At 41.8% G+C, this 60948-nt stretch overlaps 4 protein-coding genes and 1 non-coding gene across 5 annotated transcripts; 4 read left to right on the top strand and 1 right to left on the bottom strand.

The window, feature by feature from the left end:
• The first annotated feature begins 1768 nt into the window (after positions 1-1768).
• On the top strand, positions 1769-12682 carry ldlra (low density lipoprotein receptor a). Its single transcript, XM_075454118.1, has 18 exons — positions 1769-1951; positions 4289-4414; positions 4525-4647; positions 4739-5119; positions 5210-5332; positions 6300-6422; positions 6548-6667; positions 6900-7025; positions 7510-7681; positions 7766-7993; positions 8085-8203; positions 8324-8463; positions 8575-8716; positions 9864-10007; positions 10149-10439; positions 10586-10666; positions 10771-10934; positions 11090-12682. Exons 1-18 carry the CDS (start codon positions 1894-1896, stop codon positions 11144-11146), a joined length of 2718 nt encoding a protein of 905 aa, XP_075310233.1. The 5' UTR covers positions 1769-1893; the 3' UTR covers positions 11147-12682.
• Positions 12683-16724: 4042 nt separating this feature from the next.
• Positions 16725-26303, top strand: kri1 (KRI1 homolog). The gene is made up of 18 exons (XM_075454150.1): positions 16725-16917; positions 17051-17127; positions 17217-17319; positions 17402-17504; positions 18224-18278; positions 18362-18411; positions 18489-18591; positions 18678-18755; positions 18835-18947; positions 20020-20248; positions 20366-20536; positions 21927-22005; positions 24035-24153; positions 24257-24419; positions 24495-24625; positions 25188-25252; positions 25332-25427; positions 25514-26303. The coding sequence occupies exons 1-18, from the start codon at positions 16833-16835 to the stop codon at positions 26004-26006; spliced, it is 2313 nt and encodes a 770-aa protein (XP_075310265.1). The 5' UTR covers positions 16725-16832; the 3' UTR covers positions 26007-26303.
• LOC142372204 (Z30 small nucleolar RNA) lies at positions 24966-25064 on the top strand. Its single transcript, XR_012768197.1, has one exon. It is a non-coding gene; the product is annotated as a Z30 small nucleolar RNA (small nucleolar RNA).
• Positions 26304-30495: 4192 nt separating the features above from the next.
• On the top strand, positions 30496-33608 carry spc24 (SPC24 component of NDC80 kinetochore complex). The gene is made up of 6 exons (XM_075454169.1): positions 30496-30565; positions 31048-31222; positions 31391-31535; positions 32109-32213; positions 33168-33244; positions 33379-33608. Exons 2-6 carry the CDS (start codon positions 31057-31059, stop codon positions 33483-33485), a joined length of 600 nt encoding a protein of 199 aa, XP_075310284.1. The 5' UTR covers positions 30496-30565; positions 31048-31056; the 3' UTR covers positions 33486-33608.
• Positions 33609-35230: 1622 nt separating this feature from the next.
• Positions 35231-38870, bottom strand: s1pr5a (sphingosine-1-phosphate receptor 5a). The gene is made up of 2 exons (XM_075454445.1): positions 38480-38870; positions 35231-37820 (listed from the first exon to the last, which is right to left on the bottom strand). The coding sequence occupies exon 2, from the start codon at positions 37563-37565 to the stop codon at positions 36381-36383; it is 1185 nt and encodes a 394-aa protein (XP_075310560.1). The 5' UTR covers positions 37566-37820; positions 38480-38870; the 3' UTR covers positions 35231-36380.
• Between the last annotated feature and the right edge of the window lie 22078 nt (positions 38871-60948).

Genomic DNA, 60948 nt, shown 5'->3' with positions numbered 1-60948 from the left:
TCTTGTTTTATTCTGACCAAAAAGAAGAAGCTAAAGCACTTGATTTTTCATTTGTTTTTTTTTTGTTTTTTTTTTATTCTCTTCTTCTAAGTTTATAACGATACTGTTTTGGGTCACCAAAAAAAAAAAAGAAGAATTGATTTGTTCTTTATTCCTGATGAGTCACACTACGCTCGGTGCTGCTGTTTGTGAGTGTTATCTGTCTCGGTGCTTTATCTTTGCGCCTCCTCTCATGTAAGTGTCACTTCAAAAAACCAGCTCACGGTTGCACATGGCTTTAAAACTTTGAACTCATAACAGTAACGTAAGCTGTAGTTTTTATGAGAGGTGATAAACCTCGATTAAGGAAGTTGTGAAATGAGGACTGAAGCCAGGAGGATTACTGTACAACCTCTCTGTAGCATTTCATTACAGAACTGTACTCACCAGAGAAATGGCTGGCTGCATACATTATTACTTATTAAGTGTTTCTGTTGAGGAATGAATATTACAAGAAAATTTCTTGGCCTTTTTATATATCTTTTTATAACAAACTTGCATTCACATGATTGGCTTCTAACAGCACCATATGAGTCGGTCCACTGATTTGTTGTTTGTTTTTTATATTATTCAACAACTGAAATTAGAGAGAAGGCCCATTTACCAATTTTATAGAGGCAAAAATCCAATGCTCTGAAATCCACTGACCAGTTACATCTAGTTTCCTCAGATTATTCTTTTTTACAACAGTTAACAGATAAGTTACACCAGTTAGATAATTTCTAAACTGTCTTAGACAGCAATAATACTCAAAACTGGTTAACAAGACTTAAGTAGGGTTTTCTGGCATTTTGTGGACAGAGATTTCTTTTGATCGCAGTAGTAATTTGTAAGATTTTTCAGGAGGAAAAGTGTTCTTAACAGAACTCATCATATTCAGCGGTGAGTCCTTTACGATGAGAGTAAATGAGTGCAACGTTTGCAGATAAGTTTAAGTTTTTTTTGTTGATTTCTTTCAAGTCATAATGCTTTCACTAAAAGTTGTAATATTATTTGGGGATCTTAGACTTGTCGGTTCTGAGGAGAAAAAATGATATTAATCACAAAAATAAATAAAAATACAACATCTCTTTGGTTTTCCTGAGTCCAACTTTGAGGAAGGAAAGAACTCGATTTTGATCAACCTTCCAAAGAAATAAAGAAACTCTTTGGGAATTACTTAATTTGACACAAACTTTTGATGATTTATAGAAGAAGTGTTCAAGTTTGTATTAAGAAATGAACATTTTTGCAAACAGAAAGACAGTTGGACACTCAGAACCCTATATTTCACTATATTTGACTGCTTTACATTACATTACATATGTATGTATATAGGCTACATTCATTTATCAAATCTGTCTTTTTGACTGCAGAGGCTGGAACTGGTGACCAGTTCCATATCTGACAGACAAAAGCAGACAGACTGCTCTCACCTGTCCTCCCACCCCCGGAACACAGTGACTCTGATACGGGGACACATTCATTCAGGCCAAATTCCTGCATTCGATCTAAAGACTGAAACTCTTGTATCCAAATGGGGGCGGATGCAGCTGCCTGAAAGGGTTAAACTCGTAAAAACTCATCTTCTCGGAGCTCCGCCTCACGATTGTTGAGGGTGTGTACCTCAGGAATCACACCATCCCCCAGACCCCGCCTTCCGCTTCCCGGGGCCCCCCGCGGCCCCACCCACCCTTGGACCACATTGAAATGGGTCTGATGTTGTCAAATACTACATTGCATCTCTCGTGCTTCTACAGTTACTGTTAATACCAGCTGGCGCAGGTGCAGTCCCATCAACAGACAGTGGTGTTAGAATTAAGCAGAGACCTGTAGGCTTCAGTGTGGACGCATCTTCCAGAGCGGCCCCGAAACATGAGACTCCCGTGTTACGCCTCGCTGCACATTCTCTTCTGCCTCCTTCATCAGACAAGTAAGTTAAAAAAATAAAAAAATAAAATATATAGGCCTATATATATATATATATATATATATACATATATATATGTATTGATCTGAATTTTATGAAGTAGTTGTGAAGTAGCTCGTCTATATTTTTGACTTGGCATCTTAGCATAGAAATGCTTATTTTGGAAAGAATAGTCCTTCATAGTGGGGTGTTCTTTGTACTGTTTCGGTTTAAAATGCCACTGTCCTTTTCCAGGATTAAAAAGACAATCCAACTTCATATTAGGCTATAATTTAAGTCTTTTTTTTTTTCTTTAAGCCGGCTTTTGGACGAAGCGCTTCACGTCTTGTTGCTTTCATTCATGCGCCGGCGCTCAACTCGTATCAGATTCTGCAGCCAATGAGCTTTGAGCTGTGGGAATGCCGCCTGTGTTAGGGGAAGAAAAAGAAAAAAAGAAAAGAAAAGAAAGGGTCAAGCGGGGTTTCTGAAAAGCCGGAAAGCCGGTTCTGGAAACTCCAATTATCATCATTTGGACGACTCATTTTCTTCCCCTTTATTACAGGTGCACATCTTCCAATGCAATTATCCAACATATTCACAGGACGCTGGAAGTGTAGAAATGAATGGAAGCTCTCTAATTCAGCTTCCACTTAGAAAAAAAAAAACACTGTCGGACCTGTTCCCTTCCTAGTATGCTGGTTATGGGGTGGTTAAACAAGTTGGAACTGGTTGTCACCTGTACTTCAACGCCAGTCCCAAAGATATGTGTCATCAACGGTTTGTGCACCTCACCATAGTATCAAAATGTTTTCTTTCGCTCAGATTTGGACAGTGGAACATTATCTGTGCCACCTTGACAAGAAATTTTCCGAGCAATTCCCTTATTTGTTTAAAAAGTCCATCTCTCAATCAGCTCTCTGACCAGCAAGCGTGACCTGAGAGGAGATAGTGTAAGAGAATGCTGAGGCTTTTTCAGCCAAACAGATGGACAGGTCTGCTATGTCAGAGATGTGGCAGCAAACCTGAGCATGGGCACATTTGTTATTTTCCCAACACCGACTTGCACTCGATCAATAATGCTGCCACCCGGTTCAGTTTGCCTTTCAAGGTCTGAACTTTAAGCCCATTAAGTAAATAAACAGCATGAACTTGGGTTTAGTAACATGTCATCTGTTTCAGAGAAAAGGACAGTTTGAAATCACACTTTACTAATGTCAGGATTTTGTCCCATAGGCTTTTTTTTTTTTTTTTTTACATATTTACAAATCCTTTTGTCAATATGATGTTAGTCATCATGAAACTGATTATTATCTTTATAACAAGGTCAGAGATACACAGTTTCTCACGTGGCGTCATAAAGGAATAAATAGGTTGCCCGTTTGCAATTATGGAATCTAAAACAAGTTTCCAGACACCTCGGGAGCTCGAATGGATAACACCCACCTTTATTTAACTACTGCTAAAGCAATAACCGTAACTGATGGCACCAGATGTTTCAGTTCACTAAGAGGCTATTAGGATTTGCCATGAGTGAGATGTGTAAGGAATAGGATCCATAATTCATGACTTTCCCTCCATCCATTCTTTCTCATGCCGCGCACACCGATGCAAATGTAAACACTTAAGCTTAAATATTTCATATTAAAGCTCACAGCAAAAAGCAAAAAATAAATAAAAAATTGCCTCCTTTATGAAGCCAAGCTGCTGTCCCTGTTAAACAAGTCCCTCTGGCCCCTGGCACAAAACAGGTGGCGATCCAGGGTTCCAAGCTCCCGGGGTCAGTGAGAGGAATGGCCTCCCGTACTTTTCCATCAAGTGCTGCTTCTTTCACGTTCCGTCTAATTGGTTCTTCCGGTTCAGTGGCTTCAATAGATTCATTGAAAATGAAGGGTTGGGAGGTCGACTTTGTGTTTGTGGTGCTTTTGCTGGCAGGGACTGTCCTTATCATCAGCATCCCGACTACTTACACAGGCACTGTACTCTGTGTCTCTGTCCAAGCTGTAGCTTAACCATTCATCTTTTTTGTTTTTTGAACAACACAGAGTTGTGTTTGTTCATATTTCCTTATGTGTGCCAGAATATAGCTCCCCGCCACGCACCCCTCTAGAAACACACTGTAACTATCATCATGTTTACCTTTGTTGAAGCCAAAGTGCCTATGTTACAATATATCTATAACCGGACATGGGATGGCAGCCTTTGTCCCAAATAAAACTGAAACACAAGTCAACTGAAGCCACTTTACTCTGTGATTTGTGATGTTTTTAGCCAGGCTAATGGTGTGGCTTTATTGATGACAGGGGATGTACAATAATGTTACAATGGTCAGATGAACTACATGTTCGTATCTGTCTGTCACAGATGCACTAGTAACGTGTGGAGTCAACCAGTTCCAGTGTGGGAATGGGAAATGTATCACACTGAGATGGGTATGTGATGGCACAGATGACTGTGGAGACGGAACAGATGAACTTCCTGGTACTTGCTGTGAGTATCATGTGATGTCTGGTTGGAATTGTTAACATTTTGATTCATGTACTCCCCAAATCCTTCAGAGGAAAGAAGATAACATTTTTTTTTTTTGCTCCCATGTCTAGTGGCCAGAACATGTAAGCCAACAGAGTTCAGTTGCAAAGACCGCCTTAACCAGTGTATACCGAGCTCCTGGCGCTGCGACGGAAACGCTGAATGCGAGAATGGAGCTGATGAGGAGAGCTGTGGTAAGCACGCAGTTTCTCTCTTGTCAGGCTTTCTCAGAATAGGCAGAATTATTTTTCCCCTTATCGGCCTGTCATGTAACTCCTCTCCCAGCTGCCAAGCAGTGCACAGACTCCGAGTTCCGCTGCACGAGTGGCCAGTGTGTGTCTTCCTCCTTCGTGTGTGACGACGATGTAGACTGTGACGACGGCAGCGACGAGGTCTCGTGCCCAGCCATCACCTGCAGCTCTGCGTCCTTCCAGTGCAACAACACGGTTTGTGTTCCACGTCTGTGGGCCTGCGACGGCGACGCCGACTGCATCGACGGCTCGGATGAGTGGCCCCAGTACTGCGGCATGAAGAGCCCTGCCTCTCCTGCCACTCACGAGTGCTCCTCCCTGGAGTTCCACTGTGGCAGCGGAGAGTGCATCCATGGTAGCTGGAAGTGTGATGGAGACGCCGACTGCCTTGATCGATCAGATGAAGCTGGCTGTGGTAAGTATGAAATTCTTAATAAATTCTGTTTTTTCTGTTCTGCCATTAGGTTCAGTCCTCATATTGTGAACTCTCTCTTTATCCCTCTAGCTCATACCACCTGCCGTCCTGATGAGTTTGAATGCGGTGATGGAACCTGTATTCATGGCAGCCGCCAGTGCAACCATCAATATGACTGTAGAGACAGAAGCGATGAATCTGGCTGCGTCAATGGTACGAATCTCTTCTACACTTTCTCCCCTTTGGCAGCTAAATACAGCCTCCATTCCAAAAAGTTGGAATGCTGTTTAGAATATACCAACCAATATTTAATCACAATGGAGCTTAGAAAGCATGTAAAATGTTGGAAGTGATTTACCAAATGTGTCAGTTGGTGAAATGTCTGGAACCCAGGCAGACCAGTCCAGCAATTGTAATAAATGCAGTACGTTTGTCTTGCTGAAATATGCAAGGCCTTCCCTTAAAAAGATTAGGCTTCAGTGGGGTTGTTTGGATGGTGTTGGTAACGAGCCACATGGTCCCTCTCCTCTTTCATCTGGAGGAGACAGCGTCCATGATTTCCACAAAGAATTTCAATTTTAAAAACAGATCTGGCTTCTCTTTGGCATGATAGAGCTTTAACCTGAATTTATGGATGGCCCAGTGTACTGTGCTTACAGACAATGATTTCTGGAGGTTTTCCTGAGTACATGTCAGTGAATATCCATCACAAAATCATGCAGTGCTGCCTGAGGGTCCAAAGATTACAGGCATCCAATAGTCTGTACAATTTTTCGTTGAGAAAAATTATTCTGACATTGCTCCAAAATTCGGAGATGCATTTTGTTTTGCAGAATTCTGTCCATCTTTGCTTCTGAGAGACTCAGCCTCTCAAAGGTGCTCTTTTCATACCCAACCTTGCTCCTGACCTGTTGTGAATTAACTTAATTAGTTACAACATGTTTCTCAAGCAGTACTACTTACTTTTGCAGCCTTTTGCTGCCGTTGTCCCAACTTTTTTTGAGATGTGTTGCTGCCGTCATTGTCAAGATGAGTCTCATGGTTTATGAGATTTTCAAATTAATGCATTCTAGTTTTGTTCACATTTTACCCAGCCTCACAGTCTTTTTTTGGAATTGGAGTTGTACAATAACATCTGTGTCATCTGATGTCATGTTTTTTTTCAATCCGTTATCCACAGTGACTCTCTGTGGAGGCCCGACGAGGTTTAAGTGCCGCAGTGGGGAGTGCATAAGCATGGAGAAAGTGTGCGACAACAAGCGTGATTGTAGGGATTGGTCAGATGAGCCTCTTAGGGAATGTGGTGAGTACAGAGGGCCTTAATTGTCTGTTTAATTACTACTTCATGTATCTAATTAGGGTCTCTGCAGCTTCAGACTCCTGATTATACCCAATAACAAAGTTATTTTCTTCTTCTTCTCCCGGCAGACTCCAATGAGTGTCTCTACAACAATGGCGGTTGCTCTCACGTTTGCAATGACCTGAAGATCGGCTACGAGTGCTTGTGTCCAACTGGATTCACCTTAACCGACAAAAGACGCTGCCAAGGTAAAGCACACAGCTGTAATATAGTTAAACATCAGTTTTCTTTCTTCAGGCTTCATTCTAACATGAACTTTACTCAGATTAACAAATGATACCAGCAGCTTGTTTACCATGACGCAAATCTTTCCCGTAGCTGACTGTGCTTTCTGATAAAGCGAGAACTTGTAATCCTTGTGGACTCTGCAGTGTTCTATTTTAATTTCAACTCCTTTTTTTTCTTTTCTCCCCAAATCAGATATTGATGAGTGTGCCAACCCAGACACCTGCAGTCAAATCTGCATCAACCAGATTGGCAGCTACAAATGCGAATGCGAGGAGGGTTACCAAGTTGACCCAGCAACCAAGGCTTGCAAGGCTATTGGTGAGCACGAGTTATTTTTTTAACTTTATTATATAACTGTCAGATGTTGAAAAAAGATCAATAACTGTTCCAAATTTGATTTGTCCTGAAGCATTTGTAGAGATAAAGAAAAAAATCTATGCTGAATAGGCACACAATCTTTGATAAAAATCAAATCAATACTCAAAATTCTGATTTCCCTCAAAAAGAGGTAGCTACTTAGCCTAGCTAGCCCTTACTAGCACGAGACATTACTTTTGTCTCTGTTATTTCAACACCTGCCAAGTCAACAGTAGCTTTTCACTGTGTTTGTCCCACATTGTGCAAAATAGAGGCTATAAGTACCGTCAGCTGTTTGATACAGGGTTCTAGTTGTGGACTGAAACATGCTCAGTGGTCCAGTCCATTGCTAAAATACAACTTCCCATATAAATTCTAACTTGAATTTGACTTATTACAGACTACTAAAAGAAAAAGAAGTAACTTTCCAACTTTGATTTTGTAGGTACAATAGCCTACCTTTTCTTCACCAACCGTCATGAAGTCAGAAAGATGACGTTGGACAAAAGTGAATACACAAGAGTAATTCCCCGTCTAAAGAACGTGGTGGCTCTCGACATGAACATTGCCACGAAAGAGATCTATTGGTCTGACATTTCCCAGAAGAAAATCTACAGGTGAGCAACACTGAAATCAGGATTGAGGTAGTGTTTTTTGTTTCCTGCACTCCTGTTTGACGCCTGTTTCGATTTTCAACCCAGAACCCCGATGGACACGGCTGATGACTCCTCTCGTCACCACATTATGATCGGTAACGATATCGATGCTCCTGAAGGAATCGCCTTCGACTGGATTCATCGTAACCTCTACTGGACCGACAGCATTCGCAGCACTATCTCTGTGGTAACTTCTGATGGCAGCCGCCGCAAAACTCTCTTCCAGCAAGACTTATCTAAACCCCGAGCAATTGTGGTCGATCCCCACAGCAAGTAAGCGAGCAGTAAAAGTTTTCTACGTGTGTGTACTATCCACATGAGACAATGTGTTGGTGATTTAACTCACATTTTTGTCTCTTCACAGCTTTGTCTACTGGACGGACTGGGGCAATCCAGCTAAGATTGAGAAGGGAGGTCTTAACGGAGGAGACCGCACCGCTCTGGTTACCGACAACATTGTTTGGCCTAATGGCATCACAATTGGTAAACTCAGGCATTCATGTCCATCATGGTTTCAAGTTGTTGATTTATTCATGTGTGCATAATAAATGGTGGTGACTCTGGTCTGACCTGCCACCCCTCCCCTACTCTCCAAACCCCCAGACCTGCTAAACCAGAGGCTCTACTGGGTGGACTCTAAGCTGCACACTCTCTCCAGTATCGATGTCCAAGGCGGTGGTCGCCGCACCCTCATTATTGACGAGCACAGGCTGGCTCACCCACTGGGACTCACTGTTTTCGAGGTAGACAGCAAACACGGCATCCCATAAACTCCTCACTGAATGTAAATTGAGGATTTTCTCACTATGTTTCATCCCTAAATGATAATCCGTCCTTGTTTGGGACTCTTTTAGGAAAAAGTGTTCTGGACAGATGTTAGCAATAATGCCATCCTCAGCGCAAACAGACTGACAGGTGATGACATCACACGGGTGGCAGAGCACCTATCGTCACCAGAGGACATCATCCTCTACCATAACCTCAAGCAACCTGCTGGTAAGTTTCACATCTGAAAACACCAAAGTGCTGGTAATATGCTTTAATGGACTGATATCAAAGCAAGAATATTTCTAACTGGACTTATTCATTCAGTAATCAGGTCAATATTTAGTTATTTAATGATGGGAACTTTGTGTTTTCTTTAATACAGTGACAGAATGTCACTGTATTAAAGAAATCAGTACAATACTGTAAAAAAGAGTATTGTACTTCTTTCCATTCCTTTTTTCGAAACAATGTGTGGTGTTTTGTTATATATTAGCACTTTATGTGATTTTTTTTTTTTAATTTCTCTTTTTTCTTTCTTTTGTATGTACAAAGAGTTACATAATTTTTTTTATACATGTTCGAAAATAAAAAATATATAAAAATATATCTATCTATCTTTGTAACATCTGCATCTTCTTTTTTTCCTTTTTTAAATAGTATTTTTTTCTCGATGGAAAAGTAGAAAAAAAAGAACTTTCCCGAGCACTAGATGCTTAAGGTAGTCGACCAAGCCTTGGACTTAAAGCTAAATTTGTTTGGAATGAGTTTTTTGGAATAATTGATGCACTTAACGTATAATAGTGTTGTGGAGAAAAGAGTGGTCGGACTTGTCTTTGATCAGAGCGACACAGAGACAGCATCATACACGCAAATTCCCGATATTATTCTGTTTGTATGTGGCCCAAACCCAATGTCTATCCGGCACCTGCTATCTGAGAATGCTACTGCTACTCTTCTCAGTTTGGAGAACCAGAATCCTGACAGAAACAGCTTCTCAGAGGGGGGGCCACAAAAGAGCGAATTTTCACCATCGAAAACAACTCAAACCGTAAAAATGTTTTAGCTGTTCGGTGTGAACTTTACATAGAGACTATTTTCTCAGCTAAAGATTGTCTGTGACTGCTCCATGCTCCTACTCCATGGATCCTACTGCTGATCAGCTGTTACTCCCAATTTACCAAAATACCAACCACAAGATAGTAGAAATGAATGAAAGTTTACACAAGGGCCTAAAAGAAATAAAGAGATAAGACCTAAGAGAGATAAAACTGAGAAAAAGTCTTGTGTTTCACTGTTGCCAGAAAAGATGTGGACTTTAAATGAGCTAAAGTGTAAAGCTGCTGAACTAAAACTACATTTTCTTTTTCCTTTGCAGGAAGAGACTGGTGTCGGGTGGCTAACGGCAGCTGTGAATTCATGTGCCTGGCTGCCCCTCAAGTGGGCAGACATCCCCCCAAATATACCTGTGTCTGTCCAGATAACATGATGCTTGCCAGTGATATGAGAGCGTGTGTGCCTGGTGGGTACACAGTCACGGAAAAAATGCTGTTTAATGTCAAAAGGAAAATTCAAGTGCAAAATCATACAGAAACGATTCAATGTTAAATAGTTCAAGTAGTTGTTGTGCTAATTACCATCTTCTATTTGTGTAATTCACTAGCCGTGCCAACACCTGAAGCTCCTTTATTGCCTCAGTCTCCAACCACGCGCCCCTCTCGTCCCTCTCGTCTGCCGCCAGTGCCCCCCAGAACCACGCCAAAGACCACACTGAAGCCTCAGGTCCACACCACCATAGTGCCAGTGTTAAACCCTAGCACTGCCCCCAAGCCAAGGCAGCGTACCACAAAGCCTCCGGTCAGGAGCACCACACCTTTACCAAAGACAACCTCGCCTCGGCCGGAGGAGCCTAAAATCCTGAGGACCACCACCGAAACTCCAGTTACCTCTCCAGGCAAGCTGCCAACGTGATAACATTGCACGTTTTCGATCTTTTCAGTTTTACTGTGTGCATCACTCTCGGCAACGTGACTGGCCGCCCGTATGCAGGTCAGCTTTATGTATCATTAACTTAGATTGTTTTGTTAATCTTTTCCTCAGATGTCCTACTTGCATTTGCTTCTGATATCCCAAAGACTGCCCCTACCTCTGCATTAGCTATTTACCTCATCTTACCTCTGGGTGAGTAGCTTTAGCAGATGCTGTCGCTCAAATACCAACTATTTTTGATCACATTACCCAGCCGCCATGTGTCATCTCACACTGGATCTCTGTTTCTCAAACAGCAATCATTTGTCTGTTGGCTGTTGGTGGTGTGTTGCTGTGGAGGAACTACAGGCTGAGGAACACCAACACAATTCACTTTGATAACCCTGTTTATCAGAAAACCACGGAGGACCAGGTGCACATTTGGAGGAGCCACAGTCCTGACGGTTACACCTACCCAAAAGTAAGTTTGAGAAGTTACTGCTAAGATATCAATATCAATTCAAATGGGAAATTACTCCTACTTCTACTGCACTGTATATTATATGTTATAGTATGTTAGAATGAGCTTATACGGGCTGTGGTATCTGACATTCTTTTCCTTTTTTACCTCATCAGAGACAAATTGTGAGCTTGGACGAAGAAGCAGACAATCCAACCTTCAACGAAAACTGAGAAATGTCGGGCAGAGTGGAGAAAGTAGCCTCGGCGATAAGCTACATTCAAAGTCCTTTAGCATTTTTACCTCACGCAGCACAGAGATATGGCGGTCAAAGCCTGTATCTGCCAACCTTTAACCACTATATCCTCACAGACAAACAAGCGCTCTACAGTGGAAAAACAGGGTGAAAGCTGTTTTCAGGGAGGACTTCCATTTCCAAAAAAGCCTACCAAATCATGAGATTATGGACTTCTCGGTCGATTTTCCTTTGCATGATATTCAAACTGGGATGTCGATAGTAGAACTGGAGGAAAGTGTCATTGCTGAAGCCGCGTTATGTCTCGCTTTTCATGCATCATTGTAACTTCTAAATGGTCAAATCCTCCAGCCAGTGTCAGGCAAAACACATTTTGTAAATGTCAATCGAGTAGATGAGTGACAAGCTGTCGATGGAGCATTAATATATCTTGTACTATTTATAATTGAAAGCAAGTAAGATCAAATGTGTAATTAGTTAGCCAATGGGGGGAGTGTGTTACTTCAGCTGTAACTGTAAACTGTTTGTTGTCTTTCGTTCAACAAATCTGTTGATGGTAGCGTTATATTTACCACACAGAGTTCACAAACATGTCAATCTTTTCCTTTTAAGTTCATCGTAGCATAAGTCATGCGCGCACTAGTTGAACCTTTGTGACCTAAACGCGTCCCATAACAATGCTTTGTGGGGCGAACTGCACCAGCAGCTGTTTCAGAAGTAGCCCAAAAACATCCTAAATGAAAGAAAGTTCGCCCGTTCATCTCAGTGAAAACGCAGCGCACGGTGTGTTTGTGATTACGTTTCACACCACAAAAGACTTCAGATCCAACATATCGCCACACGGTCCATCAGCAGCTGGGTCTAGTTTTTTTTTTTTTAAATGCCTTTTTTAGATTCAGACTGCTGATTTGTGATCAGCTGTCAGTGTATTAGACATCTTCATAACCTTTTCTTTCAGGAGGACTAAATTCCTGGAAGGCTGAATAGCTTTCGTGCAGCCATGTGTGACCCACAGGCCTGAGTCTAATGCTCCATATAGCGGCACGTGTACATTTATGTGCTCCCCTAGGGCCGGTTTGCCTTATTCTAGCATTCCTGTGTGCCCTACTGTGACTTTAAGACGGGGATTTCGGTGGCTATTTGGGCTCATTTATTTGAATTAAAGAGAAATGTGTGCCTTTTAATGATTAAACCTTTTGTTCAGATGTTCATGTTGATGCTGTTGAACTCGGTGGATATGAAATCAACAATTAAGCCTGTTTAAAAGGGAATGATTTAGGAATATGGCAATGCTGCGTGCAGGGGAGGTTATGCCTGAAAGAGACTTAATTATAGTGTGAGTTGATGAATGCACAACTACCGTTCAAGTCAGCTTTCCTTCCACTGACCAACAACTGATTAAGTGTAAATACAATGTTGATAAATGTACATATTTGTCTTCCACTGTTTTTTTGGATGTTTTAGCCTTTCAACACATGCTGTACATAAATAAATGCTTTTATTTATTATTGAATCTATTATGTCTGGAGTCTGTTTTTCAGTGGCTGTATAAGGATTTATTTTTTAGTCAGTATTGAGTATAATCATTTCTAAATCTGGGCTTCATTACCTTTCACTGGCCAGTGCTGATTATCTGTCAATGCTGGGTTTGATGGACATAAATTTCACAATATCACTCTGATATCAAGTAGTGGAGATGACAATAACTATATGGAGATATAAGTAGCAGTAAAACTGAAGCAGCGGTTTGTTTATGCCGCTGATTGCTCAGAAACGGCGCTTTACCCATCTACCTTTCCTCCTACGCAGATAGATGGACAGATAAATATACTTCATTGATCCCAAACTGGGAAATTACAGTGCGGCAAAGCTTCAAACTGTTTCTCTCGGTTGTTATCGTGACCATATGGTTTATGTATGCAGTCAAGGCTGGTAATGTGGGTCAGTTTTTTTTTCTTTTTTCTCACTGCTTCTGTAGCTGTTCTATAGAAAGCAAGAGTTTTCCTAGAAAACCAGGGGTCACAGTGAAAACAGGCCATCCATTTTTTGTTTTTTTTCCCCGTTCTGGTAACAGAAAGGGGAAAACATTTCCACGATCTTTCTTTTTATGACCACAAGTCTATTGCAAAGTCGTGCACATTAAATAATGCCCCTGAAAAAAACTGGCAATCCCTCCCTCTTAATTGAAAGGCCCATTATTTTACACATTTTGGAAAAGCATTGTCAAGCAAGAGGAGTTTAATAAATTAGTGATACGTTAAGTTGGGCTGAATTGCATTTGTTTCCATGGAAAAATCGAGTTTTCCATCAAGTCAAGCAGTTTGGGCTTATCCGTGTTCTTGTTTGAGACACAAAATCAAAAACTTCCATTTGCGATATGAAAGATGTGATAATATTAGAATTATCAGCCCCTAAGATGACGGAAAATTAGACTACAGGGTCTATACTATGGCCATATGTTGTGTTATCTATTTTTCTAGTCTGATAAGCCTATTTTTTGTGGAAAGTGTGATTGTAAAGTACAGCAGCAGGTATCAGACAGTTCCGTTATCCTGCCCACATGTTGTCAAACCCACAAAAACTGCACACATGTCAAGTGCAAAGTTCAAGGCTGAGGAAGAGCGGAAGTGTTGGAGCTGATAACAAGGGGCGAAAAGATGCTGCGGCGTATCTGTACGCATGTGGGAAAACACACAGATAAGAAAACAAGCCGACTTTCAGACCTCCCTCGGAGGAGAAGCCAAACAACAAACAGTTAAACTGCGAAGGATGATCAATGTAACGCCAAGACCGCGAGTCCTGGGCACAGCTTGTTTCTGTTTGCACATACGGCACAATATGTCTGTTTTTTTTCTCTTGAATCATTAATGATTCATTTCACAACAAAGGGTCAGGTACAGCGAGAGCATTCCAGTAAATTCCCAGATGAAATGATGCTACCTTTAAGGCACACTCAGTTTCCAAATCTATGTGCCTTTTCTTGGTGTGTGACTCAATTTTAATTTCAAGTCATGTCTGATTTGGTGTTTTTTTCTTAATTTCCTATGAAGGTAAGTATCCCAGATTGAATTAGATAACCTCATTATAATATAGGACATTATTACCTGTTATACACATATTGGTATTAAACCCTCTGAGCAAGTACCAGTAAAGACTGGCTGCTGTGACCTGATCCTTAAACAACAGCAGTCAGCTGGAGCATCGCTGACCTTTGGTCAGACTATGTGGTGCTGGAGGAAGACCAACCTCATTTCAAAGGTACACACTGCTCAGTAGACAAAAGCTTGACCAAGTGTTCCACTAACATTAATTGAGCAAAGTCGTTCACCAAGAACAAGAAGAGAGTGATCTTTCACAATGCACAACAGTGCATTGTGAAAGTTGCTCTTTCCTCTGGCAGTTTTTCCCTATTTTGTTACTAAATAACCAAATAACTAATGGGAGGCGATGCATCATTTTATCAGCACAGCATACCAGATTTTTTCTTTTTTAAAAGAAGACAAAAAGAAGAAAACTTTGAGAGTGCACAAGTGTTTTTTTTCCCCTCCCAAACCCCCCATACTTTATAAGGCCCCTTTTTCCCACCAGTCACAGCTCTTAGGGTATGCCTCAATAACTTTGGGCCAACATTTTTGTCCACACCAGGACAGAACGGCTCCAGCTCCTTTTGGTGGGATTGATCCGGCTGGTGTACAACAATCTTTAAAACATACCATACTGAGGTCTGGGCTTTGATGTTCCAGAACATTTGAAATGTTTCCTTTTAGACCTTTCAGCATTGCTTTAGCAGTGTGCTCCGGACCGTCGTCATGCTGAATGGTGAACCTCTGTCCCAGTTTCAATTGTGTAGAAAACTGGTTTTCATCAAGATTTTGCTTGTAACCATTTAGCATTCTTTATCATCACTGTGCTGCTGTGGATGTATTCAGATCGCCCAGAGGTGGATTTTCTGGTGGTTTTGTTTGTAGTCTGTGTTCAACTGAGGACATTGTTTTTAGTTTTAAGTGTAAAGTTTGTCAGCATAGTTTGCCTGCTGTTACCAATTGGCATACACTGCAGGGAAAGACCAATATTGTAGACTGTAGGCTAAATGTAACGACTTTTACGAACCAATGCACTTTTCAGCTGACCGTACTGCATTCTAATTGTTGAAAAATGTTAAAAGTCTGCTTAAGATTTTAATGGCATTGAATGCTACGTGTAAAGACACAAATACTGGACCAACTAATCTTTATGTATCAATCCTGAATTAGCAAAATTTGAAAAAAACAAACAAATACACAGCAAAAACATGCCAGATAGAGAGAAAAAAATATGTTGATGTTTTGCTGAAAAAATTTCCCGAAAAACATCCCAGACTGGGCAGAGATAGGGCATGACGTCATGTGGTCTCATATGTCCCAAGGCCTCGCCCCCTCTGGTCGTCCCACACGAGCAAACATTCACTCCATCAACCTACCTGAGTCATGACACTTCAAACAGACACAACCCACTCATCAGCAATTTTGTTTACATTGTGTGGAATGTTACTTACATGTTATTTAAGGTCATCAGATTTCACTGTGTAAAAGGCCACAAAACTGGCCTTAAACAAAAGCCTTCTGAGGACGCTTCACTGATTTTTTGTGCTGCCTGGAGTCTGATCGGTGCCAAGTTTATGTTGAAATCTTGGTAGTTCTCATGTAGATAAAAGTTGCACCTTTTATTTCATTTTTATTCGTTTTTGGCGTTTAAAAAAAAGAAAAACGTTTCAAACGTTTTCAAGGCTATAGACTGTTTGAAAAGCCCACTTAGATGAGTCTTATTTCTGGTAGAGAAAAAAAAATACCATGACTGAGTTTTGGAATTAATATTTAAGGTGGCCCTGAGATTCAAAACAAAACAACAACAAACACGTTCTGATTTTTTTTTCATTTAGAAAGCACAGCAACAAAACCAAAAAATATGTATTTCCTAAATGCTGTGTTTTTCTTTTCATTTTGAGATTTTGTGTTGTTTTTGTTTTTTTATGGCGTGCTGTGTTTTGTTAAATCCAAAGTGTATAGTTTAGTGTTTAGTATTATGTGAGCGTGTTTTCTGAGATGACCGAAAACACGACAAGTGAGCTAAAAAAATAATCATTTTAAGACAGAGGAGTATAAAATTATAAGTACAGAGAACGACAAGGAATAACCAGCATTTGCCACAGCAAAACCAAAGTTTATTTATTTATTTTTTTAAGATTATTATTTTTTTTTTTTTTTACATTACACATGAAACATTTCAATATTATACGCCAGGGGATAAAAAAGGTCACAATAAAATATTCAAGTGTTCATATCAACAGTCTTAATCGCTTTCTGGTTGTTTGAGAATTTAATGGAGGTCATGTACTGCCTGAGCTCACCGAGAAAGGCAAGAAAATATGTTTTTTTTCCCCATGAATTTACATTTACAGCAAAACTAAAGTACATGGAGCCTACAAATGTCACAACACGTCACGCTCAGAGCTCTGGTCACGCTAACATTTGTGCGCCCCCTGCTGGGCACCTTGCGTAACGGTTCCGTACACCGGAAACCACGTGATTTACGTTTCAACGTGCGTTTGTGGCAGCTTGAATGCCTTCTCCTCATTAATATACACTGGCAGTTCTTAAGGTACCGTATAATCTCATTAAAAAAAGATGTCGGGCAGGTCCGAGCTGAAAATTAACTCGAAGTTCGCGCAGAAATACGAGAAGTACCGACAGAGGGAAGAGTTGCAGAGGCGTAAGTGTGTCGCTGCTAACTAACATGCTAACGACCCAACGTGGGAAACCACGGCAAGCTTTAAAGTTGTTATTTTTTACCCCCAGTGTTGTGTTATATGTGAAAACGGTCTGTTTAATGTGTATTTGTGCAGTGAAGGACCGGTACGGGGACCGAGTCGACGAGAATGACTCTGAGTCGTCTGAATCCAGCTCTGATGACAGTGAAGGGGTTAGCATCACTACTCTCGCACGGTCCACCCTCATTAATGTGTCGTCGTGCCCGGAACTGGTTGATTGACTTGTGTTTGGCTCTCGCAGGAGCTGGACCCAGATGTTGAGAGGAATTTTTACAGAACGCTGTCACTGCTGAAGAAAAAAGACCCGAAAATCTACGAGCAAGATGTTAGGTTCTACTCAGAAGGTGATTCGGCGTGATAAATAGCCTGGCTGTTGTTGTATGTGTAATCTTCTTATGTAGTAAAGTTTGAACCTTTTGATTTCAGATGCATCCAACAGTGATGCACAGCCTTCGACCTCTAAGAAAACCTCGGTGAAGCCGATGTATCTCAAGGACTATGAACGTAAAGTCATACTGGAAAAGGAAGGGTGAGTGACACGTCCCATTCAGATGTCAGGGCGTGTAATTATAAATGGCTACAGGGTAAATGAGACCTATTAAGGTCACAGTCTAAAGGGATACTTGTTTGGAGCTACCATTTATTATATGGAGTATAATAAATGGTTTATCAACCTCTTTATCTCGACTCAGTCCTCCGTGTCTGTCTCCAAACTAGACTAATGTTTCCAACCAGCACGTTGCTTCAAGATCACAATGCATGATGGTGGGGCGCAGCGCCAAGCCAAATCGAACACACTGATTGAGTATATCAAATGTAAACGGACATTGTGACGTGTTGCATGTTGGGGCTGGAGTGCCATCTTGTCAGGGTCGCCCCGTGTTATCTGCAGAAATGGTCAAAATGGCTTCATTTGATGCAGATGAAGATGGGAAAGAGGGAGAGCGTTAAATTAAAACCCAACACAAAGGAGTAAGGAAAAAATAAAAACATTGATCCATAAGCTGGACTGAATTGGGTCCATTTTGCTTGAGTTTAAAAGTGACAAATCCAGGGAAGCACATTGGCAGTTTCCGTTTTCTTTTTTTTGTAGCGGCTGGGTGTAAAATAACTCTAAAGCTAAATAACTAGCTGGTATGGTGTTGGATTCTGATTTGTTCCCCTGTAGAATCCAGTCCCCTTTGTGTCTCTTCCAGTTTTTCAACTATATGTGAAGTGGACTGACGATACTTTTTTTTTATTTTGCAGGAAATATGAAGACGATGATGACAGCGACGATGAGGAAGCTGCCAAGAGAAGAGAGGTAAGCAAGCGTGCGAAAAATATCTTCATTAAGGAATTATTGACAATAAGCGCTTCATTAATCCACATTGTTTTCCTCTAAAGCGAGCCGCCTCTCCCAGCTACATGCAGGAGCAGAAGGAGCTAAAAGCGAGGTAAGACGAGACCTTCTTCAGGGGTCCCGCAGTTGTGTTTGAACGCTATTCACAGGACTCTCTAAATCTCTGCGCAGCTTCCGGAAGTTCATAGAGGACAGCGGCGACGAAGAAGAAGGCGGCGAGGCTGGCGTTGTGTCAGAGCTACTGACCAGGAGGATCAAAACACAAGAAGAGAGGGTCAGAAAATGATCTCTGCCCCATCTTTAGATGGAGATGTTGAAATGCGTCCCAGGTTGGGATAAAGTTGTTTGTGTGCGTTGTAGGATAAAGAGGAGGCAGACTATTTGGAGTGGCTGAAGGGCCAGGGCGAGGTCGAGGGTTTGGAGGAGGTGAAGGACCTGGTGAGTGTGTTTAGAAGAGAGAAACTTTGTGTGAAAAGATGCTCGTGTTTAACATTTGACTGGTTTACCGTCGAGACAGAAATACTTAAGAGACTACTGGAATGACCCTGAGCTGGATGAGAAGGAGCGCTTCCTCAGAGACTATATGCTAAACAAGGGCTACCTGGATGAAGAGGAGGACAACGACGAACGGTGCGTTGCCAATGAGATCTATTTGACTTTGATGTAAAGTGCAGAGGTGGGTAGAGTAGCCAAAAATTGTACTCAAGTAAAAGTACTGTTACTTAAGAATAATATGACTCAAGTAAAAAGTAGTCATCCAAATAATTACTTGAGTAAGAGTAAAAAAGTGCTTGGTGAAAAAACTACTCAAGTACTGAGTAAATGTTGAGTAACGTCTGATTTATTTGTTAACACAAGCGTTCAATCAGACAAAAATACTAAATAATCATCTTTAAGCAAATTAGAGTTCATCCAATTGATAAAATAAATTAAAATGAATTCATTAATTACAAAATGGCTTAAATTAAAATAATCCAGGTAAATTCAAGAACTTCAATAAAAAATAAGAGACTTAGGAAATATTTAAAACATGTGTAACCTAAAAAACAAACATTCACCTTTCCATGAGGGAAACGAATTTAGGAAACTTACCGCTACATGTTTCCACAAGTTAGATGTTGAGTTTGTGAATGCTGAAATGTCCGTTTGTTTTGGTTGACACAGAAGACGCATAATGTAGCTGCTGTTTCGCACTCTTTGTAAGGTAAACAGGCTTTCAGTATGAGGCCTCGTCTGCGTCTTCATTTCCCACCGTTGATTCTGACATTTTTCATCTATTTCTTTTTTTGTTTGCTACGACTGGAAACTGTAAAGCTAAGATTGAGTATGGTCACGTGACGATACTGCACGGCTACGTTTGATTGGTGAAACACAGTCACCTGGTAGAGCCGTTTGGTGGAAGTCTCTCTCTGTCTAAAGAAAACATTAAAATGAGGCGTACGCGGGGGTGTAAAAATAATGACGCGTAGAATACCAAAGAGGTAAGAAAAAAAGTAACGAGCTCATTGTAGCCTAATGCAGCGGAGTAAGAGGACAGTTTCTTCTTCACAAATCTACTCACGTAAAAGTAAAAAGTATAGGGATTTAAAACTACTCCTAGAAGTATAATTTTTTCAAAACATACTCAAGTAAATGTAACTCGTTACTACCCACCTCTGGTAAAGTGGCCCGCTTTTACACCGAGTTCTCTGGATGTATTCAGGATCCCAACCTACGACGAGGTCGTCCAGGACGAGGTGGAGGATTCTGAGGAGGAGGGGGAGACGTTCTTGGAGCGGCAGGAGGACTTTGAGAGAAGCTACAACTTCCGTTTTGAAGAGCCTGACGCTCAGAAAATCAAGACCTACCCCCGAAGTATCGCCACGTCTGTGCGCTCCAAGGATGACCGCAGGAAACGCAAAAGAGAGGAAGTGAAAGAGCGAAAGCAAAAGGTGCGACTTGCCCGACAAGCTCGGGGTCCTTCAAACCTTCGCTCTCCTGCTTCTCTGGAACAAGCATAACGTCGTCCGTTGGCTAATAAAAACCTCTCGTATGTTCCACGATTTCAGGAGAAGGAGCAGAAGCGAGAGCAGCTGAAGCAGTTAAAGAACCTGAAGAGGAATGAGATCGTGGAGAAGCTGAAGAAGCTGCAGGAGCTGACCGGCAACGAGCAGCTGGCCTTCAGTCAGGCTGACCTGGAGGGGGAGTTTGATCCAAAGCAGCATGACCAGCTCATGCAGGTCAGTGTTGTTGCGCAAAGATCCCAAAACATACACACAATAAGGACGCACACACTCTGAGCCAGCTCGATGTTGGTCCTGGCTGCCACACCATTACGTCACTTTAAACATCTCTTCCAATGCGTGCTCGACTCTGCCTCCGGTGTGTTCTGCATTTCTGCAGAGGACCACAGCGCAGGAGGAGGACAAATTATCTTCACAGATTAGTTAGTGAACACTCTCTGCAGCACTGACCAGTGTTTCCAAACTAAATTATATTTTTATGAACGGCAATACAAACAAGCAGTTCTGAGTTGGCCGACTAAAGCGGCCGACAGCGTTAATCAGTGTAGCTGCAAACGCTGTTTAGAAATTCAGCTGCAAGCAGAAATTTTGAATGCTGTTCTGAATTGTACAAACTTTTTATATGTGGCGATCACAACGTTTTAGTTGCATCCCAGACGTCTTTAGTTTTTTTTTTATTGTTGTTGTTGCCCTGGCCAAGCCAAGAAGTTGCTGCCAGCATAGGAGCAGTTTTTTTTTTCGAGGTTGCAGCCACTGCTTTGGCGATTTAAAAACAGAGCTGATTCAAAGTTTGGCTCATGCCCCGAACCAGCACTGGAACAGCTTCGGTGGGGGGAAAAAAACAAAACTCACAAAGAACAGCCGTACAGGTTATTTGTCAGATCCGCTGTTTCGGTAAGCTCCCTCAACCTCTGCAGTCACCTCGGCACACATGTACCAGCCAATCAGCCGGAGTTAAACATTGGTTTTGGGTGCATTTGAGGGCATCATCGGCCGCCTTGATGATCACCACAAACCTTTGGTGGCTTAATAAGTCAGGCAGTAATATCTGCAAATGACTTTTTTTTTTTTTTTTTTAAGAGAAATTTCGTTTTTTTTAAATGGGTTATTTTTGTTGAGAGCCTTAGACTTGATAATACCATATGATCACATCACCAGGAGAGTGAAAAGTAACAACGGAGGAAAAATATGCCCCTCAAAGGCAGTAATCCTTTTTCAGTGAAAATACTTCAACCAAGCTGTCATTACAGCCTTTCTGCTGGAAATGAAAACTATAGTTTATGGTGTCGGCGTATGTGTAGAAAAACAAGATGCCAGTAGGGCAGATTAAATGAATTATTAATCCCAGTGTTGCTGCACACGTGGTTCCCAACCGGTGCAGTTTTTGAGGTCACGTGACTTTGTGACGTTTTGCTGCGCCAGCAGAAAGTTGGACAATATTTTCGAACAAACTCCAGGACCAACACTGCATCATGTCAAGTCGAACACAAACAAACACCTGAACGAGACACGTCGCTCTCCAGCTCACACAGTTGTGTCAACATTTAATTAATCCAAAAGCCAAATCCTCGTCGTGTTTCACTTCATTTGAAGTTTGCGTTTGCAGCAATTCTTTGGAGATGAATACTATAAAGAAGAGGAGGAGGAGAAGCCTCAGTTTGAAGATGATGATGAAGGACTGGAAGGTAAGTCGACACAGGTTGTCTGAGGTCCTGCTCACATTTGGTATTGACATGCGATCCGATCCCAAATGCACAGTTGTAAGTACAGATGTGAACGCACTCGGGACAGAAGTCCAAAAAGCCTTTCTCCACTTTCATTTAGAAGTCTGGACACAAATGATGTTTGTCGGGCCCACGTCAATGACTTTATCAAGTTCTGTTGTAGCCGTTAATGAAGAATGAACATCGGAGCCCTCAAAGTGGCTAAATGTATTTTTCTGAGATTAGTCCATTTGAGGCTCTTGCTATTTCCTGCAATGCCAAAAAAATGGCAAAGCAACTATTGGAATATCTAGGAAGCTGATTTATTTTTTTTGTCTCTTATCAGTGGATCAAAATAAGGCTTTACAGGTGAGTTACAGTGTTGATTGTCCCTGCTGTAATGCTTTGCATCAATCCAATCGTAAGAACTTGAGCGTAGCTGCTTATACACAACATTTGTGTGCACAGCACGACTCTTTAGGGAACAGCTAATGGCCCCCCTGTGAGCTGTTGGAATGTAAAGGGTTTAAAGCCTCAGCGTGTCTTTAGTAGCAGAAGTGGTCTGACACTGAGATCTGGAAGGTCGCCCATCCTTTCATGATAATGATATAAATCTATATAGATTTGTCATTTATAGAAGCCTCAGCAGGCCTGCTGATGTTTGCACCACGTAGGCTTTATCTGAGTGCACGGCGAGTAACTGATCTGATCCCACGTGGTCAGTAGGGGACTCACGTGGGGCGGCAGTGTAGCTTCAGACGTGAACTGGGGTACTTTGCGCTGTCCATTTGGGATGTGATCGGGACTCATGTTACACCCACACACGAACAGGATCTTCGGTTTGTTGTGGTCATTGGCGCTTATGTGATGTTTAGATTTAAAACTCAGATTATAGCAACGATATACTTCATTTTTTTTTTTTAGGGGAAGGTTGCACCGAGCTTCTTTCCCTAGTAGGGCTGTCCACGACCAAGGATTTTGTTGGTCGACCAGTGGTCGTCATTTACTCCGATTAATCGACAAATTGACGCCCCCTCCTCCCCCCCAAAAAAATCAACATTTACCTTTAATGCCCGGCTGCCGCATCTATGCGCATTTACCACTAAGGCGGGGAGTAACCTTGTGTGACTAACAAAATGTTTCCTGGTTCATCTAAACACTTGGCCTATAGCCTACACAAAAAAGAATTGACTGCTCAGTTCTTCTCTCAGTCGGAGAGTGAGGAAAAAACCAGACGTTAGTGACCATTGGCTGACCAGCAGAATTTTACAAGCGCACAAGCCGGGTGCTTTAAGTCTGCCCTCTCTTTACACGGGCAAATTATTTCAGATTTTGGCATTCTGAATGTGTCACAAAAATAATCAGAAAGACAGACGGACTTTGGACGTCACCTGTTGCTGCGCGAGGATGACAGCGCGGCCGTGATCTGTGTGTGGTAACGGGGTCGGAAAGTACAGCGGTGACCGGCCACCTCTGTTCCAGAAGGCGCTCCAACATGCAGTGAGTGGAGTTCCATCTCGTGGAGACATCCTGGATGAGTTTGTGTTCAACGACGTTCTGTTGTATTTGTTTTTCAGTGAGAGCCGCTGTAGCCTTGGCACTTTTCTTAAAATGTCTAACAAGACGTCTGGCAGCTGCTATGACACGGCAAATGGGATCTTTTTTAAGAGCCGCATTGATGCACAGCTGCAAAGTGTGCCCTGCGCAACCAACTCCTTGGACGTTACCCCAGGACGGGTTACGCGCTAACTGATCGTTCTGTCCTTGTGACACGAATTTACCGTTTTGATTTGTTTGACGTCTTCCTTTGTCACGCCCTTCAAATTAAAAGTTCCGGAAGCCCTTTGACGAGACGCGGCTTTTTTTTTTTCCTGCGACCAATCAACCAATGGAATTTGGTCGACTGGTAATTTTTTTTGGTCGACCAACAAACAATCGATTATTTGCCGTCAGCCCTATTCCCTAGTGATGGCTTGATGTGTGATTATTTATTTATTTATTTTTACTACAGAGCACTGGAACTGGGATACGTGGACAGGAGAGGAACGAGAAGAGGACTACGGCGAAGAGGAGTATGATGGAGGCGAGCGTGACGCCTCGGGACCCCACTGCGAGGATGAAGGCTTCATCGTGAGCCAGCTCATATTTATCAAAACTACATCTTTTATGGGTTAAAATTGTTGTTATAAAATGCGGGACTCTTCCAACCAAAAGTCATGTGCCGTCTCCATAGATGGATGCAGACTACGACCCCAGCAAGCAAACTACTTCGAAGAAGAAGTCGAAAAAGGAGAAGAAGAAGATGAAGAAGGAGGATAAGCCGCAGATGGGCAAAAAGAGAAAGAAGTCTCACTTTGCGGAGGTCATCGCTAAAGACAAGCCTGTGTTTGATCCTCGTAAGTGTCAGGAAACAAGTGTCAGGGTCTGTCCTCCTGCTCATATTGTCTAACTGATGGCTGTTGGCATTTCAGAGGAGAAGCCCTTTGAGCAGTACTTGGATGAGTACTACAAGCTGGACTATGAGGACATCATCGATGACCTTCCATGCAGGTTTCGCTACAGGCAGGTTCTGTCCAATGACTTCGGCCTGACCACAGATGAGGTGAGAACTGCAGAACCTCCGGCTCCAAACAAATGGTCGAGTCGGCTTTCGCGACTCCACCTGTCAAGTTTTCTGTTCCTGCACAGCAAACACGCTTCCTTTTTTGAATAATGTGACCGGTTTACTAATCGGTGATCAGCTCGAGCTGGCCAAGAAGATTCAAGTTGGCTCTGTGATTTCAGCTGAAAAGGCTTTATTGGTGGAACCTGAAGGAAAAGAAGCTTTACAGGCCTAAGTTACGAATGGACAGTCGCTGTGCAGGAAGGGATTTCTCACACAGTCCAATGAAACAAAAAGAGAGCGACAGATCTAATGCAGGCTGAGTAGATTTTGCTTAACGCTGCAATGATGAGCCTCGAGCTGACTGACCTGGTATTGCTTCCCTCCGGGGAAAGCTCTGACCAGGGAATGATCTCAGTTGAATCTTCTCTCTGAGCAGACGTCGCAGTGATGGGACAAAGCTGCGAAATATTAAAAAAAAACTTTTAAAGCAGAGCGTGTCTCTGCACAGACGATCCAAAACAGTAAGTTGAAACAATGAAACAAGCTTTTTTTCCCTCAGATTTTAACTGCTGACGACAAGGAGCTGAACCGCTGGTGCTCTCTGAAGAAGACTTGCATGTTCAGGTACTGGCTCTTAAGTGCCTCGTGTAGATTAGTTCGTCTACCTTTCATTTATTACACGTAGTTTTCTTTGCTTTCTCAGGTCTGACAAGGAGGAGATGAGTGATTTGAAGAACTTTAAAATCAAATCGCAAAATGAACGGAAGAAGAAGGAAATCCTCAGCTCGGTGTATTCTGAGTGAGTACAGCGCCATGCACATACCACTCAAGCCGTACCCTAACAACTGTTGCAATGTGTGACATGTATCTGAACTTGTACTGCAGGGAAGACAAAGACACAGCAGACGTTAAGACCAAGTTGGGGAAGAACAGAAGAGATCGTCTGAAGAATGCAGAGAAGCAAGACGGAGAAGCAGAAGACGGTAACGCAGTTTCCGCTGAGGACTCCGCCGAGGAGTCGCTTCCCCAAGCTCTTTGGGAGGCAGCATCCGGCGATGAGGATGAGGAGGTCCTGATCCCCAAGAAAAAGAAGATGAAACCGGAGGAGGAACCCCAGGTGACTGCAGAGGAGGCAACCAATAAACCGGACGAAGTGAAAAACAGGACTGTAAGGCCAAAATGGTCCAAGAAGAAGCACAAGCCTTCGGGCGGCCGCCGCCTAACGGGAGCCGTGGGGGTGAAAATAGGAGGCCGGGAGTTCAGCAGACAGAGACTGAAGGCCTACGGGCTGAACCCCAAGAGACTGTACTTCAGACAGCTCGGCAGACAGAAACGGAAAGCACAGGAGAAGAAGGAGAAACAAAAGAACAAAGAGTGACGACGTTTTTACCTGAGGTGTTAAATCAGAGATTACTGTCAGTGGTACAGTCCTTTTTCTCTTATATTCCTAGAGTTTAATGGAGCACGGAAACAGTTGTTTCATGTTCTGACATTTTTTTATTGAAAAAAGTTAAAACTATCAAAGTAAAACTTTTACCTTTCTGAATATAAAGCTCATTAGATTTGCAGTTGCCGTTAAGGTGCGTCAATTAAAAAATGATCTTTTGGCTTTGTTTGATATGATGGCATTTCTGATTGATATTTGTACAGAAAAAATATATTGTGTTAAACATTATGTGTCCTTCGTTTACTACTGTGAAGTGTTTCCAACTCAGTCTACACCTGTGAGCACGTTGAATGGTATTTATTTCCTCCTGCAACTCATTTAAGCAGTTTATCTGTATATAGTACATATGTTTTAGCCACTAGGATGAACAGATCCATAAACTTAACTTTTAGACTTAACCTTAGATTTAAATACTTCTGTGAAGACGAACAGAGGCCTTTCATGCTGAGATTCATCATGAATCCAATCTAATGGGGAATAAACCTGTTCTGTGGTTTCTGCAGCCAAGGGGAATTGTGGTTTCAAGTAATCTACAGACGTCCGAGATGGGATTTGTTAGCTTCAGGAAAGTTTGGTATATTTGCTCAATTTTACAACCAAACGGGCATAATATCCCACAAGATACAATTTGGTACCTCCAAGTGCTCTGGCAATATGCCACACTTCGCTGCTGTACAGCAAGGAAAGACTGTTGAGTTGCTTGAGTGCAGGGGCGGATCTACCGGAGGAAAGGGGCACTGATTATTAATTATCTAACTATCAAAGAGTTAAATTATAATGAAAGCACAGTGCTAGTATAGTTGGGATTCTGATTTTGAGATGATAAAAATCCGTTGAAGGACGTTATTTCGCTAACTATACATGTAATGTTAGCTAGCTGACCTAGCCTAGGTCTGAGGCTAGCCTAGGTAAAGTACAACAGCTAATATTCATTCAACATCTGTCAAGGGAAATATTGTAAATATACATCTTACAGAAATGAAGAGGAAATGGAGCATATGCAGTTTTTTCTCACCAAAGAAAAAGGCAAGAGAAGTAGAAAATGAACTACTTGGAGGTGATGAGGTAGAAGGAGAGCGAGAAAACGAAGGAGAGGGAGAAAACGAAGAAGACGTGGAAGGAGAGAGAGACGGGCAACAGAAACGTGACAGAGATAGAAAACAAGGCCAAGGCGACCAGAGACAGGAAGAGGTGGTAGAACATCACAACAGTGAAGATATGGAGGAGGGAGAGCATCACCGAGCATCACCGAGCATCACCAACCATCTCCAGTGGAGCTGGTCCACATGGTATGGAAATTGTTGCTGCATTGTATACTAAGTTACATATGACTAAGACAACAAATAACAAAAACGGACATTTTGCTATAAGGTGTATTGAAGAGACAATGCTTAGACTTCTTCAGATAAATATGAACATTCATGTTTGCTTAAATATGAATAATTGGGGAAACTTGAAAGCGTGATGAGATGGGGACAGAGTTTTAATATTTTATGTACAATGTGTTTTAGATCTATTGCTCAGATTAAATTCCAAAATTAAACAAATTAAGTTAAAAATACTCTCCCAGACTAAAATGTTAGTGTATGTTTACACAGTCTGATGGTTATAACTAATCAATGACAGTTCCAAATTGATTATGTTTTTACTAGTTGTTATATTGTATAATTAGTTCAGATGTAATGCAGTTTGAATCTTCCCTCCCCTCCATCTTCTAGACATATCCAAGTCCAGGTATGAGGTGCCAGTGCAGCCAATGCGGGAGAGTTTCCCTAAGACCCGCCAGGAAGAAGCCAGGAGAAGCTTCCGCAGCGACTTGTACAAATCTCATCCCTGGTTGGAATACTCGCAATCGAAAGATGCAGCTTACTGTTTTGCTTGTAGGCATTTTTCTCTCCCAGATGCTCTAAGGACTGTTTTTACCTTATTCGAGGGTTATCGGAACTGGAAAAAGGCTACAATGAAAGACAGTGGTTTCTGTTCTCATGCCAGATCTGAAGGCCATGTAAATGCAATGCTTGCATGGACAGAGAACAAGGAAATCGTGGATAAAAATACCTCAATGTTTGAACTAATGGATGAGCAAAAAAAGAAGCAGGTGGCTGAAAACCAATACTACATTAAAACATTAGCTGAAATTTTAGTTCTAACAGCCACAGAAAACATAGCACAGCGGGGTCACAGGGAGTCTCTCGAAGAAAAAGGATGTTTTTCTGTCAATGGTAGACTTGCTGGGTAACCATAACCCCATCATTAAAAAAAAGACTTGAACAACAAACTAAAAATGCAAAATATACCAGTAAAACAATACAGAATGAAATACTTGACTGCTTGGCTGCAATGGTCAAAGAGGAAATCATCCAGGAAGTTAAAACGAGCAAACAGTTTTCAGTTATTGTTGATGAAACTAAAGATGTTCAGAAAAAAGAGCAAATGTCATTTGTTCTGAGATATTTTTAGAATGGTGTGGTTCATGAGAGCTTTCTGGAGTTTGAAGTGGCAGAACACCTGGATGCTGCTGCTGTAAGTGACAGGATTATATGCTTCCTTGAGAATCATGGGCTGGAGTACAAGAAAAACCTTGTAGGTCAGGGCTTTGATGGCGCGGCTGTGATGCGCGGGGCACATGCAGGTGTTCAAGCAAAAATAAAAGAAGTAGCCAAACATGCCTTCTATGTTCACTGTAGCGCACAATGCTTGAACTTGGTTATAGTAGACGCTGTGAAAAGTGTGGCAGATGCAGGAAACTTCTTCTCATTATTGGAACGACTGTATGTTTTCATGTCTGGGTCCTATGTACATAACAAATGGCTGGAAGTGCAGCGGGAGATGTTTGATGGTGCAACAAGGGAACTCCAACAGCTAAGTGATACACGTTGGGCCTGTAGGCACATAGCATGTCGCAATGTTATGGACAGGTTGCCTGCAATACAGGTTGCCTGCAATAGTACAGGTGCTTGAAAAGATAGCATCTGAGAACCATCCACAGAGAGCTGTTGAAGCAAGAGGGATATTGGCTCAAATTGATTTGAATTTTGCTGGATCTCTTGTTCTGTTCAGAAAGGTCCTGAGTGACTCCACATTTTTATCAGACATGCTCCAGTCTAAAACAGTGGACTATGCTAAGGCGGTAGAACTTATTGAAGCATTTAACGAGACACTGGTCCAGTACCGTAGTCAAGCCTCTTTTGAAGAAATGTGGAGTGAAAAACACTTGATTTATGTCAACAAAGTAACATTGACACGACTCAGCGAAAACCAAAGAGGCCAAGACAGACAACGAAGGTGCTTCAGGATACTATCATCCCCTCCACCTTGGGACAGCATGTAGTTCCAGATAGCAAACACACGTTTTGTGTCTCTGTGTACTATCCGGTTCTGGATAACATGATTGGAGAAATTGGAAGAAGATTTTCAAACACAAATTGTAACATTATGCAGGGTGTCCAGGCACTAAATCCGTCAAGTCCAACTTTTTTGAAGGAAGAGGCTATTGTTTTATTGGCTCAAGCTTATGATTCAAATATTGAGGATCTCAAACATGAGTTGCATCAGACGAGGAGAGTACTAGACAGAAAAAAGGGGGGAAAGGAGTGTCCTACCACTCTAATGGAGTTCGCTCAGTTTTTGGACCCATACCAGGATCTTTTTTATGAGTTGTTCAGATTGTGTAAAATAGCAGTTGTTTTACCTGTGAGCAGTGCATCCTGTGAACAAAGTTTTTCATCTCTCAGGCTCATAAAGACTTATTTGCGGTCTACTATGACAGAAAAGAGACTATCGAGTTTGGATGTACTCAGCATTGAGTCAAAACGCACAAAAGCATTAGATCTAGATAAGTTTGTGAAGCGTTTTGCTGAGCAACATGGAAATCGCCGCATTCAGCTGTTATAGGCATGACAACTTCATGTTATGCTCACTGGTGAGCCTTTACAAAGCTGTTAAAATGATGACCTCAAAGAAGCTGCAAATTTATGTATTTATATCTTTTTTTTTTTTTTTTAATGGAAACAGAAAATCTGATATCACCTTTAATAAAACCTAAAGTGTGAGAAAAAAATGTTTAAAATGTGACACTGGTGTAAATGGTGTAAATGCTGCTGAACATGAAGCAGTGTTGTTGTTATTGTTATCTCTTTTGTATAATAAAACTGTCCAGAAACAAACTAAATTTGTCTGTATGAGTTTGTAAATGGCAGCCTGTGCCCTTGTGTGTACATACTATTTCTCATCAAACTGATTAAATTCAGTATATATACATCTGCCATATGTTGCCACCCCTCAAAAATTCCTGCCCCCCTTTTGCCACCCCATAAATATTTTTCTAGATCCGCCCCTGTTGAGTGACGTTGGTTGCTTCCCTACACTCCATTTCAGCAGGTGGCGGTAACGCGCCTTTCAGTCGGTTGCTAACCGTCAATCAAACCCAAAGAAGAAAAAAAGAGGCGCGCTGGAAGACAACATTTGAATTACGGAGAAACGGCGAAAAGGTATAAAAGTTTTTACTTTTTGATTGAAGCAAATGGATCTTAATGTTACAAACTAGCCACAAGTTAATTGTATCTTACGTGTCGTTATAACTTAACTTTAGCTCGTTACCGTTTTTTTACGTACCTCCGACTCGTAAACAAGAACAACACCGAACGATGCTGTCATGCAGTTTAGCTAATGTGGTGCCCACTTTTCTTTTCTTGACTGTCAAATTACACCTTCAAACAACAGAGCCGGAAAGGAATATACATTGTCTGGGGGGTGGTTACCGTGATACAGCTTTAGGTTAGCGTTGTGGTCTCTTACGCCAAATCTGCTGTTTATCCTCACTGTCTCTAAAACATGAAATTGAATGTTGTTGATAGTTTACAGCAGCTTTGCTCGTGAGGGTGTATTACCGAACACTGGTAGCTCTGAATTAACTCGGGGTTTCTTGGTTGAAGTCGGCTACACTCCGTGTCGTCTGTTTTTTTTTTCTTAGTTGCCCACAATGGCTCAAGGTCACAAATTTCAAGATTTGGAGGAGACCGGGGAGTCGCTGGTGGCCTTCATCAACAGCAGCCAACCTGAGAAACTGAGACAAGTGAAAGTTGAACACCAGGCCCTCTTTGATCAACACATGGAAACGAGGAAGATTGTGACACACATTTTAACAGGCAAGAAGCCAGAGATGTATTTATCTCTAATGTGTTTTTTTTTTTTAAAGCTCTTTGTGATTTCTTAATATGCCGCACTGTCATTGACACTGCATTGAGTGTTGTTCCACATGACCGTCGGCATGAATCCATTGCAGCACGCTCATGTCCATTGTTCTCTGTCTCCAGATATGGCTCAGATCGAGGAGCGAGTAGGCCAGAGGCTTCTGGACATGCAGGAGGAGAAGAAATGCAGAGATGTGGAGCTGGAGAGTTTGGAGGAGCAGCTGAGGCAGTGCACGGCCAAGAGCCAGATTACAGACTCAGAAATCCAGTATCTTTTTCGGCATCTGATTATTTTTAAGTTGACAAGTTTTCGTTTGCCCACTTGCTCCCATTAATGTAGCAGTTACTGAATGTGGAGACGACGCGTGTAAATCACGTCCCCGCTGCTTTTCCATAGGTTTTCGGGTTTTTCGGCAGGGCACAAGTTGAAACTGCCGCAGTCGCTTTAATGGACTCGCCTGCAGTCACAGAGAGCGAAACGGTTTTAACCTCAGCTGAGGCTTCTGCTCTCTGGCTGACAACACGTCCGTTTTCCGCTGCTCCTGTTTTATTTGTCCCTATTTAGCATACTCGCTAGTTTGTTATGAATGTTTACGGCAAATCTAATTGTTATGAGAAAACTTGAGCGGCAGTGACGGAGTGGGGGCGATGTGCTCGTGCAAAATAAGTAACAGTTATGCTGTTACTGCGGTGAATTTCAGCTTCCGTGAGCAAAACGTGGGCTGTTCAGTGAGCTTCAACAGGCAGCAGAGTGCAAATTTCAGCTGCTTTCATTCGCCACTGCTACGGGGTTAGGTTTTTGGTGCCCTCTTCTTCCTTAGAGTCCTTAACTTTCCTCCAGACTTCTTCAGAGAGAGCTGGAGAGTCTGAGAAACACTGAGAACGACCTCGAGACTCTTCAGAATGAGGTGGATGAAGACACCACCGAGATCATCCCGTCAGCAGTGTGAGTCACGCACACTCAGTGATAAATCCCCACTTTCATGTGCACCTGACTAGGAATAGAGGGGGGCTTTAGATCACTTAAACACTACGCATTGCTATGATAGTCAGTGTGATGTTATGGGATGGGTGGGATTCAACACCTAAAAGCAGATGCTGTGGTCACACTCGGAGCATTACTCATTGTAGGATTCAGGTTTTTTTCTTTAATTTGTGACAGCGGGAGCTGGTAGACTTTAATGTAGTCTGGTGCGTTTTCTTTTCTTTTTTTTTAATTGACGCTTTATTCGTTTTTACTTGGTAACATACACATATGTGCCAGTTGGGCACAACAACATACCATAACACGACGAAGCGAGGATTGTGCACTAAGTAAAACGGCAGAATCAACATAAGCACATCATACATAGAAATATAAGGATGCTGCTCGAAAATAGGGAAAAAAATTTAAAATAAAATCTTAATAGAGGGTTTGAGCTAGATCTATATTGATCTATATGAAATCAGGTCTTACAGTTGACACATAGCTGAGCAATTTTGACCAGTTCTCTTCAAAAATATCAGTTTGGTTTCTTAATTTCAATGTAATTCTCTCCATAACACATATATTATATATAACATCAATCCACTCATTAAACTTTTGTTTTTTCTTTCTTAAGCCATTTTCTGGCCAGAGCCTTTTTACATCCTACTAACAACACTCTCAAAAGGTATTTGTACTGCTTCGTGTATTCAAGTCCATCCAGATCACATAGATACATAACCTTTTAAAAAGAGTCTCCAGGACTCCAAGAATCTCTCTCCAAAATGGAGCCACAGAGGGACAGCCCCAAAAAATGTGAAAATGATTTGTATTCCACAGGACCTCCAGCAGGCAGTCTGTCACAGTCCCCAGTGCTGTGGAGCGAAAGAATCGAGTCTGATGCCTTTTTTAATGTTTTTTTTTCTCCATTCACAGATACGTGGCCCAGGTGTACTACCTAATAACTAGGATCAAGTGGGAGTACAATACACAGCCCAACATTTTGAAAGGAGGTAGAGTTTCCTTCACCGTCTGCCCATTTATTCCTTTATTAATTATTAATGATTCGGGATCGATCGCTGTAACCTGCAACAACATTTCTGCTACTGCGTCTGACCACGTGCGCTGCTGGTTTCCCTCTTCTCAGTGCACTACGGCGCAGACCTGGCGACTCCCATCAACGTCGACATCTCCTCGCGCTCTCGGGGCGACGTGAGCGACCAGCTGTGGGGCTTCGTCAGCAGCGAATGGTAGACGGAAGACGGGCGTGTTGCCAGAGATGTCATGTACATTATTTTCCCCTCGTCTGCGGTTGTCCTTGTGTTCTGTCGTATGTGAGATTTCTATTGTTATTAAATGTCCTTTTTTATTTTAAAAGTCTCAGACCTTTTGATTGAGCAGCTATTTTCAAATGTGTTTCAATGGATCCTGCAAAGCTAAAGAGGATTCTGTTTGTGTCAGATGAGGGAAGGTTGGCCACTAGATGTCGCTGTGGGGCTCTTTAATGCTGAATCTTTGTTTTTAAAGCCTGTGTAGTTTCCTGAGGACTTCACACACTTGCTTTTGCAGCCCTTTTTATTATTTTTTTTCTCTCCAAATAACATGAAAATGGCATGAAGACGCTGCTTTAGATCCCGGCTTTCCAAAGTGTTTGCGTGCCACGATGTCTTGAGAGCCAACCAGGTTTCATCGACTCCGGCCGAAAAAAATCTAAATCGGTTCTCTGCTGATTCTAAACCGTGTCTGAACACGATAATCACAACTGATCGTACGACTGCACTGTCTGAGTTTAATGTGCTCAGGCATCGTGATTTAAAAAAAGAACAAACAACTGTTTAAGTCAGCTTATTTTTAGCTGTTTATTTGAAAGTACTCAACTACCTTTTAATTGGCTGTTACCTGGTTATGATAATTGTCTTCTACAGTTAGTGAAATCACAATTGAATATGTTTTGTGGCTTCTATTGGCCCTTATTCCTGTTATTGATCTATTTCAACTTTGATACCTATTTTGACATCTTAACATGAATAATGACGCAATGCCATTCCTACCATGTCACTCTCGTGTCAATATTCAGACACGATAGCTGTGAAACAGGGAAAGTATCGATATGTCAAATAACCGCAGGCAGCTTAAGCATCAAGTTGCCGCCCACGTGACGCCCACTGTGGGGTTTTGTTGTTTTTCAGCCGCAGGCTGGCTCTGTGAGAACCCAGTCTTCCTCATTACTTGAAAAGGAGTCATTTTTGTGTACGGCTGCGGGGCGAGTGGCTCGGAGTGGGCAGGATGACATACGGGGGTTTCACCTCACACCTTCCACTCTGCGGCTTCTTTACGGTAAAAGGAGCACGAAGCACACAGGCCTGTTTTTCTGCAACTTCATCGATACCTCAGCCTCAAGTGGTTTTAGCAAGTGGTTGCCACGGAGGTGGGGTTTTGTCACCTAACTTGCCTTCTGTGTTTCACCCTCTTTGCACATTTGAATCAGCATTTGAAGCTTCAGTTTAAGACAGTAATCGCTCTCTTTTTTTTTTTTAAGAACTGCCTCACTGTTGGACTAGACCAGGGTTGTTAATAATCCATGTGAATTCAATACTGAACATCAGTGAATGCACGAAATGGAAGGCAAACAAACAAAACCTCTTGCACACATTGAAGCGATTTTGTTCACGCAATATGTATAGAATGTTGATTTTTTTTTTAAAATTTATTTATATATTTTTTTTCTTCTCTTCAAGCCATCACAACATACTGTCCAAAAAGGGCTTTTTAGAAATCCATATTTGGTTTTACAGAGACGCAGGAAGAGTGACGAGTGGAGAGAGATCCTTCCGAGGTGAACCACTGAATTTAACAGTAGTTGGTTATCCCTCTATGTAGTTTATTGTTAGCTTTGACGTTAGCTGCAATGTTATATCCTCATATGTAAGGCAAGTGTCGGCCAAATGCATAAACAAACATAAACCTCCAGAGAAATGAGAAACAGACCAAGCAGCGTGTAAAAATCATTCATGTATATTTAATCAGTGCACATATAAAACTGGCGTCATAACTTAAAGAGAGGGTTGTACAAAAACAAAACACAGCTCAGGGAGTTCGTAAATATTTACAAAGCTTCCTAAATATAAGTAAATAGATTTCTTATCTTTACATTTCTTTACAATATTACATCTATGCCCACTCATTGATTTGGGTTCTGACTGAATGCTGCTGTCATTTGGGCCAAGATTTAACCTGTGCTCTCTCTCTCTCTCACAAGAAAAGAGAAGTACATGCGTATAATTTCACAGAATAACGACGAGCCCTCTTTTTTTTTCAGGTAGTAATCTTACAGGCTGTCATTTTTGACTGCCGTGTTCCAGCCTGTTAAAACGAGAAGGCGTCAACAGCCTCCGCTGTCAGCTTTTTATTGCTTTAAGGCATTTATGTGTGTTGCTACATATGTTAAAGGGACCTCCATAGCTGCAAACCACCCGACTCGGCCCTCCATCTGACGTCCTCAGTGCGTCTCCTGGCCACCGAGCCTCTGATGTCCCAGCATCAGCGCTGACCAAAAACACACATGGCAGAAATTAAATGGTTTTGGCAGCGGGTTTTGGGTGTGGGTGCTCCATGTTTGCAGCAGCTTATCATTACATGCTACAAAGGCAGCGGGAGATAACGGGTACATCTCATGCTCGGGCTTTCCCCACTCTGTCAGATGCACGGGCTGGATGTATTTATGTGAAACATCTGCGCACAGTCTTTCATTTCTCTTCATGCGCGCACACACGAAAATGAAATGTCCTTTTTATACCAGAGGGAACATCCTCTGACTAACCCTGGCCTCGCAGAGGAGTCTGAAAAGGCAACGATAATGCAGTTTTCACAACAAACTTTTGGCTACGATTAAGACATAGATATTTAGGTTTTTCATATTTGTAGGAAGTATGCATATGAAAGTTAAAAAAAAAAAAAAAAAAGTAAATGCTTAACCGGAAAGATCTTTTGTTTTTTCCCCAGTCTGGACATTATCACAAACGCTGAGCTGTCCATGAGGATTGATTCAAAGTGCAACACAAAACTGTCTTTAAGGCATCTCGGCTATATTTGAGGTCCAGTTTTTAGTCTGAATGCTTGCTCCCAGTACTAAATCAAATGAGCCACGTGTCATGTCTTAGACATCCTGGGATAAATGGCTTTAATGGTCGAGGGTGTAAAGTTACCAGTGGACACTGTCGTCTCCAGTCCCTCCAGTCTGTGAGAGGCTGCATCCGTTTTACTGGTGCTGCAGTCCAGGAAGGGCATCCCGATCTTCTTCACCTGCCCGTCTTTCGTTAAGAGGCAGTGCCGGCAGAGCAGCCTGATGATGGCCTTCCTCATGTCCTTGCTGGTCAGCGTGTAGATGATGGGGTTGAGAAGAGAGTTGAACATAGCAATACCCAGGAAATAGTCCGCCTTTAAGAGCACCTCGCAGCTTTTTGCTGGGCAGAAGAAGTCCAGCAGGAGGAGGATGAAGAGGGGGAGCCAACAAGCGATGAAGACTCCCAGGACTATGGTGACCGTTTTCAGCAACGCCAGGTACTTCTGGGACTTGCGGTACAGACCTTTCCGCTGTGGAACCGAAGCAAGGCGCTGAGTGTTGGACTTGACGATGCGGAAGATCCGGACGTACAGCACCACGATGGACATGAGGATGGCGCTGAAGATGGTGACGCAAAAGAGGATGTAACTTTTGGCATAGAGGGGCAGGACGGTGGAGCACCGGTCCAGCTGCCCCATACAGTTCCAACCGAGGACGGGCAGGATGCCCAGGAGCACGGACAGCACCCAGCTGGCCCCGATCAGAGCAAACATCCGCCCCTGTTTGTCTCCCTGGTACGGCTTCATCCTCACCATGGTGACATGGCGCTCTATGGCGATGGCCAGCAGACTGATGACCGAGGCCGCCAGCATGATGAACACACCTCCCTCCCTCAGGAAATACAGCACAGGAGTCATGTTTAATGTGTTGGCACCAGAGGTCATAATGTTGACCATGTAGGTGAAACCTGCGAGTAGGTCTGAGAGAGTCAAATTGCCAAGTAAATAGTACATGGGTATATGGAATTTCTTGTTCTTCCAGATAGCCAGAAGCACCACAGCATTTTCTGCCACAATAAGCAGGCAGACCAGCAAGAAAGCTATGGCCTCGGGTTTGAGTCCATCTTTGTACTTGTTCTCCTTTAGCTTGCCTGTGTAGTTGTAGTGCTCTATGATGACTGCGTTGCTCTGGTACTCACGAAACATCTGAAGCATTCCTGCAGAGGGAGACATGGGGTCAGCAGATGGAGCATGGAAAGAATCAGTGGTCATTGTTGGGGTTTCCGTGAAGTAGATGTGTTCTTTCCTCCCTTTGCCTTTTCTAGTTTTAAAATCAGATCCACGGACAAGATGTCAAATAGTCCCGTGGTTGCGCATTCTTGCTAATCTTGGCAGGTAGGTATGCGAGGGTAAAAGCCTTCCTTTTGATACTATCACAAAGGATTTCCTGTGGTTAGAGAATTTTCCCCAAATAAATCTTTTCTTTTCAATGCCTGGAACGCACGCTAGGAGGTGATGAGCGCCAACCTGCATGAAACAAGGGAGAGAAAAAGAAAATGGTTATAATAAGGCAAATACAAACCTCTTGGAGCCTCTTGAAAGTCCAAAATATCTGTTAGAAAGGCTGTAAATAGCAGGAATGATGTTAACATTCCTAATGGGATGGAAAGTCTCCAGAGGAAAAACATAATTTGCTATAATAACTGAAAACACTGCAATCGGTTCAAAGACAAAACCAACTTCATCCATTTTTGATTCAACAATCTAATTTTCTCCAGAATCTTTTTTTTTTTTGCTTTGTTCGCCGTTTTGTTTCTTTTATTTATTTTTTACTACTTGAGATTTGAATCCACGAATGACATGACACCCCACTGAAGCTAAAACGAGAAACTGATGCAAAACGTATGTGGATGCATAATTTTGCAGCCTGCTCTTTACCCCCAAATAAGCGTTCGTGTGCGTAATTACGCAACACATCCAAACCGACCGAATCAATTTTCTATAGAAAGCCTAATTATTTTGTGTGTTTTTTTTTAAAAACATACAAGTTCAAGTTTTAAGTGACATTCTTACAATTACATCTGCAGCCCGCTGCCAACGGCATGAAGTCAAAATTGGCTTATCCGTATTGTAGAGAAATATCCGAATTTAAATTTAGGAGAAAAACAAAAGGTTGAAAAACTTACCGGGCATCAAAAAAGCCTCTACTGCAAATGTCCAGAGAAAGTTTTGGGCCGAAATGATCCCACGGTCGGAGGAGAGGTAGCAGGCTCTGTCGATCACCGCGCACCACAGCCGCGTGCGAGTGTGATGTGGGAACAGAGGAGGGCAGGACTGAACATGCAGTGGGTTGGTCTACACTGTTTGTGCCCTTCAACGATTTTCCTCCCTCCTTCTTCTGACCCCTTATTTTCTTTTTCTTTTTTTCTTCTTCTCTGATTTGCCCTCTGGAGAAATGAGAGCTCGGTGACAGAATAACAGTTTCTGCTTCTCACTGCAAACATAAAAGGAAAAAAATATCTTATCAGTTTACCCTCGGGTGGCTTCAAAGCCAAGTGCAGTTTTCCCTCCTGCTCTTCTTGAATGAAGTGCAATTATGACTGCATGCTGCCTTTCAGGTTTGGTCATACCCTGCTGAAATCTCTCTCCTTCCCGTGGCTGATAAAACAGAGGAGTATCCCCACAACTCAAAAAGCCATGACTTAATTTGTTCGTGGGGGAAGAAAAAAAGCCTCATTTGTAAGAGTGCTGGCAGCTGGGTCTGTTTTGCAGCTCAAAAACCCCCACATTTCAGAAAATAACTCTCAGATAGGCTTAATCTGTAATTATCTCCGAGCTCACACATCAAAACTCACTTTTTCTTTGGGCAAACAGCGTGCCCTTTTTATAGAGCTTGCATTTACACATCTCCCCCAGAAATGATTGAAAACACATCCACGTTTCTGCTTTAAGTCATGGTGTGTCTGATATGGTTTGATTAAAAAAAACAAAAAAAAGATCAAATAGCTCTCCTCCTAAGATGTTCTCCAGTTCGCTGAAAAGTCTGTTTTTTGGTGTTTGTTTAGGCTACCATGGTGTCTTTTTTTTTTATGTGTGTCACGTACAAGAACCCAAAACAAAAGGTTTTATATGAGCTTCGGGGGGCTTGGGGGCTCCCAGCTGATGATATGTTGATGGAGATTTGTGTTGCGTCTGCGCTGTGAGACATGCTAAAGAAATTAAGATGGCGATGGATTTCCGCACTGGGATTAGTGGCGCCCTCTCATTAAGTCCCCTATCACCATAGCAAACACAGCTGGAGGGATGCAAATTCCAGGGAAAAAAATAAATGAATAATTAAATATAGCTATACTTTCTAGAGCATTTCCAGAAAGGATTGATGAGTTCAAGATGACAGAAACCATTTCAGATAAGATGGATTTCCAAGCGAGTTCCAGTTTTTTTCTAAATTAGCTTTCAAATCGATATCCTCCTCATTTCTGATGGTTTAAATAAAAAAAACGTGCTTCAGTGGAGTCAATGCAAACCAATCGAATCACTAATCTAGGAGAAAGTAATCAGCAGAGTACCTGATGTTGCAAACGACTGTCACTTGTTCAGAAACCATCTCTCTGCTGCGTGCTTGCTCATGGCCTCCTGAAAGTGAAAGCTCTTACTCTTCTGACACACGGCCCCTTGGCAATATGCCGATCCAGTAACGTCAATAAATACGAATATTTCACTCAATACTGTAAATGACACAGTTCGTTCAGTTTCATTATCTCGCTGTTTGCCACCTTGGGAGAAGCCTATTTCTAGACGTTGTCAATAAACAGCTTGGTCACATCACTGAGCAGAACAAGGAGGAAATTGCGTAAAGGCCTGGGTGGATGAGCGAACTAAGGACTGGACCTGGCCTTCTTCAAACAGGAAGCAGGCTCATTGTGCCTCGAAAGGAGAGGGATATCCTTGACAAAAAAAACAAAACACAAATGAAGTCACTCTTCGGATCCGACACACAGGACAGTCAGACTGTGACTATACAGAGTGACGTGCAGCGAGCAGTCAGCGCGCATATTTGGCATCTTACTCATTTCCACGCCCGGCAAATGAGTGACTGTTTTTTTTTTTTTTTTCAAAGCACGTTTATGAACACTGTTTAGTCAAGCTGCCGTTTCTGGTCTTGTGGCCTGTAGGCCCAGACTTTAGCCTCAATAAATTGGTCATTTTCTCAGAAATTGTTCCATATATAACCACCGCTGGACTGATAGTAAGGCATACCGGGCATTTGCCCGCTGGCCTGATGACTTACTGGCCTGCGCTTTTTTTTTTTTTTACGAAATATAATATAATAAAGATTTAAAACAATATGTGGATAACGGTATATAAACCCTCCTATTGGTGCATAAACTGGTAGATCGGCCCTTTAGTCATGATTGATTGAAGCCTGGGCCAATGAGGTGAGGGGCAGGCCAGGGGCGAAGCTCGGCACTTTTGACTCGGCTCCCAAAGAAGAGCCGGCTCCCGAACGGCCACCTCTGGAACCTGATTGGACACCTCAGGTGTCACTCCAGTTGATTGACAGGCAAGTCTCGTTGCAAGATGAGTGAGAAACGCGGCGTCTTTGAAATGAGTGGCAGGCATTAGTGTCCTGTTGTACTGTCAGAGTGAACCTACTTTCCTGGAATACATCATTTTGAGTTAAGTTTTAATGTGATTTCCAAATGAATCATTGTTTTTAAAGATTGCACATTTAGAGAAGATATTTTGTTGCCAATTGTTAGGCTAAACGAGTAGGCTAAAGTTATGAAAGGCTAATGTCACGTTAGCATGAAGCTATTATGTAGCACTTTAATCATTGTTGGTTTTCAGTAAGTGTATAATCAACACAGTTCATAAGGATTTCATAACTGTAACGTTAGATGAAACTGATGAAAAGCTTTTTTGTTATTATAAAGGTATAAAAGTATAACTTTAGCCAAGCTACTTCACCTGACTAACCTACATGATCTAGTTTAATTTTATAGCAGCTCGGCTTGGAGTTGGTTTTAAAGTAAGTTAAAGCACAAGAATGGAGACAAAGAGTTTAAGATTAACACAATATTGAGGTTTAACCCGGCTGTCTTATTTTGTGTAGGGACAGATAACAATGAAAAGACTTCTTTGTAAAGAAGCACAAGTCAGACCCAGATCAGACCCCAGCCATGAAACCAGCAGCCCTGGCAGCCCCCAACCTGAAGCAAGTCAGTGTGGGCAGACACAAGGAGCCAGGCTACCACCACCAGGTCAGAGTATTCAAAGGCAGCTAAATGCATCTCCACTTTATAGAAGTGGAGCCTCACTTTGCCCAGATTGTTAATGTAAAGAGGGGGATGCGTATGTCCTGCTGGTGAATATTGTGATCACAATAGTGTGAGTGGGTGTGAGATGTGTGATGCATGCATCATTTTAGTTGTTTTTCTGTAGACATCAGTAGTGACTGGCCAGACCTGTGGACTGTCAAACAAAAAGAAGAATTTAAATCCAAGTTTTGTTGAATGATTTAAAATAACATTCATCCAAAAAAATGATATTCAATATTTGCAGTGATATTATATACTGTATATCTATTTTATATGATTGGTTTTGATGTTTGGAAGGGAATGATTTTTGGTGAAATATGAACGAGGATGCATTGTCACTGCACCTGATCAAGTCATAATAATTTTGTATTAGTGAGTGGAAACAGTGGTTAAGGGACAAAAAAAAAAAACATGCTGTCACAGCGCACTTAATTGTTTTCCCCTTCAATACCTGGTGATGGCCTGGTCTTGGTTAAAAATGCCCGGCCTGAAAAATTTCCCCAGTCCAGCCCTGTATATAACAACTCGTTTCACCACGCCTGCTGGTCTGGAATCAGTGCTTTTATTTACTTTAAAAAAGACACACTTTAAGTCATTTCTGGTTGTCTGCCTGGTTGTAGATGCGCGGAGCCCACTCATCTGATAATCAGGCTGTGGTGCCCTTCTCCTCACGACACATATCAGCGAGGTGACAGTTAACCCCCCCCCTGCAGTGACACTGTGACAAGCTCTCAGTGTGCTGCCTCTGATTATTTAACACACAAAGTCATGACTGCAGGACTGTCGGCTCTGATCTCCCTTATTTTCCCACCGGAGAGAACTCGCTGCGCCTTGCCTCGGGCCACTTTGCAGCTCAGACTGACCAGTTCAGACCCACCCAGTTGTCTCACATCCGAGGGAGACCTTTCTGTTTTCAGTATGTTCTGTCCGGCACGGCCTGGGTGGTTTTTTTTTTCTGTTTTTTTCCTGTGACGTTAGTGTTCTCGCAGAAAGGAAGTCTCTCATTCCTGTCATGATAGTCCACTTTAGATTTACCGCTGTTTGCGTGACGCCCAATTCTACTTGTCGGGCTGTTATTTGTCAGAGATTGAGGTTGATATATGTTTTAGCACACCTACAAGTGTTGGGCTGCTTTTTCTTACAGGTGATGCAAAGCACCTTTGCCTTGTAACAGGCACTTTTAAAGGTTTCAGTTCACAGTTTTGTCGCATCTGGCTCCAACAGCATGGTGCGGAATCGCATCTCAGAATAATTTCCACGCCTCGCTGTGTAACCCCAACCCTCGCAGCCACTGCATGTACTGTCAATCTGTGAACATGATTCACACCTCTCTGAATAAAACCATAAGGCTAGAAGTTGATGCTTTTTTTTTACCTAATGCAGAACCGGGGTGTCAAGAGCTGAGAGTTAGATAGAGAGAGAGAGAGAGAAAAAGGACCTTCAAGTTAAGTTTACTGTAAATAGGCAGCTGTGGCTTGCGGTCCATTTGCTCACTTTAACACAACAAGACTTGCAACAGATAGACTGGCTCTGTTGCCGATTAACAAAATCTCCACACCGGTTCTTCTAAAGTCCTTAGATTGTTTTATTTGGTCAGGGTTTAACAGGTCCAAAGGAAAAGCTTGGGATGCTCACTCTGCAAGAAATCAAATGGTCACAGTCACAGAACAGTTGACATCAGGGAACAGTTTCATCAGATGCATCTGCAGTGATTAAGGAAAAATAACTGTATAAAGTCTAGTGTACTGTCCAATGCTCTCCATGCTGCCAGAAATTTATGGGAATCCCAGAAATAGCATGCCTTTGTCAAAGTCCGGTTTCACTGCCACACTGTTTCATGTGCAGCTGTGCTGGGCTGCGACCTCTCTTTGAGCTCCTAATAAGGGGAAATGGGGAGAACACATGTAAATGTTGGACATGTTTCTTTTCCGCTGCTTCCATGCTGCAGACTGTATGACTGTCAGGCAAACTGCCTCGCAGTGAGTCCCAACTCAGAACCAACCAGCTCTAAAACGTTAAACTCCAGCTTTGTAACAGCACAGTTCTAATGTAATGGTTTCCACATCAATCAAACAGATGCAAATCTTCAAAAGTGGCCTCCAATTGTTGCAAAAAAGTGTAATTTACATACAGTATGCTTTGTGGAATGTGTAAATTCTTTCACCAGAGCAGAACCGTCTGATAATGTTTCTGGCCCGAGTTTTTACAAGGGGGATACACTTGAAGTTGTTCTCTTGTGTTAAATCCAGACAGGCTTTTGTAAAGAGCCTCTACGGAGTGAAAAGCACTTTTTTAGAAATCCATTTATTCCCAAGAGGAGATTTGTCTCAGGAGTCAGGAAGTGAAAAAAAGAGTTTTGTTGGACATAGATGCTATATTCATTGGATTTTCTGGCACAAATAAACACAGGAAGAGACAACCATTTGGGACCGCTTTGATTAGACATAAACTTAGCATATTTTAATGTAAGTTATGTCTATATGGAAACATAAACATCCCCACTTCCTATTTAATCATTCAACACTTCTCATCCTCAAGCTGGCACGTTGCTCCTTTTGAGCTCCATGCTGTTTCCATTCTGCAGATAAATGATTGTTTAGTCCTTTTGTGCTTATTCGTGACTTTGCCTCAGCCCACTTGCAGCTGTGTTTATTAGAATCCACAATGGCGTCAGTAAAAGTGGAATTCCACAAGCTTTGTAGAGCTTGGTTTTGGACTGATCGCTACGCTTTCGTGGCTTTTAGCTTTTGTATTTGTTTTTAAAGGAAGATAGCTCACACAGCGGTTTCGAAACAAAACACTCTCTTCACACACGAACCCCAAGTTAAGACCCAATCTCTCATATAGTCTGGGGTTCCTCTTCCAGACATTCCCCACTGGAAAGATTTTGCTCATAGTTGGCACAACAAGATGCAAAAAGAACACTAGGGCCAGCTACATGGTTTCTGCATCCGTAAATCTTCTAGAACCTTGCAGATGCATACTCCCTTCATACTAGAATTTGGGTCAGCTTCACCAAAGCTTCCAATGCGTGTACATGTAATCTGTCTACCCGTACATTGTAGAGGTTCGGATTATGGTTTATGATTATGATTTCAAAGCTTCTCCTCATAACAGTTGTTTTTGTCCTTTTATCACACTACATGTGTTTGTACATGCCTTTAATACTGACAAATGCAGGAAAAACTAAGAAGTAGCAAACACTCATCCTCGCCCACTGTCAATTGCCTGCTCTGTTTTCACACAGGCTTATTCGGACATTTTCTATTCGTGAACCTCATTAACTTGCTGGGTAAACTACGCATGCATATAGTCCATCTAATCAAAAAGGTATTTGTGTTGGGTAATGTCAAGAAAATTTCAGGGCATGTATAAAAACAGACACCGATTGCCATGATAAGAGGGGGTGCATGTAGATCTGTCTGAGTGCGTGTTTGCTGCTGAGTATAACTGTGCCCCTAAGACTGCAGCCAGTGTCTGTATGCTTTGCCAAGTATACAGACTGGCAACAGTGAGAAACTCTATAGTTTCTAACTTCATCTCCCACCATCCCCAAAGCCCACCAAATAGATAAGTTGTGTATTGTTTGTTTGATACGTGCGGCAAAAGAAAGGTGAAATCACCAAGTTTTGGTTTCACATAGGATACATACAGGAATGTTTCCTGTCTTCTCAAGTAAGGTAACTCACAAAACTAGAGACGACCGGAAGTAACAGCCCCTGATCAAAAAATATTTTGTCACACCACCTTCCCTTTTGTTTAGCAACCTGTGTTGTGCGTTTCTGGTTCTCATGCTAAACTATGCTCAGCTAATCCTCTGCTAGCTGTAGCTATGCAGATTATGTGAGAGCAGTATCAATTTTTATGATCTAACTCTCCTGCGGGAAACAATTATGCCAAGCTTTTTCCTCAAAGTCAGCTCTCAGCATACTTTTCTGTTTTTTTTTCCTTCTATACATACCCTCAAATAAGCAAGCTAAAACATTTCTTTAACACAGTGTTTACCAGGGTTCATAGCCATGCGGTCTTTTGTTCTTCCGCAAACCTAAGCACCTTTGTTTCGCTTCGTGTGTCATTTTTCAGACATTTCTCTCTCTCTGTCTCCGCATTCCCACATTTTAACATTTAACCTTTCACCCTTTATCCGTTTGCAGTCCTGCATTCTCTGATAAACCTCGAAAAGTCACGGGGTCACCTTTTGATAAAGAGGCATTCTTCCCTTATAGGGTTTCTCTACATGGGTGCTTTTTCATATCAGACCTTCAGGGTTAGAACGTCTAAAAAAAAAAAAAATGCCATGATCCAAACCAAACTGCAAAAATGTGTGATGGTCAGTCTGAGAACTTCTCCTTGTTCCTAAAAGATTCATATTTTCAAGTTTTCCACAGGGACAATATCTTCCACTAAGACTGTCGTTTATAATCCACTAGCTCTCGTGCACTCATCACTGACGGCCTCGCTCATGCCTTAATACATATGTCATTTTTCCACATTAACAGTTGTGGGGGTGAGATGTGAAAGGGGCAGTTTCATGAAAGCTTGTTTTGTTCATACAGCAGTGGTTTGGGGATGAGTTCATCTTGGAGGACAGTATGGAAGAAAGAGCAAAAGAGTGTTCCCACATCTAGGAAAACTGAGAAAAGAGTAAGTGTGGGTGGGGGGAGGATGTATGACCGCCTGCATGATCGGTGAGTCATGAGAATTAGTAACCGGTCTTTTTGAGATTTGTTCAAACCTCCTCATTTTTAGAGAGCCAGCAAGCCGACCAGCGTTCCCGGTCAGGGGTCAGATTCTCGTAAGAGCTCCCCTCACTTCTCCACAGGGGCAGCGTGGGCATGCGGCAAGAAGACGAAGGTCATAAAGAGTTCCTCTTGTGTCACGATGATGTTTGGTGGAAATTCAACTCACATCCCTGCTACAGATCCTTTGCTTTTGTCTTTGTTTTTCAGTCACCAAGAGAGTTGGAATTTCTCTGAGCTGGGTTGTGTTGTTTATTAGAACACCGAAACCACATCTGCTGAGTTTATTTACTGTTTCTTAGAGCACAGATCATTTAATTACTTCCACCAGGGTCTTAGTTGCCGAATGAAAGCCTGCATTGGTGTATATAAATGAAGCCAGGCAGGAAAAAGTTTGGGACAGTTTAGTATTGCAATCACGCAACAGCCGATCTGATATTCTTGAGGTGTCACAGATATCAGCCAGACAGAGTGCATACAAGGAGCCTATCACTGAATTAACAAATGATGTAAAGGTGGTTTAAGGTACTTAGCGTGATTGTTAAAAATACCCTATTACGACACTCCATTGTCCACATTCAATAGCTCCTACCTTTCAGCATACACTGGCCATTTGCCACATACATTTCTATTCCCCCAGCTATTGTATCAGTGTTTCACCTCCAGTGAAAATAAAGCTGTAAACTTCACAAGAGGCTGACTTCCTATGAGGAAGCATTTTCTATGACGATTTGCAACAAAATGCAAGAAGCCTGATAAGGTGAGAGTCAGGGCCAGATTGGATGGGTTGCATTTTTACTCTTATATACGAGTGTCTCTTGCGTGAGTTTGTATTAAGTTTGGCACTCTTCCACTTATTCTGTGGGGAATTCAGTTCCTGTGGCCATGTATAATTCAACTCGGAATTCCTCAGAGATCTATGTAATGTAGATGAAGACAGATTCTGTTAACCATAAGTGGCTGCTGGTTCTGTGCTGTATTTCATCTCTTTGGCGCCTTTTAACTGATGTTAGAGTGAAAGCTAATCAGATTCTTATTTATCACTGCGCTGCATGTACGACAGGATTATTACAGCCTACCCTGTTGCGGTGCAGGTAGATAAAGCATTTTTATTGCTACAAAGCAGTCCTTTGGAAAATATTTCACTTGATGTCTGTACACCATAAAGTCAGACTTCCTCCTTGCTCTCCTTGTCTGTTCCTCTGTTTGTACTTTTTTTCTTACATTTTCTTTGTAAATAGAATCCCTACGATGCGGCTCCCAAAAAAAAACCAACCCAAAACTGTACAGAAACCCTTCATTACAAATGAGCTCTCTGAATGTGGAGTGGGCCCACGAAGGGGGAACCAGCAGGGTGTTTGGCTCACCCAGACCATCACAGAGGCCAGGCTGGGCATGTTTCTCTGATCCTGTATTTAACTGAGACCAAAAGTATTGTTTTTCCCTCTCTGGTTTCAAGACACAGAAATAAGAGAGGAAGAAAGAGAAAGCTGGGCCAGTGGGATGCGCTTTGGATTTAGAATTTCTATGTGCTTCAGTGCTTTGCTTTGGAGCATGTGAGTTGTTTCTCATCAGTCTAATAGCTGTAATAAGGAGGATGACTTGTTAAAATGACTTGTAGGTTAATCTCTTCCATTGCACTTGCAATGTTTTGGATCAGAGGTCATTTTTAGTGGTGTATGTTTTGTTTCACAGACGCTCCTCACTTGTGGTCAGAAATATGTGTTAAAAGTATTATACTACAATAACCTTGCACACACAACCAGCATAACAGGTCCAGCACTCAGGGCACTGATAAACTCATTAATACAGGAAGTGAATTGTTCAAGATTTTGTAAGCTCCTGTGTTTTTATTGGCTGACACATCCAACTTCTGGAAGACATTAAAAGCAGCTCAGTCTGGCTCACACACACATAACACACATAATCACACTTACTTTATACAAGTAACAAAACACACCGTGTGTCATAGTGTGAGAGCCGAGTTGTTGAAGCTGCCCGTGGGCTTCGCATTTGTACTCCAGTGTGATTCTTTTGCAACAACATCTGCACTTTAAATACACTTTTATCTGCTGAACACCAAACTTGGATCGCACACCCACACATTTCCATTCTTGTACACGCAAACAGACATCACGCCTACCCAGGCACATTCGCTCAGCTGGGACACGACACAAGTAGGTGCAGCTTATTCACAAGCTTAGATTCTTCTCAGCATAGATTCCACAAACTTCTCTCGTGGAGGGGTAGAACGCCACTTTCTCAAAAGATATTCCCTTTATTGGTGTTCAACATGTCACTCCAAAATCTCTCATAGGTGTTTGACTCGTCTCAGATTGTGATAGTAAAGGCCTTAGCAAGTGAACCGCATTATTTTCATACTGGATAGACCACTTTGGATGAGGATAGAAACGTTTCTTCACATGTTTTTTGCTGATCACTCAGAATGACTTTGTATGAACTTGCAGCGAGCCTTCCCCCCTAAGGCCAGAAACGATTCACATGCATATTATATAATAAGGCAAAGCCCCAGAATTTAACATTACATGTTCACAAGATGTCATGTGCTGCAGAGGCAAATGCGGCTAGACGTCCTGAGTCCTTCAAATAGGTGCTGTCACTATTTCTGCCCCCATATCAACATATATAAAATACATAGTTTCACCCCAGTCTCACAGCAAAATGTGAAATGGTCAAGAAACAGACGTATTTTTATCAATACCGATGAAGACTAAATCTGATGCGCTATGTTATAATGATGATTGATGAATGATGTTTTTCCAATATTAAACACTTTGTTTTTAATACCTAACCTTAACCAAGTAGTTTGTAAAACAGTGACAAAACAATCAGTGAAAAAGTAAGAAATGGTGACTGAATGCCAACATGACATCTCTAAGTAACTTTACCTGAGAATTAGTAGAGTCAGCATGAGACTCAATCTTGGCTCTTCCACATGGCAGTTGTGTATGTAGTGCCATCCTCCATCCCCTCCAAAGTTCTAGTGACTTTTTCATGTTTTGCCGTAAGACTGGGTCGATTATTTGCATCCTCCTCAAACATCCACTATACACAAGCAAATATGCACCCAACACAGAGCCAGTCTTCCGCATGATTGCATGATTAAAGATTTGGCAAAGGAAGACAAAATGCTCCCAAACTATGCTTCTGAGGTGACACTCATCCCAGATCCAACTGGTCCCATAAATCTTTCACATCTCTGTCTTTAAACCACCTCTCTTTTGTTGCATTCAATGCACTATGAGAGGAAGTGAATGCTACCAATAACACAGTTAAAAAGGGCCAAAAGTTGTCCCTATGAGAAAGTAAGATATCTCTCTTCCTTGAAAGAGATACACTATCATATAGTACGCCTTGTCAGATTACTGGCCTGTCACTGTTTGGTGATGTATGGGTCGGGTATGTGGCAGAAAACATGGAACAGTTGTGAGACAATTGCTCTCAGTGATGCATGCTTTGGGATTCTGGGTAGTGTAACGGTGACAGGGCCTAGCACATGGCAACCTGGAGACCCCCTTCCCCACAACACCCAACTGGCTTTTTATTGTGGCTGTGAAGTTATGTGGGGCATTCCACTGTAAAACCAAGCCAAGACACAAGGAGCGTTTTCTCTCCAGCCCAATGTGCGACCTTTGGGGATTAGTAACCTTGCATGAGAGCATTTGCAGCTTTATTGGCACCTCAGTCTCAGCTTCCCTGAGAGGTGAAATTGTCCAAAAGAGGACATCATCTGGATGCTTTGGTAGCGAGAATCCCCATCTCCAAGCAGCTATATTACTTTTTTATTAACATTCCTTGGAAAGTTGACAAGGTTCTGATTGGTCTCATCTTACTGGACTGTTTATTATGATTAGCTGTCCAGTGTGAATTTAGAGCTAGTAAAGGTAGTTTAATTTAACACATGGTCTCTGTTAGTATCATCATGATTAGTCTTTGGTCTCTGAGATTCAATGCGCTTTAATCTGATCTATGGAAACAGCTCGCCTTGTATCAATTCAAGGCAATCATCTCCCAATCCCTTTCCCACTATTCTCACTGTGAGTCACATGTTTATGCTTGATTCTCTCGGCAGTTTTAGGCAGATGTTGCCCCTCAGCACTATAAACAGATCATCACAGTATTCAAGTTGGAAGATGTTAAAAGATCAGACAGGGTAGGTTTGTTTAAATACAAGGTTTTACAGGAAACTCACATGGGAGATGACCAAGCATAGCGGGAAGGATGGGGAACTGAGTTTGAGCTCTGTTTGGATACCAGCGGTTTTAACGTGATTGTCCTGTGTCTAGCCAGCTCAGTCAATCAGAGCCCCTGCTGCTGTGTATGTGTGTGTGTGTGTGTGTGTGTGTGTGTGTGTTACGATTTCTGGTCGTCTACACAAAACGCAGCAACGTCTGGACGGCACATGTAGTTTTTACTGGAGACGACATGGCAGAACATGCTGAAGCGAAACAGGAAATCAGAGTTTGCAGGTCATTTGTCAGTATTCTCCCAAGGCTCTATCCCACACACATTTTGTACCACAGCCAGCTATTAAAATTGTATCCACTTATGTTACTTGCTCCAAAGACTGTTCATCCTGTTTCATACTTGGTATGTGTGGTAGGAAATGAGCGGCTTTGTAATTAATGTTGCACTTTGTGGCCTGTCAAAGGAGTCATTAAATCCATTAATCAGTGTCACTGACTGACAGAGGATACTGAAGGTAAAAGGATGCTTCAAGAAATTTTCTTTAACCACTGGTCTTTTTTATATTAGGTCTGTCTCTGTGTATTTAAGACTAACATTCTTGGCTGTTGAGGGGATAGTTGTGCAAGCACTGTTCCTGGTTAATGCGTTGCTGTAATGTCATACGTCATGCTTCGTTTCTGTTATAAGATTTAAAATAAAGTTTAACGTATTCCAAGAGTTTATTTAGTTCATGCCAACAAGATAAATGATTTTAATATCCCTATTTGTCCACTGTATGGCAAAAAGCAGAGTTAAGTTAAGTCTTAACTCTGCAAAAACACAGCAAACTGAGAAAACAGCTGGTCTCTTTGTGTATAAATGTGGCTAATCCCCCTGCAAACATTTAATAAACTTATGAAACATTGTGGTTTCCCATTAGGTTATACACCAAAATACTTTCTGGAGTCTATTGTAATGAAATGCAAAGACTTGAGGAAGTTACTAAACCCAATCAAGGAGTCCTCTACAAATCCAGATCAGTTTTTTTTTACAGCAAAGGAAAACCAAAAGGAGACTGGATGTGTCAGAGAATGTACAGTGGATTATGGGTACATTTTGACAAATGAAATGTCAGCACTTAATCACCACTGCCTCAATATGCTGTGCACAGCTGTATATACACCTGTTTTTACAGAATAGAACTGGGTGACACCATTTATGGGAGACTGGGGACATATACATTGAAGATGATTTGTCCTACCCTGCCAACAAAGGATCATGATGTAATATTATGTGCTAATTTTTAAACTTAAGCATACATAAGTTGCCTTTGGATAAAGAATGCAAAAAAGAAGGCCAGTGGAGGAATCCCCTGACAGGAATCCTTCAAATTTTAAATTCAGTGCCAGTTCACCCATCAGTACACCACTGTTTGCCTGAATCTCAAGGGGTCAAGTTCCATAGATACTCAATCAGGGCATCTGCATCAAGTCTCCATCGTAACAGCTTAAAATTGATGTCCTCCTCCTGTCCTAAATATTCAATTCAGTGCAAGGAAAAAACTTGTTCACTTCCTGTCCGAATATGAAATTACTCAGAGTGAGAATACATTAGCATGCTGATGTTAGCAATTAGCTTAAAGATGTTTTAGTGTATTTTAGTCTTTTTGAGTGGGATTATGTGAAGTATACGTATTCAGTGTTTCTCTGCAGTGGACATCTGACAGAGTGCTCTGACTTTAGAAAAGCAGAGAGCGACTCACTGACAGGTGAGATAAGCTAGCAGCTACTAATGGATACACAAGACTTTTTGCAAGCTAGAAGCTCTTATACATCAAACCAACATCAAGAACCAGGACCAACCAACATCGCCATCGTCAGGGAACACAAATAGCGCTCAAACACACCTTAGAAACCATGTGCAAATATTAGCAAGAACGTACAATCTGCACTTGTGTAAGACAACTTAACTGTTGCACAGAAAGGGGAAGGAAACTGGAAGATTGCATAGTTAAAATATATATTTTTAAAATTGTTTACTTATTACCATTGTTATTTGCTCACCAAAGAAGTTTGTATATAGTTTGAGAAAGTGGCTAGGGAGAACTCACGGATTGTCAACAGCTGTGTAATTGTTTTGCTTAACAAAATACAGTTCTACTGTAAATACAATGTCTGAAGCCACCATAAGGCACTGTAAATAAAACACAATATAACTGCTTTGAAATTTTTCAGTTTTGTTTTGTCTTAAATGGCAAAATTCGCTGCTCTCCTGTTCCCATTTTTCTTTCCCATCAGTGCCCGTCCCTGCTTCTCCAAATTGCAAATGCCCTGACCACCACTCCATTGCAGGTAAGACTCTTATAAGTCTATAAGATGACTCATAAGTACTTCACACAGCCATCTATCAATTGTCTTCCACATATCCGAGGTCAGGGCAACAGGTTCAGGAGAGAAACTTGTACATCCCTCTCCCCAGCAACACTTTCAGCTACTCCTGGGCGATCCCAAGGCGTTCCTAGGCCAGAAGGGATATATAATCCCTCCAGCAAGCTCTGGGTCTATGTCGGGGCCTCCTCCCAGTTGGACGTGCCTGAAAAACCTCCAAAGGGAGGCGACCAGGAGGCATCCTAACCAGATGCTTGAACCATCTCAACTGACTCCTTTCTCTTAAAAAAAGAAAAAGAAAATCCCCTTAAAGCATGACCTCTTGGTGCTTCTAAATTAGCTATAGAGTCCTTCATGTATTAATACTCCATATTGCTGCTTATTTTTGCATGTGTAAACGTTTTCTGTTCACTTTGATGCATGACAAATGTTTGCAACTGCAGTACAAATAAAGTATATAAAGGACCCAGTGAGGCTGAACTTTATCTTAATCAGAAAACAGTAGGCTGTGTCAGCAGGTATTTCTGTGGAATTTCTTGATGGCATACAAAGAATGATATTACATAAAATCCCTCTCCCCTTCTTTCTTTTGGAACTGATGTAGATAACAAAGTGTCTAATTTGCTTAATCCTCTTCAAAATAAAAGCTAGAAACCCCAGTAGTGAGAGATACTGTGAGGAGCTGAATTAGCCCTCTGGTTTTAGACATGCAATCATTTGGGAGGTTTGCAAACGGTGGCCTGGGTATTTCCTCAGGAAACTGTGGCAGAGAGAAAGTCTGACTGCGGTCCCTTTTGGTTATTTGTGGTTTTGCATAATCCACATTTTGACTGTACCTGTTTCTGTAAAAGGAAGAAAAAGCAGAAAAGTATTGCCATTCTGTCACACATCTTTTAGATTGACATGTCACGGTACCGTCAGTCAAAGTTAACACGTCAAATGGGTTTTTCTTGTCTTGCTTCTTCTCCTCCGTCACTGTCTGGCTGGAACAGCAGGTCTGCTCCTTAAGTGTGGCAGGTGGTCTCAAATAGAAGGGAAAAGAGACAAAGCAGCTGAGTCACTCCTTGGAATTCCAATGACCACCCCCACCACCACCAAATACAGACACACACAAGAACAGAGGTTTGCACATAATAAAACACAGTCTTGCATTCATGCACTGTGTTGTACCAGACAGTCTCTACAAATTGCTACTGAGTCACAAACTGGTGTAAGAGTGAGCGCAGACAATGGCATAGTGACAAATATTGAACTGAGATGCGTAGTGGCAGGCACACCTGTGCCATGAAAAGGAAACTCGCAATGAGAACCAGGTCACTGACAGAAAACAAAGGCAGGATTTGTTGTGTTTTTTTCAGACTCCGAGCTGTGGCTGGCTGTGCTGCGCATTGTAAAGCAGTTCTGGCAAACAGACAACCCTTCCTGTGCTCGTATCTCCTCTAACCTCAACTTTCTATGATCTTGTAACATCTCTGCAATGCAGGGCACTGAGCCCTTATAGCTATCGATAGTTAAGGCTGATGCTTTTACTTTCACAGGTAATCAAACAGCTCAAGAGTTCCTTTTCAAGCAGACTCCTGCAGCAATACATTTGAACCGAGCAGAGGCTCCCCCCCCCCCCCCCCCCCAGCATCGTATCTCAGCCTTTAAAGTTGATGGTCTGGGGAAAAGTTAATAAACTGTAGCGACTTATTTCTGTATCCTACAATAATATAGTGTCAAAGAAAACATTTGTTGAGACACTTTATGTCAGAACATAGCGGTATCAGTGCATTTAGCACGTTGCGGTGTGCAGGCCAATGAGTCAACTACAGTGATGTAACTTGACGAAGCCCTCCTGAGTGTGTCTGGGTGGAGCAGGTGTTTGGTTTGGCGGAACATAAAACGTCACACTTGTTGCCCCAAACATGTTCTCACTTGTGACTGGAAAATAAGTGTTAATAAACATAGATCTGTTCTTGATAGTGCTGTTTAAATTCCAAGCTACCGTTTTCTCGTTGTTGTTGTTGTCTTTTGTGTTAAAACAATTAACAACGTCTTCTGGAATTTTTCAGCAAGAAAGTTTCACATGGGTGAAGCTTAAAGCCTAAAGTCACTCACTGAGCTCAGATGAGCAATTCAAGTAAACCTCAGAATTCCAGTTTGTATTGTGTCCAGCTAAATTCAGACCACATAGAACATTTTCCAAGAACTAGGGTTCCTTTTCTTTCTTTTTTTAAGGGGTGGAGGTCCTTTTCTCAATCCTCCTCGTTTCCAACCTAACCCCATAGCAGAACATATAACAGATAAATGATTTAAAAAAAAGAAGAAAACTGTGATTAAAAAAAAAAGAGTGAAGTAGTGCACAGCCTGCTTTATTTGATCATTTTCACACACAAATGAAAGCATATTAGTCAGTAGTGGTCTGGGGTTAAAACTTTAGGGTCATGATGAACATCACAGTCAGGACACTGTCGAACTAAATATGGTGTGGGAGTACGCCAACAGATAAAATCATACTTTGTGGCAGTGCATGGTGCTCTCCTGTGCAAAGCCGTCTGCTACATCCTTCATATTCAGCTGGCAGGCCTCACTCTTTGTTCACTCCTTTGTAGCTCTCTTTTTAACCCCTTAACTCCTGAATTTATATAGCTGTATATAAAAAAATGTTTTGTGTGTGTTTTAGCCTTTAAGTAGATGGTAAATAATGCTGAGATTATTAATTTCACTTTTGCACAAAAATTAAATAGAAATTTTGGTATGGTGCAAATTTGCGACAACAGGCATCCTGGTCAATTTTGTATGTTTGGTATGTAATTTGGTATGTCGCTTATTTGCAACACCAGGCATAATGGTCAATAATAAGATAACAACAACACAGTAATATAACAGTGAAAAAACAATGTTTTTTTATTCACCCTTTTTTTTTACATATTTATTTATATAAATCTGCAACAGGAAATAAATTCATCACTTTGCGGTCGTAGTGAATATGGACTAACCGGCATTGGGGGAATAAAGATGCTATCTCAGCTGGTTGATTGAGTCAAACGGTTTTTAGCATATATGGGACAATAGGCGTTAAGGGGTTAAATCTTTTCTTTTATTGTTCCACTTTTTTGTGATTTTCTGTCCTGTCTGCTGTGTAGTTCTACAAAGCTCTATGCCTGTTAATATCAGCATGTGTCTGCATGATGCGTACACTGTAGGCAAGAACTTCCTATGAACCTCTTCCAAGAACCTTTATGCGCTCACTTCACATTTGTGACCTACAACCAGCCTGGTTCAGTTCAAAATTCACAGAAAACATGAACGCCACTCGTGAACATTTTACGTTCATGCACAACACTGCATGTAAATGTTTGCTATATGACATCACACACACTTTGAACACTGCTGATTTGGTTGTTTAGAGGGGGGCAGGATGAGATTAACCCACAGGACTCTCATACAAATGGCTGGAGGGATCAAGAATCATTCAACGCAATGTTTTCAACTAAATCTATCACTTTTCTCTCACTCGTAAATGGTTAGGATTATGAGGATAAAGCATATATTTTGGATGAGAAAAATATCCATGAATAGGGTTTAAACGTTTTTTTATTTCGTGACTGATACAGTGCTCAACAACAGCCGAAAAAACACATTGCAATCTCACAATTTTCAGTCCAATGTGGACAAATTATGATGCAATGTGTATAGGTTACATGTTTTCTTGTGCAACTGGGCTGCCAAGAAGGGAAACATGCAGTAGGCAGAGTTTCAGGGCAGATATTTCCCTGGTAGTACTTTTGAGATTACCTGCAACATTTAGGGTGGATTTTGCTGAGACCCCAAAATGTGGCCCTGTGTCGCACATTCGTGTGGGCAGACATGATCTGTTTTTGAAAAACATGTGACCATTTGTGGTCGTTGGCCATGGTAGCGTGTGTGTCCACGAGGGTGACTGTCTCGTTGTAAAAAGAGTGTATTCCAGACCTAACTCTAATTGTTTTATATCCCTGTCCAAGCAGTTTTGTTTTCTAACCCTAACCAAGGGATATTCTTGCCTTAAGCCAACCGCAAAGTTATACTGTGTTGTGTTTGATGGGGTCTCTGAAAGTGGCAACCGCATTGTAAAAAGAATGTATTGTAGCTCTAACAATTGTCATTATCTAACCAAGTGATGTTATTGTCTAAACCTGGCAGTTAAGTCTTGACATGTTAATGACTCAATGTAACCTAGAGGTGGAAAAAATATTGGTCTTGATTTTGCATCACACTTAGGGCATATGGTTTAAAGAGCTGGACGTACCTAGCTGTCTGCCTAATGGAAGGTCAGGGGTTTGATACCTGGCTTCCACAATCCATGTTGGCCCAGTAGTGTTCCTTAGTGCGTGTATGATGGGGAAAAAGCACTGCAAATACAGCATAGATGAAAAATTGCTGCATGAATGCATGGTGTAAATGTAGCTTGTAAGTTAAGACTGCTTTTAGGTCTTCAACAAGAAAAGTGTGATATATACAGTATATATATGCACACCTATTTAACATTTATATAGTCTGCATCACAACCTCCTGCAGTTAAATGAGCGCCAGAATGAATGAGGAGAGAGAGCTCCACTGAGACAAGAAAGCAGTGAATCAGAGTAATAAAATGTTAATTTCTGTCTCACAGCGGTCACGCTCCACTTTGCAAACACCCACAACCCCATAGAGTGTGTAACATGAATGCACTTCCTGGCTTCAGTGCTCTGTAGACTGTAAATGTTTTACATTTTCACAATTCCAGACTCAGTTGACCTAATCTACCCTTCACAGCCTATCTCAGTGAAAATGCAAAAAACCTAGGGCTGAAATAAGCTCTTCCTTTTTTTTTTTTAAATTCAGAAACTCACCTTTGCTAAGCCATTATCAGCCTGAGCAGAGCGTAAGGACTCATATCTTTACTTCATATCCAGGGGTCAACACACACACACAGTGTTATCAAGTCAAAGTTTCCTGTTGTTTTCTTCCTTTTTATGTGTTTCCTTTATGCCCATCGTGTGTGGACTTCTTCCCATGAAAACCCATTTCCTGCATTCAACAGTAAATACGTTCTATGCTCTTGGTGGAGCTCCTTGGTCTCATTGACTCCATCCCTGACATTGTTTTGCACAAAGTCACAAAATCTGAAGTAAACACTGCATGTCAGGTGCACTAACGTGATCATTCGCCTTTTACAAAATCAAATATCTGACAACCTTGTCATAACAGCTCACTGTTGTAAAGCTCTGAGTGGTCAGCAGCCTTTCACATGTGAGGTTTAGCAGTCAGGTAGACTCATTTCTGTACACAACAGTCTATTTCTTTTTAAAAAGCAGGCAGCAATCTATGATGCGGAAAAATCAGAGCAAAGCCCAAATGTCTAAAAACTGCAATTCCTTGAATGGCCAATTGAGACTTTTTGCAAAAATAAGTCAATCTGCACAGAACCCCCATGGTAGAAATATAAATGTTTACAACCTTGCACAAAATTCTTTGGTTGCCATAGTTTAAGTACCAGTTAATAACAACCCTGCAGGGGAAGAAGTTTTGTTCTAGCTCACCTGAGGCTTAAAGTTTTGCATATTCAAGACTTGGCAGCAGTGTGTGATGTTTGAGTGCCTTGGCTTTCGCCCAATGAATGTTCAAAGTCAGCGTTGCCTTAAATGTTAAAAACCAAAGATGGCAATAACCAGATGACAAACTCGAAAACCTTAAAAAGAGACATATCAGGCCCCTTTTCCTTCAAATGTCTGTCACAGATGTAACTAGATAACGAACTGAATAATTTTCACTGATGTGACAATATGTTTCACTCAAAGTCAAAAATGTTCGACACATCCTATGTTTTAAATTAGCCTTTACAAAGTAAATACTTAGAGCTGGAAAATGCTTTTTTTGTGTGTGATAAGCAAGGGTACTACCAAAGCACTTTGTTTTTTCATGTATTTATTCATTCTATTATTCTAGGATAAGGAGCGCATGCATAGTTTTTGAGTTGGCAGCAACTTGGTTGATGCCCAATAAATGCTGCCAAGTCCAAATAAACTTTTGTGTTTTTTTTTAATACGCCCCCCTTTAAAAAGCTTCAATGTTATATGCCAAGCCTGTTGCTTTCTTAAATGGAATTACATCTACCATGTTCACAAGAACACCCCCCTCTTGTGGGGCTCATAATCTCAGAAGTGGAAATTCCCCGAAAACTGAGGTTCCCCCGAGTTTATGAGTCCTGCTATTTCTCATGTCATGGTCACAAGTTGGCAAGTTCCACTGAATGGCAACATAAGCTAACAAACAATGGGCTTAGTTTGTAAAATATGTGAATTACGTACAGTTGACAGGCCAGAGCAGTTCAGTCATTACAGGCAGACACAGCTTGAGAGAGTGTGCCCTGCACCCTGTTTTTTCAGGCAGTCATGAAAACTATTTCCAGGCTCCCACAAACACTGTGCAGTCCAAGCTGTCTTTGGTCATCTCAAACACAACATGCCTCTCTTTTCTTTTTCTCTGCTGTTGACTGACAAAGGTCATACTCTTTCAAGTATCCCAGTGAAATATGGCAAGTTTTTATTTTTCCAAGTCGCCATTAATGCGCAATCTATTTATTTTTCTTATGATATGACATTGCTCTTCAAACTCTTAAAGCACAGCTGAAGTTAAACCACAAGTGAGCACCCTTCGCCTCTTGTCACATTGTCTGTCATTTTCACAGCAGGAGCCTTCATGTCTGTTTTCATTGTCTAGAAGAATTCCGCTCTTGAGGCTGTGTGTAAGGTTTTCCTGGCTTGGCATGGCTTCCTTTTGAAGAATTGAAGACGTGAATAGCATCACGCTGTCATCACAACGTTCTGTTCAGTGCCGGGTGTGTCAGTTTTATTTTCCTGGTACATCACAGTATTTTTTTCTTTTTTTTTCTTTGACATGGCTGCATTGAATCTTAATAACAAATCACACAACTGAAGGAAATCTGGCCATACTCATCGACCTAGGAAGGAAGAAGCAAATGATTTATCTAAATATTTGACTATTAAAATGCAACTATGCAGCCATGAAACAGGGTTGAGAATAAATTGGCTTCTAAGTACTCTGGAGGATTTTTTCACAACTTAAGGGGCTGTTAGCTGTAAGTAACTTCCTTTTCTTCTGCAAAGGATTTCCTGCATCTATAGCACCTCTGCTTGTATGGCCTATACCAGTCTAATTTTACCACTTCAGTTTGCACCACAACCATTTAGGTTATATTTGTTAAAGAGAACATAATTCCCTAAAGACCAGACTTTTCTTCTCTAAATCTATCATCTGGTCTGTTTCAAGAGGAACACCGGCAGACAGTAATGGCTGGTCAACCACATAAGGGTTCTTACTTTGCAGAAGATTACAGTAAAGTAGTGCACCTAAAAGGCACAAACCCTGCTCAACATGACTCAATACTAGCCCTTCCTCCTCTTTTTCAACTTCTATTCTCTCTGGTTCCAGTCCAACTAATTATGACCAGGCGTGCTGTTAGCCTTCCAACACTGTTGACAGGGATTTATACAAATTCAGATGAAAGATGGGGGTGGCGGGGTGGGAGGAAGTGACACATCTTGCAGTGCATTTTCCCAGGAAGTCATTATTTACTAGTTTCTTTCTGCCTGTTAGGGTCTGGAATGGCGTGGGTGACTTGTGACCTGAAAGATTTTACTGCTGATACATTGGATCCTGAAAATCCCCTCATGATGGGAGCTGGCATTGGTTCTTTTTGCTTCTCTTTGTCTCTGTGACCTTTCTGTTCATCCTTCTTTGAAGACATCAGATGTAACAGATATTAAACACACGCTAAAATCCCTGCAAACAACGTTAGAATTCTCCATCTCTGCTCAGTGTTTGTTGTTTAGCCCAGTGTCACTTGAATAGCTATTAACACTGCATTGTTTCAACAAGTGATACCACTGAAATGCCCTGTGTGTCTAGACGCAGAGATAGAGCTATCTAAATTACAGTCTGATTTCTCGTAGAGAAGACTAAAGGATTCCTGAGCCCATTGTTTGCGCGGCAG

This window comes from Odontesthes bonariensis, chromosome 21, assembly GCF_027942865.1.
Source record: "Odontesthes bonariensis isolate fOdoBon6 chromosome 21, fOdoBon6.hap1, whole genome shotgun sequence".
NCBI classification, from domain to species: Eukaryota; Metazoa; Chordata; class Actinopteri; order Atheriniformes; family Atherinopsidae; genus Odontesthes; species Odontesthes bonariensis.
This window is presented reverse-complemented; position numbering and strand designations above follow the sequence as displayed.

Bases quoted from the DNA above. Each gene is read 5' to 3' on its own strand.
- kri1 (XM_075454150.1), top strand. From the start codon at position 16,833: ATGTCGGGCAGGTCCGAGCTGAAAATTAACTCGAAGTTCGCGCAGAAA. The intron at 17,128-17,216 runs GTTAGCATCACT...TGGCTCTCGCAG, and splicing joins GCTCTGATGACAGTGAAGGG to GAGCTGGACCCAGATGTTGA. The intron at 18,412-18,488 runs GTAAGACGAGAC...ATCTCTGCGCAG, and splicing joins CAGAAGGAGCTAAAAGCGAG to CTTCCGGAAGTTCATAGAGG.
- ldlra (XM_075454118.1), top strand. From the start codon at position 1,894: ATGAGACTCCCGTGTTACGCCTCGCTGCACATTCTCTTCTGCCTCCTT. The intron at 8,717-9,863 runs GTAAGTTTCACA...TTTCCTTTGCAG, and splicing joins TAACCTCAAGCAACCTGCTG to GAAGAGACTGGTGTCGGGTG. The intron at 10,935-11,089 runs GTAAGTTTGAGA...TTACCTCATCAG, and splicing joins ACGGTTACACCTACCCAAAA to AGACAAATTGTGAGCTTGGA.
- s1pr5a (XM_075454445.1), bottom strand. From the start codon at position 37,565: ATGACCACTGATTCTTTCCATGCTCCATCTGCTGACCCCATGTCTCCC.
- spc24 (XM_075454169.1), top strand. From the start codon at position 31,057: ATGGCTCAAGGTCACAAATTTCAAGATTTGGAGGAGACCGGGGAGTCG. The intron at 31,536-32,108 runs GTATCTTTTTCG...ACTTTCCTCCAG, and splicing joins ATTACAGACTCAGAAATCCA to ACTTCTTCAGAGAGAGCTGG. The intron at 32,214-33,167 runs GTGAGTCACGCA...CTCCATTCACAG, and splicing joins GAGATCATCCCGTCAGCAGT to ATACGTGGCCCAGGTGTACT.